The 62,031-nt window shown below is 45.9% G+C and overlaps 2 protein-coding genes across 2 annotated transcripts in view; one reads left to right on the top strand and one right to left on the bottom strand.

Annotated features, from left to right (window-relative positions):
* The window catches only part of CAPN14 (calpain 14), a 23,584-nt gene extending 12,508 nt beyond the window's left edge, over nt 1–11,076 (bottom strand). The window contains exons 1-9 of the mRNA XM_050972885.1: nt 11,007–11,076; nt 8,207–8,325; nt 7,464–7,600; nt 6,163–6,337; nt 5,535–5,600; nt 4,121–4,206; nt 2,801–2,875; nt 2,006–2,169; nt 1,145–1,320 (exon numbers count right to left, since the gene is read on the bottom strand). Of these exons, the coding sequence (XP_050828842.1) occupies nt 1,145–1,320; nt 2,006–2,169; nt 2,801–2,875; nt 4,121–4,206; nt 5,535–5,600; nt 6,163–6,337; nt 7,464–7,600; nt 8,207–8,325; nt 11,007–11,076 (1,068 nt within the window). The remainder of the gene's footprint in view (nt 1–1,144; nt 1,321–2,005; nt 2,170–2,800; nt 2,876–4,120; nt 4,207–5,534; nt 5,601–6,162; nt 6,338–7,463; nt 7,601–8,206; nt 8,326–11,006) is intronic.
* An 8,785-nt stretch (nt 11,077–19,861) lies between these two features.
* Nucleotides 19,862–49,781, top strand: EHD3 (EH domain containing 3). The gene is made up of 6 exons (XM_009096147.4): nt 19,862–20,367; nt 26,912–27,088; nt 31,825–31,922; nt 44,941–45,353; nt 46,339–46,503; nt 47,771–49,781. The coding sequence occupies exons 1-6, from the start codon at nt 20,141–20,143 to the stop codon at nt 48,296–48,298; spliced, it is 1,608 nt and encodes a 535-aa protein (XP_009094395.1). The 5' UTR covers nt 19,862–20,140; the 3' UTR covers nt 48,299–49,781.
* The last annotated feature ends 12,250 nt before the right edge of the window (nt 49,782–62,031 follow it).

Here is a 62,031-nt window from a genome sequence, read left to right as displayed (position 1 = left end):
TTCCCACCTCATGCCAAGACTGGAAGGCAGCAGAAAGGCAGCTCTGACTCCCAGAACACAGCCAAGAATTAGGGCACCACCCCACAGCTGCAGCAGGGCTGGAATGCTCATCAGGTAAAGGTTGATGCTACTTCTAAAACCTTTGAGGATCCAGGACAGAAGCTTAATGCCCAGTCTCAAGGCCAATGAGCTCTCCAGATATGGCTGCTTTTCAGTAGAGTCAGAGCATGGTTCTGCATTAGTAGTGCCTTGCTGGGGTGCCTCACTGAATTCCAATTCCAGCACTCACTGTCAGCCAAGGAACAAAGGCAAACACACCACATTCAGCATTGTCTTAACAGCTGTGCCAGCCAGGTCCCCCAGACAACAGCCAGCAGTGGTGACAAGGGACTCACCTGTAGGCCCACCTGCAGGAAGAAAAGAAACAGCATCTGTCAGTCAGGACCTCTGTGCCTCACCAAACACAGCCAAGTCATTCCTGGGAAGCAGAGCAGCTACAAACATCTATATGGAGTTTTTGCCTTCAGAAACCTCAGTCTCTCCACCCAAAACCCCTTCCCCACAGTCTCCTCTCCATAACTGTGCAAGTTTATAGCAGCAACAAGACCTGTGGCTCTGTTCAAGGGAGAAGAGTGGCCCTCAAGGTACTCAGACAAGCAGAGAATTGAAGGTAGGAAACTCTCAGTCCTAGTGATATCCACTCACCTCTGGGCACATGGGGAGCTAGCAGCATGCACACATGAGCAGCTGCCACATCATACTAGGAACACTTTTTGGGCACAATTTTACCATGGTTGGAAATAACCTGAGGGCAGAGCTCTTCCTACCCCAAAGTAAGGGGACTCCTGGCACCCTCTTCCAGCTATTGCATGTACCCTCAGAGGCAGCAAAATAAATCCCAATGTGCTTTGAAGCAAAAGGCACTTCTCACTGCTCTGCAGGGTGACACACAGCATGCTGGAGAGGCAGCAAGCAGGGCACAGAGCCCGAGGGAGCCTGGCCCTGATGTGTGAGGAGACTGGGCACAGGCAGGAGGAAAGAGCAGAGATCACCCTGCACACAACAAAAACTCTTGGCCTGCAGAGCACTGCAATCTACAGGGGCTGGAAGTTCTCCTGTTTGGTGAGAGCAAGAAAAACAAAGCAATTCTTTGCACCTTATAGAGTAAAAATCCAATGAAAAGGTGAGGGGCGCGGTTCCGGTGTTTGGAGCTGTGTTTCTGCATGAGGGATATAACCACACTGCATGTACTTGGGCTTTTCTGACTGTCTTCAGCTGGCAACACATTCAGCCAGTACTGAGGGTTCATCCAAAAGTTGCCTAAGCAAAACAAGAAAAACATTTTGATGTCATTTTCCATCACAAAATTGATTGCCAGCCTCCCACATGATGCCTGGCACTGGACTGAATAGGTCACAGGTTGTCTGGATCTCCAGACCCCACAGGAATTTGATTTTAAGGTGCAGTTTACAAGTTTAGCAGTGCAACTACTATCTAAGACAGGAGAAAGACCCACGAACAAGGAACTACACTTCTGCTTACACGCAACTAAGAGCTCATTTTGTTTACAAATGTATCCACTGTTCCTCTCTCACCTAGGCTAGCTGACTTTAGACTCCACCTGCTCTGCTTCCACAAGAGCTGAGCCTCTGACTATTTTATTCACTTTACTTAAAACACACTGCCTGGAGGTGCTGAGGGTGCAAATTTTAACACACAAGTTTAATGCCCTAGAGCAGATCAGTGCTGGCAATTGATCCTGGGATCCTAAAGCTTATTTCATGCAATAATCAGCCCACTGCCCTATGTTTGCAAGCAGTGAGGCTTCTGTGATAGCAGAAGCCTTTCAAAGTCCTTCAGCTGCTTACTTCTGATGTCTGTGTGGAGGCATAAACAGCAAATGTATGTTTCTGTCATCAATTTTGTGTTAAGAGGTTATAAGGAGCTGGTAACTGAGTCAGCAGAGCATCCAAAAGTCAGAGTTATCCAAAAGAGCACCCCTCACCGTTAGAGAATTCCAGACTTCCTCCTGCTGTACTTCCTTTAACCCATCTCCCACTCTTCAAGGAGTACATCCACTTTTTGCCATCTTCCTGGCTCATCAGGTCTGGAGTTAATTTACAGATCACCAGATCTACAAAATGAATCCTAAAATCTTGCAGAGACATCCTGGGAAAAGAGTGCCAAGAGACATCTTGTCAGCAGTTTAGTTTAGTCCATATGGCTCATAAAACGGAAAGGAAAGGGAGCGGGGAACTTCGAAGCCACACCATTCTGTGTTACATATGGTAATGCTCATATTTTATTAGGCAGTAAAGAAGAGAGCGTCTGCTTCCACAGCAGCCTCTAGGAGTAGCTAATGCACGACTAAAACTTCAGCAAAGGACAGCAGACACAGAGAATGAAATAATCTCGTCAGTAAAGGGAGTGCAATGAAATTACAGGGGCGGCAACATTGCCACCTCGTGGTAAAAGCTGTGGAGAAACCGCAGACAAACACGCAAAGAAGAGCTTCCTGAAGCAATGTTCAAGAAAAAATAAAGGCAGGACAAAAGCTATTGAGGCTGCCCTTTATCTCCAGCAGCCCCAGGTGACCTAGCAATGCCCTGCTTCTCCCTCACTCCTGCACTGAAGAACAGTGCATTCCATGTCAGCACAGCCACTGCTTCTCACAGCATCAAGCTGAGAGGAGCACTGGCTGCTCTAAAGCTCATCACCTATGCCTTGGCCTAAGTGGAAATGTGCTACTTGAGCTCCAGGGCTGCTGGCAGAGAGAGGAGAAGCAAGACTGTGCCATTACCAGAATTCTCCATCATCCTTCTTTTTCCTCAGTAAAATCTTCTCCTTTGGGCTCAGCAGCTCCCACTTGTAAGAGCTAAGGGGGGAAAACCATGAGGTGACTAACCAAATGTGGCCACAAATTCAAGGCAGAGGACATAACCTTCCTCTACAAAAAGAGGCCAAATCCCTGTTTTTACATATCTCCATGCTTATCCCCACTACACCTTCAGCCCCATGAGACTCTCCACAACCACCCTGGGTCCCATGAGATGTAGTTAAATGGGTCCAGTTTTCTACAGTAGAAGCCAGAAATGTTCCATTTCCATCAGCCACTCCCTTCACTTGAACACACAGCTTCCAAGTACTTCAAATATAAAAATCTAGACCTGCTTTGTTGGTTAATTTTCTGTTAAAGGAGACATAATAGGAAGAGTGTTTGGCATAATGAATGAATGACTAGGACAGCACAAGAGGCAGCTGGGAGTCATTTCAAAGGCAGGCCTGCAGTATGTTGCTCATTATGCTCTTCAACAGAACAGCTGGTGTGTTGTCATTATGTGACAGACATGCATCAGAGAAGTTACTGCTCTGCAGACAAGGTGAAAGCCATTCACATTCCCAATGACCTCTCTACTCTTCCCTCCTTTCTATGCCCTGAGCCTCAGCAAACAGCCTGTGCAGGGAATGAAGTGAAGCTTGGAAGCAAGAAACATGCTCCACTTCAAAGAGGAACAGGACACAAGTTCACAGTTGCCCATGGTCTAGAATGCAACCACTGTCTTTCATGGGTCCCAGTTAAAAAAAAAAAATCAGGTAGATGCAACTATGGAGCCCATTTACCTCACTACCTCCTCTGATCTTATGCCCAACTGTATTTACCCGAGCAGCCAGGAGATAGAACTCCTTCCTAGTTATCCAATTTTAACACCTTGCAGCCCGTGGAAGATTTTTCCTGGGCCCTCCCATGATAAACAACTGTGTCCTGAAACATGGGGTTTTTTTAGAGCCTCCTGCACAGCTATCTGTCCCTTTGCATGCTCTCCACATCACAGCAAGGTGGTCAAAGTCTCATGCTCATATTATGTTTCCTCTGGCATTAGTGAAAGGAGAAGTAGAACTGATCTAGTTGAGGCTGCATGTGTGAAGTGAGGGCAGCTACAGCAGCACTGTCTGTTGGAGCATATAAATCTATGGAGTCATTGCTTTGTCAACAGAAGGTCTGTGCAAGCATTACCTTACTGCTGCCCTCAACATTAATTCATGCCTGAAGATGGCAGCATCTTTCCTCCAAGAAACCTTTCCTTTGCTCAGTGTCACACCTTTCCTTTTGTAAACTCACCTGTCACTCCAGTCTCCTTTCCACTCAATTTTTCCCCATGGATTTCTCAGTCTCACTAGGTTTTCTGGTCCATATTGACAGGTCACCTGCAGAAAACAGTAACATTGTGCTTACCAAGGTCTCAGCAGTTCTCATCTGGTTTACATCATTGTTCTATGTCAGATACTAACAACAATTTTGTTTGTTCTCATAGATGCCAGCAAGTATGATGATAAAAATCTTTGAACATGCAACTCTAAATGCCAGCAACAAAGAGATTAAGGTGCTTTATCCTAAATTCTAAACTGAAACCAGAGACATGACAGATTCCTAATCCAAAGGCTTGACTGTAAATTCCTCTTCCTTTCCAACATCTGCTCATTTTGTACTCGTGTGAAAACCAAGTGCTACCCCAGTGCAATGGCACAGCACAATGCAGCCCCCATGGGTGACCACACAGAGTAATGCCTCCTGAACTGGGATGCCATGGTGGGAGGAGAGGCCAGTTAGGGGCTTTGCTTATAGCACACTGCAGAACAGCTGACTTCACACTGTTTCCACATGCTTGGTCAGTCCCTTAAGGTTGCCTGGCTTTTCATCTCATCAGAAGAGCCAGACTGACAGACACATTGTTGAAAAACTCCACACAAACTCCTCCTGCTCCTCCTATGGGAGACACAGATGTGCCTCATGCAGGTCATCTCTCCTGCCCTTCCTAGTATCTCTTGCTACAGGCACTGAACATGCTTTCACCAAAATGTCCAAAGCCCCACACAGTCTTTGCCATCCTTGTCAACCTCCTCTTGAGGCTGGACAAGACAGTCATCCACCAATTCAGGAGGAAGAAGCTCCTACTCTTTGTATTATTTCAAGTCCATTACCTCTAGACAAATATCCTAAGGGGACTCCAACAGTACTTCTGTAGATGAGTGGGGTCCCTCTGCACTGTGTGCACAGGACCACAAGTCAGTTCCCTTACTCCACACCCCTGACTCACATTTCTATCTGCAGTTTTTCATATTTTGGCCTTTATATCCTTAATTCTATATGGCCTCTCCACTAGCTTCAGAAGAAGACTTTCTACCCCAAGTAAAAAGCACATCCCCAAGTTTCAGCACATCCTCCCAGCAGCCCCAGAGGCCAGTCCCTTCATTCTTAACAGCTGAGATGCATTTCTAGGTGATGGGGTCAGCAGAGCCCTATGAATCATTCCCACCCTTAGAAATACACTAAGTCCTTTACATAGAGACCTCCAAACTAAAATGGACACACTTAAAATGTGACTCTTAACAAAGCCCACAGTCTCTTGAAGCCTTAGACTAAGAAAAGAGATTTGGGGAGGAGATATTATAGTTGCTTTGATCAATGCTTGAATGCAATAAAACTTGCTAATATCCAAATTAACCTGGGCCCAGGACATTTGGGCTGGTCTTACCTTTCTAATACCAGTTACTGTGTAGGCATGGCCAGCAACAAGCCCATTCTTCAGGACCTTTGTTGTCTGTGTACAAGAAAGAGAAACAGAAGGAAAAGAAAACTTTTATTCTATTTCTACTCATACAGTAGACTTATACCAATACCAGAGACCTGTACCTGTGTAAACAATGACTTTCAAAGTAACAGGAGAACTGAAAATAAATAAATAAATGGAACCTCCTAAGAGTCAGATTTTTCAGTATGCTTAGAATTGGAAGGTTGATTGTTAATGGCCCTTCCTAAACTGTGAGTCTTCAGCTATAACTTTATTCCATAGGCATCTGTACCTCACTGCATCATCTCTAAAAATGCAAAGTTTATTTAACAAAAATGGGAAAATGCAGTAGGTCCCTATTTAATAGAATTTCTTTGATAGATAAACCAGTTCCTAAACATAACAAAAGGGAGCTGAGAGCATCATGGAATCAATCCATGAGCAAAGTTTAACGTAAAGAATGCGACTTCTACAGAAAGCCACATAGGGCAGATTTGATACATTTTGAGTCACAATGACCAGCTGAGCAGAGAGAAAGGGACCTGGAAAGGTTTTTAGCTGTAAAGTCATTTGATGTCACCCCAAGACTCACCCCTAAGTGTGTCTGACAGCCCATGAGAGATCTGCTGTAGGTGGCTCTTGTAAGTATATCCCACAGATCAGGAGGAGCTTCTGCAAGCTTGATCCTTGTATTGACACCCCCTGTGAAATCCACCAAGGCTTCTGAAACTTGTCCAATCTGCAGATCTTCATAGGAGCCATAGAGTCTAGCAAAAAAAGACATCAATATATTCTTTGGGTTATCATCACAGATGACAGGTTGAGAACAGGTTGCCAATGAAAATATTAAAAAAAAAAGGCGTGCAAAAAGCAAAAGGAAGGCTGTAACTCATGTTTCATTTTAAGGGAATTTTTGGCATTTGGGAAGAGGAGAATCTACAAAATTGCCTCCAAGATTGGCCATAGTCTGAAAGGGACTCTTCACTGTCATCCCTGACTGCACTGTAACAAGAACATGCCCATCACAATTCTTTGATAACTCTGCCTCAGAGAATGTTGCCTGAATTTATCACCAGGCTCTGAGCTGTATCTAAGACATAGTGCCTTGAGAGACACTGTCCTGAGAGCTCAGTCTCTAATCTGATTTTCTTTATCACTCCAGTGCAATTTGGCCCAGTCTTTTCATTCTAACACTAACACCAAATGAAAATAACTGAACTTTCTCATCTTTGTGTGATCTTTCTCTCAGTGTTAACTAGAGCATTTTTCCCTGCTCTGCAAAGATTATTTCAGCCAAATATTAAAAAACTCCATCAGTTAGGCCTTGCTAGTTTCTTCTTTGTGCTGACACTACCACTGTAGGCAAAACACCCTGGAGGGAAGCCACTGCTATCACCATGTCATATGACTTGCAACATGCCTCAGCTTTGAGGACCTGAGAGCAAAAAAATCTGCCAAAACAAAGGGCAGTGCTTCAGCAGACCTCCAAAATGAAAATCCTTGGAGGCTTCTCACAATGATAATACATTAAAGGAGGCTTTGGAAATCATTCACATTTGAAAATTTCTATCTATGGTGTTCCACTCCTCTGTGATATTTACAAGGAAGGCATCAGCCAAGACACTGCAAACAATGATAACACTCAGAGGACAGCCCCCCACAACAGAGCTGTTTTCTCACCTAAACCCTTGGATTTAAACTCAAAGGCCTGGTTTGATAACAGCTACTGCAACGGCAGCTTTTATGTGTAATAATAGATAGATGAGAGCCATCTACTACATTCCAAATGTAGCAAGGCCTAGGAGATGCATTTATAAACAAGAACAAACTGCGTAGGCACCAACCAACATATTTTAGAGAGAGTATTTGCATAACTTGAAATGAGTCACTTACTTAGCATATGCCTTCTCCAGAAGGGCTCCCCAAAACACGTTCTTATAGACTGAGGAAACAAAGAGCAGCTCCCCGGCCTCATTCACCGGCAGGAGATCATCAACCACCACGTCAACCCATTCCCCGAAGTGCCAGAACTGTCAGGGGAAAGGAATGAGCTGATGTTTCCCTTGGAAGGGACCTCCCCTTAAAACAACAGGAAAGGCAAGATAGCCTAGCTGTGGGTACAGAGCAGGCTGCTGTGGGTCAGGGGGATGTGCTGACTCACCCACAGAGCCAGTTCCTCAGCCCCACCCAGCCAGAGGAGTAAACAAAGCATCTAGCAGGTGTAAAACGAGTCAGCAGGGAAGTCAGCCACAGGTGGACTTCTGGGGAAGGAATTCCTAACTGCAAGGTAGCACAGTTGTACCAAGAGGTGGGCAAAGGGGTAGAAGATTGGAGCTGATGTGCTCAGGTCCTGCTGACTGTTGCCATCCTTGAAAAAGGGTTTTGTTTGCATTAAAATATGGGTAGGACACAGCTGAAGAGAGCAGCCAAGCAGAGGTGTTTCCTCAGCGGCTTGCAGTTGATTCACTGCCTGTGCTACTTTGTGGGAGGGGTGATGGGCTCCTCTCCAGCCTGGGATACCCTCTGGCCACTTGCCCCTGGCCAAAGGGAACCACATACAAATTATCTAAGGGTGTGACACAAAACATAGCAGAGGATATCTGAGGAGCCCCTGCAATCTGGGGGAGCAGCTGTACCCGGAAGTGGAAAATGCCCGCATATTTCCTCTCAAAGCTCTGGTTTTGTGGCACAACTGCAGCCAAGATGTCCTGGTGGAATGTCAGGGCTTCCAGGGCCGCCAGGAACCAGCAGTTCTCTGCGCCAAGACAAACGGACACATGCAGTTGGCTGAAAAGTGAGAGCTCTCAGCCAAGTTCAGCAACACCACCAAGATCCTAGCAGAAGAGCTGTTGTGCTGATGTCTTTAAAGTTATAACAAATCATACACACAAAATTAGATGATCCAGACATGTTCTTTACTTAACCAAACCGTGACTGGATTATAATTGCTCTCTCATGATCTTTTCATTTGGGTACTCTTTGGTTAAATAAGAAATTTAGCAAGCAATAACTGTCAATGGAAACAATCTGTGTTTTACTGACATTGCATGGGGGTTTTTTTCTGTTCTCTATGAAGGCACACTATTAAAAAAAAACTTTTCAGTTTTTCTTTGAAAACATTAGCTTTTCAGAAAGGAAAATATTTTCCAGTGGATCTCACATGCAAGACTGTACTTAGCAAACTTTGGTTATAAGAACATAAAGCACTTAAAAACTAATGTAGTCCCACCTCTACCTGTTTTTCAGATGGCAATATAGTCTTTTATTTTAGACAACACAGGCATAAAATTATTTTTCTAACAGCAAGGCTGAGAAGAGAACACACTCACACTGAGCATTAGCTACAAATATAAAGCTCTTCTGTGGTCTCTGTTCCATTGTCAAGCAGCAACACCACAGACCAGAAAGAGCACAGGAACACTTCCTATTAGCATGGACAGAAACAACACATAGTGGTGATCTCAGCTTGTGCAGAGACCTCTCATGCCTCAAATCCCACCTCGAAGCCTGCCAGCTTATTTACTGAGCCTATGCCAGTAAATGAATGCTTCATCCACACCGTGCCAAGTGCAGAGAGGAGATGGATATCTTCTATCTCCATGCCAAGTTTTATACATTCAAACTTCCATGCAAAATGTTATCTTGTGTAAGAATACTTAGTTATTTGTACAAAGGAGTTTCCTTACCCACCAATCCTTGGCAGAGATCAAGCTGTTTTCTGTGTGCAGCATAAAATACGGGACTTTTGTGCAAAGCCTGGGAAGCACAAAATGAAAAGGAAAGGAAAAAGAAGGAGAGAGTTAAGCCAGTAACATGAGCTGATGTAACTTGAAAGTTAAAGCTTTTAAAATACTGAGAGTCCTTTGTCCCAGCAGATATTGTTCTGGCTCAGGTATAAATCTATTGTTATGTGCTCTGACTAACCCGACACCAGCCTGGGCACACATTTGTGCTCGGTCTGTGTTGAATTTGGTCTCCAGCAAAATTCTCTGGTGCTCAGATGCATCACCATGGCTTTCCATGGTCACCAGGCTGAGAAGACAACCTTTCAAAGCTGCCAGTCCTGCTCCTCCACACAAGTGCCAACCAAAAGAGGTTATGAGGGCAGAGCATCGAACTTTCACCCAACCTGGCTGACATCTACACAGCTTGACTGACAATTGAGCTACAGACTGATGGCTGCTGCTGCTGCTGTGACTACAATAGGTCTGTGAATAATTGTACAGAGAGAAATAATGTAGTGATTTTATTTTCCCTTCACAAGTGCCTCTGGGGTTAAATTAATAACCTAAATGTCAGAATTATATTTTACTTGAATGATCCAGAAATTGCTCAAGCTAAGTTTCACACTGTTGGCTTCCCCTGCAGGCAGTAGCAAAGAAACAGCTTCCCTCAGAAGGCAGTCACAGTAATTATACACCAAGTCCTGCCAATGGTTGGTGAGTTTGGGTGTTCAGTTTGCAGGCCATCACTCATAGATGCAGTAAGCTCCAAGCTTGCTGGCTGAATGGCAGAATCTCAGCATCTCCTCTGCAGCACAGGGACTGAAGGATGCACAGCATCCATTCTCAGAGAGTCTTTGCTCAGAAAGTTTGGCACCCAGAGCAAACAGCAGCCTTCTTCACAAGGCAGTTTTAGACTCATAGAATCACAGAATATGCTGAGTTGGAAGGGACCCATCAGGATCATCAAGTCCAACTCCTGGACCTATACAGGACACCCCAACAATCATAGCAGAGCAGCAGAATAGTCCACTGAGAGACAGAGGAGGTTCCAAGTCCATTCCAATATCTGAGGGATGAAGAGATACTTGAAGGGCTTTGCAGAGGCCAGGACTCATGCTGAAGTATTTTTACTTTTTTTTTTTTTTTTTTTTTTTTTTTTTTCAGAAACTTGATCCTTCTGGGAAACTGTTTAAATCTCACAAAATATGACAGCTAGAAAATAACTTAGCTGGGAGATGCTATCTGGGATTACCTGACAGAATTCCCTACAGACAAAGGTATTCTGAAATTCTCACATAATTCTGTATATTGCTTTCAGGGGGATCTGATTGTCAATACTTTGCTCAGTGGCTCAGTAAGAGCAGAACTGGCATTGCTAGTAACAGGCCTTATCTAACTGTGTCAGGCCCCTGTCCTGGCCTTCCACACTTGTTATCTACCCTTTTGTTATGAGAATGTCCTCTGTGACCAGCCCTTGCACCTGGGTGTCGCCTGTTGTGAAGTTCAGTTTCAGCCTGGAATGCCGGCAAAGGCCTTGGAAATGCGAGCACAAGTAGAAAACAAAAGCACCAAAACCAACTCACAGACTGATGCTCAGTCACTGGTTGTGATAGAAGCTAAGCCTTGAGAGCTGAGGAATGATTACTCCAAGTACAATAGACTAAACAGTTAGACAGGAAAAAAAAAAGAGCCCAACAAGAGGATAAGGCACCTGCCCTATCTGGGAAAGCAGCAGCCTCCAGCATCATGGCAGTATGAGGTCCATGGGAGAGAGGGGTCATGGCTAAGAACTGTCTAGAAACTCAGAAATCTTCTAGAAGGTCATGATCTTGAACTGTGGGGAGAAGGATCTCATCTGTCACCACAGAATCACAGTGAGACCACTGTAGCTGTGAGCTCCAAGGAAACCAACTCTCCCTTCTGCCTTTGCCTCCTCTCCCTTCCTGCTCCAAGTGTTACTGGATATAAACTGAACAAGGCTGGTTATGATTTTGGGCAACAAATGCTTCAAAGGCAATTATGAGACTCCATGTACCCCAGCTTCCAAAATGACACCTGATGCAATAAATGTAATCCCCAGAGACATTAAAGTCTAAATTAAAGTCTAAGAGGAGTCTGTTCAATGCTAAAACCATTTGCTGGCTATCACATGTAATCATCCTCTTACACAGAGTACTCACTGAAAGTCACTTACGTGTGGCCTCTTCCACTGTAAATTTCGGGGTAGTTTCTTTAGCAGTGCTCCTGTTCCAATGGAGCTGGTGTGAGCAGGGAAGGTATCATCTGTGAACAAGCATTTGTTCTTCAAGCACGACTCCAGCAAAGCCTGGTAGTTCTGCTGGACGGGAGGGGTGTGTTTTTGAAAGATACTCCTGCCTAAAGGCACAGGTGACTTCTTTTTTTTCAAGCACAGCAGAAAAGGCATGCTGATGTCTCAATAACACCAGGATAATTTTTTTTCCACTGAGGATTCTGGAGGCATCTCACAGTGCACAGTTCTGCTGGAAACTCTTGGTTTTCTCAGATGAGGCGTGTCTTTTCAGAAGAATTCCTGACAGTTAAAGTAATTATAAAAAGTAAATTTAATCCTGACTTTTAAAATTTTCTTCTTAGTCAGCAGGGGTGGGTAGGAACAGTGGCATTCCCAGGAGAAGTGGGGGCTCACCCAATTCTAGCTGAGCACTTATCACTGCATTTTCAAGGCTTTAACATCACCGTAGATCTGAGTGAAATCAAAACAAGTGACCCCACTGACTTTTATCAGAGCTTTGAAGCCACACGCATGGCTATTCTATGTCTCTCTCTGGACTATTTTAGGCTCTCCAGGATAGTCTCATAACATGTTGCAACACAAATGACAGTCTTAATTCAATCACATTCTGGCATGAAGTTATTTCACCTTCCCCCCACCCCACCAAAAAAAGCAAGATAAAACAAAGGCTAACAGAAAAATGGAATACATTAGGTTTTAGAAAGCCACGACTCACACTCCTATGATAGTTATTTTGCCCTTTTTGCCTCATTTTGGAGAATGATATGATCTTCCCCAAGAGTTCACATTCCATCTTGCTGAACACCACAGATTCACACATGAAATTGCATGCTGAGGTATTTTTTCCTTGTAATATTCAAGACAGATGTTTCTCATCCCCCCACTAAAAATGCCAGAGAGTGATGTCCTAGGTCTTTTTTTAATATTAGCAGCTATGTTAAAGATTTGCACCACCCCTTGCTGGGAGAAATCATGACTAAAATCTCAGTAGGCAAATCACTTCTACCAGTGCTAACAAGGTGATCACAGTCAGTTAGTACAGTGAAAAAACTAACCAGGATGCAAAGTGTAAGAAATGGTTCACATGCCATAATGATACAGTATTTGGAAGGCTCCCCCACACAGGAAGCTCTCTGGAACTCAAAATCCCTGCCCCAGGCACCCGAGGATGCTGGTCTCAGTTAGGCACCAGTTGATTGTTACTCCCATCAAAGCTGAAGGTCAGCAGCAGTCCCTGTGAGAAAACAAAAAACCACACATTGTACTGTTCAACCACACAGAGCCCTCATTTGTTATAAACCCACTCTACAAGTGATCCACAAAACTTGACCCTCAAGGGCAACCAAGAGAAAAATCTTCAGAAGATAACGCTGGAAATGAAAATTCAATTTTCTGTTGTACTGTAGACATTTCAGAGCTGAAAAAGAATTTAAGTGCCTAACAACTTGCTTACTTTTTGTCCAGATGAAAAATGCTGTCTTCTCCCTCCAAACCCTCCCTTTTTACAGCCACTGGCCTTCAGGGCTGCAGTAACATAAGCAACAGACAGAGATAGATTTAAGATAAAAACAAAGGAAGAAAACAGCCTGGAGACCAGCTGCACTTTACATAGGGAGACAAAACATGTAGGAAAAAAAAATTCCTCATTCTGCTGCTCCCCAAGAAAAGAAGTAGAGAGCAATTGGCACACTTGGAGCTACAGTGAAGAACAAATATTTGAGACTTGTTTTTTGTGTATGAAGAGTATTCACAGTGCCTGATAAAACTATTTTAACTTTTCACCAGCTCTCACCTCACTCTAGCATTTATTTGAAAAATAATTGAATCTTATATACAAGTCTTGAAACCCAAAGATAGTATGAAAAAACCAATGCTTTCAAAAATGAAGGTTTAAATCAATGAATATTTTCAAGAAATTCAACCAGCACCCCTGACTGTAGCAGTGTGTGCTGAGTCAATTATGCCAATTTGCATGCTTTAAAAACCTCCCAGCTGAACTTGACTGTGTGTTGCTTTAAACTCTTTTCCAAATTACCTGGAAATCTTCAAACAAAAGATGCAATGAAGCATTTTATGTGTCATGAACAGTCACTTCTCAGACAGCAAGTGTTCCACCTTGTGTTTAACCTTCTGCCTGGCCACAGTCCTATTTCTGAGCAGGCACCAGATACAGCTCTATATTCCTGTACTCCACTCAGCAATGGTACTGAGCCAGACTCAATCAGTCCTCCTGCACAGGTGGAGCAGAGTGTGTGCATGTCTCTTCCAGCAATTAAAATTTCTAAGGGAAAGCAGCCAAGTGTAGCAGACAGAGGTTAAAAGCTTTAGAGGGAAGCCATGAGCCAGTAGGTTAAATGGATTTGATTCTCTATTCTTTGCACATTCCCCTAGTTAGCATATTTACCATCTGATCTAAGTCCCTCCACTGCATTAGCATCCTATGATCTCCCTTGAGCTTTCTCAAGATCTTAAATGCCTCATCCCTAAGTCTTGAAATGAGAAGCTGAAGAATCCATGGAAAATCCTTCACTTTTTGTAAAAGTAACTGGACCATGAATTAATTCTCTGAGAGCCTCTCACTCATTCTATGAGAGGATTTACCTCAGGCAACACTTGGACAGTGGGCAATTTGAGGACTAAACCTGGGGATGACAGAGGTCAGCTCTTCTGATTTAACAAAGACAATCCAAATCTGGGCTGAGGAGCTGCTTCTGCTGGTGCAGAACAGAGTAGTAAATGTTTGCATGCAAAATAATAAATTTTAGGGTGAGCAGAACAAACGAGGCAGGGCCATTTTTTACGACCATTCATGTAATACAGCAGAATGTTAGCTACAGAAATTAGTAGCCATTAGTCAAAATGATAGTGTGAGTCTATTAGGCTTTGTTAATCTTTATTAGTCTCTAAACAAACTGTATAAAAACATCACTTGCAGGTACAGCCTCTAGTCTTTGATTAAACAGAGTGCTGTATTTCAGAAAAAAAACTCTCAAAGCTGACTCCTGCTCTTCCTGTGGGCTTTTAAAGCAAACAGAAATATCCTGAAAAGAAGCACTGAACTATGTTTTCTCACTAAATGAATGAACATAGAGACAGGTGGATGACCTTTCCCTGCATTTCCTGTGCTTAGATTGTTGGCCCACAACTTGATGAGCACCTTCTGGTGCTGAGATTTTCAAGGTCAAGCAGTGAACCTGCTGCCATTGATCTTAACAAAAAGTCTGTATCAAAAATGCCTGGATGGCTTTCAGAACTTTAAGTAATACCTCTCTGACCAAAGATACACTTTTAAAGATGGATAGGATTTAAAAATACCTGTCCTTTGCTGTGGAAATTGTCCTAGCTACATCAAAATCAGTGGAAATATAAAAATCCCATTTACTCAAGATCTGTGCTTTAGCAATTAAGGTTACAACAGCCTATTCATAAGCATCCAAAGCATGAGATGTTCTGACTACCCAGAACTCCTTCTAATGACAGATGAAATTTCTGATCTCTGCAGAATACTCGGTGATCGAGTATGAGCCGACTCATACTCCATCCAACTCTAAACAGCAAAAGTGAGAGAACAAGGGTGCACAAAATCTGGGTTAGCTAAAACACCAGCCTATGTTGCCAACCACTTGGCAGGCAGAAGAGTTGGAGCTGTGACATGCAGGGCAGCTGATGTGGCTCATCTAGCTGCTTTACATCACACCCATCCTTCCCACGTTTGCTGATACAAACTTTTCGCCTTTCCCTTCAACACCTCCAGAGAACAGCACAGCAGCAGCTGCTGCATTGTGTAACTAATACCCCCATCTGATCCCACAGGACAGCTTCACCTTAACATGGTTACACTCCCTTCAAACCCCTGGAAAATCCCAATTCTGTGCTGGCCAGAGATAACTGCTAAATGCCAGCACCAAATCCCTCTACACAGCACTGGGCATTTGATGTCCTACCTTCTCCAGGTGTGTTCTCACAGCAAAGGATCACTGGCAGTGATGCCTGCTGCTCATAAGAAGTATATTTGTTATCTGTCCCTGTGTGTGTATTTATGTGCATATATATATATATATGCCTTGCATACGTAACCCCAAGAGCCTGTCCTAACCTATCAAACACTGTGGTAGAAGCAGGAGGTGGGGAAAAAAACATATTGAGTAATGACAGAAAACTCTGGAGATCTCAATGCAAAATACTCCACGGAAGACATGAAAGAACAGGTCAGCCCATCATGCAGGCTACCTTTTGACTCACCCATTGCTTCAGTGGACAGCAGTTTCCTTGTTTAGTTTGTCACTCGATTATTCAAAGCACAAAACTCCACATCTCCCCATAAATCACTGGCAAAGTAGAACAGGAAGATGTGTCCAACTGTGTCCAACTGTGTCTTAATAAATTTTAACAGGATTTCTGCTTTCAGGTAAGAAAATGTTCAGAGAGGAAATAATCTCAAAGCCCCCATATTTTCCCAGAACAGACGGGGACATGACATTTTGTCAATCAGTTAATCATATAAATTTCTACAAAGAACATTTACGTAAGTTTGATGGAGTTGTATGTCTGTCTCTGCAGAGACAGACAAAATCATTCAAGAGTTATAGACCAAGCTTCTGCACTGCAAGGATGGCTAAGGGCTCAGAGGATTTTTCTTTCCAGCACTATTACAGACATCCCATCAGTCAGGTCCCCTGTATGCAATACAAGCAGCTTTCTTTGCCAAACAGATCTAAGAAGGGAGCTCTCTGGAAGCAAGAATGATTCTCACTCACTGGATATACATTTTCCAGCCCCACATTCCCCATTTTTGGTGGTACTTCTGGGTACCAGCACCTTGTTCCACCTCAGGCAATGAGGGGCTAAGAGCAGTATAGGGAGGGTAGGGAAAAGGACTGTGTCTGTGTGAGTGTGTAGCAAGATACCTGAAAAATGGTAGGAGAAAGGTAATGGGAAATATTTCAGAGAAACATGAAGGAGCAGTGAGGGCAGGAGAGAAAGGGAGCAGTTTTCTGAGCTGCAAAGGCAAAGCAATGAGTGAGGAAAGGAACAGACTATGCTGGAGACAATTTTGTCTCCACACAGGCAATATGGCACCAGCAGGCAGCTGAGAATTTTGATTCACTTGAACCAGAGGAAACTCTCCCTCCCTTATTTATCAAATTAGTATATTTGGTTTAATTCTGGGGGCCTGCTGTGCCTTCCTCTCCCTTCTTTCCTTTCCCTCAACCCTGGTTATTGCCTGTTGAACCCATCAGCACCTGAACTTTTGACACTGTCTCCTCAGGTTTCACACTTGGTAAGGGACAAACAGTGGCAGTAACTGCGCTGGCAGGAAGTTAATTTTACTGAGCTACACTGCTCCCACAAGCTTCTTGAAACTGTCTGAGTCACCACATCTTTTCAGATTCTGTGACTTTAATATCCCCATCCTCAGATGATCTTCTGTAGGAAGTAAACCTGTCCAACCTAAGGCTGCAGATAAGCAAACACATTTGTCACCATTTCACAAGTTTCCGTTTTACAACATTGTGCTTTCCCCCCAAAACCCCAGGTTTCATTTTGTGTGCAAATACTGCATGACTTGGTTCAACCTCACTGACTTTCATCAAAGTGGAAGTGAAGCCTTTCCAGCAAACCCCTCTCTCCTGGTCAAGGCAAGCATCCAGCTAAGTGACTGCAAGCCCTGTTACCAAAAGCAGGGACACGATTGAGAAATTACAGAACTAAAAGTTAAATCCATCATATCTTTAAAGATAAAGACAAATTCTGTAGTAGAGGACTGTAGCAGACTCCCACCAATATGTTCTGAGCACTGCAGTCGAGTGGCTTCTGTGCAGGGTAGTCAAGGGAGAGTTTCTACATTTTAAAAATGTAAATTACTAAAAAAAGACCCCAACTTACTAAAGATTGCACCACGAAGACCAATCTGTCCAACTGAAAACCATCCATTAAAACACCTCTGTTTAATAAATGAAAAGGAATAAATAATAGAAACAGATTAAAACTTTCAGTTTGGTTCTGGCAGAAAGAAAAACCTAATTACACTGTAAATTTCCTTTCCTAATTTTACTTCCCTTTGTTTTTGGCAAGCTCTGTACCTCAAGGTAAAGACAGTTGTTGAGGAAGTCAGTCTCAAATGGCTAAGAAAACAGACTGAAAAATAAACAAAAATGTGCAATGTTTGTGAGACACCTACAGAAAGTCCATAAAGACTGTCAAGTTTCGTTGAGATATGCCCCAGAGATAATGATTCCACAGGAAAGGGACTCTCTTCAGCCAAGGCAAAGAACTTTATTTTTTTTAGGTCATTTAGCCATCAGATGTGCATATTTATAACTTATGAAGTTGAATGATTAATATCCTCACCTTGTAAATGGGGAACAATCGTGTTTCTGCCATACCTGTGGCAGTCAGCTCCCACAGCCTGCACAACAGAAACCTTGCTTTGCTCCCCATTTGCTGCATTCAGGAAGGGCACCAAGGTGGCCTGGGGAGATTTACCATCAAAGGCTTCCTGGCCTGGCCTTTACTCAGCTCTGAGGATAACACAAGCAAGCACCAAAGAGACTCCATATATAGCTGTAGAAATGCCAGAGCACCATCAGAGGAACACAGCCCTTAAATGGCAGAACTATCTAGAAGATGAAAGCGAGTCTTTTCCTACAAAATGAGTAATTCTTGCCAAAACATGTTGAATTCTATGGGGCCTTTGATTTTCAGGAGTTTTCACTGGAAAGGAGTCATCAAGTTCTTAAAGCCAAAAGCCTCTATTTATAAAGCTAAAGAAATGAGGGAAATTTGTCTTAAGGAGGTTTCAAAACATCAGTTCCACTTTCAGCTCTAGGCATTGGCAGGAAAGCAGAAAAATCTGATCTTCAGAAAATACAGTCAGCCTGTTCTGTTCTTCCAGAAAAAGAAAACTGGTCCCTGGAGTCATTGCTTGCACCTCCTGGGTCAGCATACCAGTGCCTAGGATCACACAATGAGAACAAGGAAAGTGTCTTCTCCTGCAGTGCAAGGTACAGAAATGGACCTGGAGCATTGTTCAAGCACACAGGACCACACAGTCTCCATGTGTCCCCCTTCCAGTGGGAGGGAAAAAAAAAAAAAAAAAAGGAAAAAAGGGTTTTAATGCAGAACTGCCTCTGCTTATGCAAGGTCTGGGCTCCTCCCGGATGAAATGGCTGGGAAAGGGCAGGAACTGCCACACAGAAGGACTCCTTCCAAAACTGCCTCTTGCCACATTCTTCGGACCTGTGGGATGGACTAAAGTGAAAAAGCCTTTAGGAGATATTTTAGGAAAAAAATGCTGCTTTATCCCAGCTGTGCAGTGGAGATGAGGAGAGCCTGACAGCGGAGCTGATGGCCAGCCCCAAGGACATGCTGATCCCCAGGCTACTCCAGGAAAACCTATGTGGCTGTCCTGTCATCCCTCATTGCTGGAGAAATAAAGAATTTGGGACAGTAGATAATTTGCCTGTCTCATCTGCTTAGATGGAGAACTTTTCCAAGCACTGCCAGAGCCGTGAGCCCTACAAAGTGAGGGGCAGCACTGCAGCCCAATCCCTGGGCTGGGGAAAGAACAGTCCAAGAGACAACCAAGAGCACCTCATGAGCGTGTGTAAAGATCTAAAGTGGACCTTTAGATAACAAGATACTCTTGATATCTATTTAGATATCAAGATTTCCCCTTTAGATATCTCAAGTGGATGGAGCCAGGCTCTTCACAGTGCTGCCCAGCAATAGGACAAGAGACAACAGGCAGAAACTGAAGCACAGGAAATTCTACCTGCGTATAAGGAAGGAAGAACGTCTTTATTGTGCTGATGACCACACATGAAACATACTGCCCAAAAGGGCTGCAGAGAGTCCTCACTGGAGTATTCCAGAACCATCTTATGGCAATCTTGTGCCATGCGCTCTGGGATGACCCTGCTTGAGCAAGGAGGTTGGACCACCCCTGTGGTCTCTTCCAACCTGACCCGTTCTGTGACAGGCTGGAGACCCAGATGAGGCCGGCAGTGCTCAGGAACAGCAGTCTCCCTCTCAGATTTGCACTCGCACGGCTCATTTCAGTAGATGTTTTAAGGTCTATTCCACAGCGAGGCGAGAAAGGAAATAAAATGGCGGCCAGGCTGAAACTCCCTCCAACGGTCCCCAGGGGGCGCGGCGGGACCCGGCCCCTCCCGCTGCCCAACATGGCGGCGCCCAGCGCGGCTTCACCCGCCGGGGAGAACGGGCGGCGCCCGCCAGGAACGGCCAGCTTCCGGCGCCCGCCCCCTTCCTGGAGGGCCGGGCCTCCGCGCCATGCCCACGCCGGGAGCCGGCGGCGTGAAGGGAGGCGGCGCCCGCCGGTGCCGCTGGGCCGGGGCTGCGCGGACGAGCCGCTCCTTCAGCTTCCCGCGGGGATCGCTTTCTGGCTGAAATCGCCGGCGCAGGTGGCGTGAGGGCGGACGGCCCTTGCGGGTGGGCGCCGGAGCGGAGTGAGGCCCGCCCGGCCTGAGGGGGATGCGCGGCTAGCCCGCGCTCGCAGCCAGCCCAGCCCAGCCCCGGTGGTCGTCGCGGAGCTGGCGTCAGGAGGCCACAAGATGTTCAGCTGGCTGGGCACCGACGACCGTCGGCGGAAGGATCCGGAGGTGTTCCAAACGGTCAGCGACGGCTTGAAGAAGCTTTACAAGACCAAGCTGCTGCCGCTGGAAGAACACTACAAGTTCCACGAGTTCCACTCGCCCGCCCTGGAGGATGCCGACTTCGATAACAAGCCCATGGTGCTGCTCGTGGGGCAGTACTCCACCGGGAAGACCACCTTCATCAGGTAAAACCCCGCTGCCCCCCTCCCAGCCATGCCTACACCCTCGATGCCCGGGCACTGGGGTGGGGCAGAACGTGTCTCTGCTACCCGTGCTACGGCTCCATCCCCCTTCTGTTACCCCCTTCGCGTCCCCTCGACAGCTTTTCATTTTCATTTTCACTCCACTCAAAAGCAGAGCATCCCTTCGCAAGCACAGGGTGGTGTAAGATGTCCCATGAAACACCGACGTGGCAAAAAGTAGCCCAGGGCAGGGCTGAGGAGTGCAGGCAGGGCAGGAGCGCGGAGATGTGTGTGAGTCACCGGCGCCCTCCTGGCCGTTCAAAGTGCAAAGGCTTTGGGAAGCCTCGCGCGGGGCATTCCGTGCCTGCACTGCCCGGCTGGAACCTTGTGATAGCGATTCTTTTCCATTTGCTGCAGGTTTCGAGTGGTGAGGCAGCTTTAAAGGGGGTGCTTCGGTTCGCAGGCGTTGCTGTTACGCGCTTGCGTTTGTCTGTCTTTTTCTGCACTGTCCCAGAGACAGCACTCAGAACCCACTGAGAGAAGCGTGTGTGCCTGTGCGCAGAGAGACCTGCCCCTCTTCGGGGCTCCAGAAGGAGAGCCCCGTTTTAACTGTGTCCTGCTCGGCCGAGATGCTGGGAGCAGCGAGTTCCTTTCGAACTGTAAAGAAAGAGCAGCTGCCAGCGACTCTCTCATTTCGATGATGTGAAACTGTCGCAGAGAGGGTTAAACTTTTCCGGCTGGACTTGGTTGCAGGGATCTCTGTTCAGCCATGCTGCTAGTTCAACTTGCAGCAGCCTTTCCCTTGGGATCATAGCTGAAGCTGCGCTGTCCGTGTTTCCTATGTGATTCATAAGCTAAGCGTTAAATTCCAGCCTTTTTCTGGTGTGGCTGTGTTGAAATCTGTGGAATTACCCCAGTGTAAATCTGGACGCTAGCCACAGGCAGCCAGCCCTTTGTTCTACCAGTATTTCTTGGTGAAATAGGGAACTGCAGAGAGTAGAGAAAGGTGAATCAAATTGACTGTACCTCTAGAGGAATGACCTTGAGAAATGCAGGGGCTTTTTTTTTCAGTGTGCTGTAATATTCCTGCTGCTAAATTTCCTGGTCAGGAGCCAAGAACAGAATGCATTTCTGCTACCTTGGCATGTACCTGGCAAACAAAGTTTAAGAGTTAAAAGGCTTTTCTCATATGGGCAGGTCAGGTGGATGGTGAAGTGGTGCAAAAAGAAGCATTTTGCACATGTTTGCAAAGGGAGTTACTCTTCTGAAAAATAGAGAGGATAGCACAAATGCCTGGTTCCACCCCAGATCTTTGTTCTGTGACTTGATACCAAACCTGTTTGGAAAGCTTTTTCTGTCCTCTGGGTTACAGACACTCAGAGCCTGAACAGGAGGAATTGCTGAATTCCTGATAAGGCTGTCTAACTAATTGTTTTCTCGGGGTTGTCAGCATCAGTGTTTCCCTGCAGTCTCACCGAGATGCTGTTAGCAGAGGCTTCCTGCCTTTGCCCCTCTCTGTTCAGTGAAGTCCTTCTTCTGTAAGCCTCAGCTCCTTTTGCAGGAAGTTTGGGTGCCTAGAGCACGTTCCAGGTAAAAGAAGATTGAGTCTTTGCTCATGTGGCATGGCAGCAACAACCTTTCTTCTGCCAGCAAGTGGATCTGAGCCTCTGACAGCTGCTTTTCACTCATGCTTGTGTCCTCTTCTCCCAGTTTTCTCCAGGCACAGGGCTGGGATGAGCCTACAGAGATGATGGTCAAGCAAAAGTGACCAGGAGCTTTGGCAGCTTCTGCTTCACTGGGGTGCCAAATGGGCCTTCCAGAAAGGCAGAGCCCTCTGTTTAAAATAGTGCCTAAGAAGGTGAAAGTTGAGAACTTTGGTAGAACCCCAGGCTCTCTAACAGTAGGAGAAGTGTGAGAGTCTGTTACTCCAGTGTGTTCCCAGACAAAGGGCAGAAAACCTCGTGTTGCTCGTGACAGGCTTCCAGCGTGAGCTTGCAGGCAGTGCTCATTAAAGAGCTGGGATAAGCACCAGATTAGCATCCAGAGTTATTGTGGGAAGGCAAGTGGGAGCTAAAGCTGAGAGCAGGGAGGAGTTAAAGGGGGCTGGGGGGAGGAAGTGGGAGGGTTGACAACCATTATGTCTTAGCAGTAGAGTGAAGCAAGAAACAGCCTCTGGACATTCTGTCCACAATCTTGGATGGGGGATAATTAGGGTTATCCTTACGTATCAATTCCACTCTTAAATTGCATCCTGCTTGTACTGCCATGCAATTTAGGGAGATGACTTAATGCTAGTAAACAATCATGTGGAATGAACTCAGTCCCACTTTACCTGGATCCCAAGACACCTAACCAAAAAAAAAAAGACCCTTAGTCACCTACCTAAGGAATGTCTGTCTTCCAAACCTCTTTCCTTGTTTTGAAGAATCTGAGGTGAAACAAGGAAGAAATGCAAGGCTCTGAAGCACCTAAGCTGCAGCATCTTGCAGTGAGGCTGCTCTCTTGTCAGGACCTGATGGCAGAAAAAAGGCAGTCAAGGTCAGCAGTGAGAAACATTCCTAGAGGCTGAGCCAGGGAGGAGGGAGGTGAGTTGTGTGGGTCAAAGCCAGTGAAGCGAGACCAGAGCATGGCTTGTTTCCAGTGGAACCAGGCTGTTCCCTCTTCTCCTTGCAGGGACACAGAACTGAGCCTTTTTGTGCTACGTGAAAGGTGTTGCATTGCTTTGCAATGCAGCTTTTCCTTTCCTGCTTCCTGCTGTATCATCTCTTTGTGCTCACTCCCATTTCTCTCCTCAGCATACACGTGGCTGATGCTTTTCCATAGGGTTGGGGGCTGAAAGTCGGTGCTGGTTGGAGCAAGGCAACACCTCAACCCCTCTACCTGGGAATATGTGACAGCCACTGCAGGATCTCACTGGAGCCTGCCTTTATAATGTTATTGCTTTTTATGTTTCCTGTAAGAGAGTGGGAGTAGAGGACAGAACATTACTCTCCTAATTAACTTAGATTCCTTGGTCATTTCTAAAAATAATCCTGGCTCGAGTCCAGCCATCCTGCTAATAAAATAAACAAGCCTGCTAGAGCCCTACTAACTGTCAACATAGCTTGCTTTTCTGGTGTAGCCACCCCTTCCTCCTACAGCTAATCATTTACATGTCCTGGCCTCTCCACGCCGTTTGTCACAGGCTATACACAGAGCTCCAGTGTACAACCTCCCCCTGCAGCCCTGAACCTTTCATCTGTGCCTGCATGGGGCAGTTGTCACCATTTCCTCCTGCTCTGCCCTTCTTCCCGTTCTGCTCAGCATCACCTCTGCTGCCACACTCAGCAGCATCCTGCAGGGCTCCTGCATGACTCATCATGGGCAGGCAGCCCCTTCCCCCACATCCTGCGGCACTCCTGCCCGGGGAGCCCGGCCTCTCCTTCCTTACCCATCCCCAAATCCACCTGGGAAACGCAACCCCCAGCTGGGCTGGCACTAGTGCAGCTTTCCTGCCCTGGCCCTTCCCAGGAACAGGCCTGAAACAGGCAAACAGCATGATGCTTCCAGCCACATACTGACTCCAGACACTTCTCTAAAAAGCAGATTGGTCATAAAAAACCTATTCCCTTACTCCACAGACTTCCCTAACCTGGCTGGGAGTCACTCCCCCAGGCCTTTGAAGTTGTTCAGCAGCTCACCTTAAGGCGTGCAGCATTGGCAGAGGAAATTGCTTGCTGGTGGTTGGTGTTTTCCACAGCTGTTGTTTGCTCTTCTCTCCCAGAAATCCCCACAAATGTGACAACTGCATGTGTTCTCTATCTTGCCTCTGGTAGCTAGGGCAGGCTGTGTCACTGCTGAGCAGAAGTGCCTTCCCCCCATCAGGCAGTGTCAATACAACCCCTTGTATTTGTCCTTTGCACAATGAGATTCTTATGCTGCTGACACCCTGCTGCACAATGTACCCAAATCTCCCAGAGAGGCCTCACTTAAAATAGATGCTGTGATAGTGGGCAGTACAAATCTTCATCTCTGGTTTCGTACCACTTGTTGCACATAAGTCAATAACACTGGTGTGTGGCTACTTCTTTTGTGCTTTTGTTGGGATTTTTTGTTTTGTGGTTTTTTTTTTTTTAAGTCTTACACAAGAAATAAACACAGAAATGCTTTGAAATGTTAGCTGAGTGGAGCTGTGATAAAATTCTTTCAAACAGTCTGTCTGGAGGAGTTGCTGTTCCACACGGGACTTTTAGTTAGTTTTTCTGGAAAGCTTTGTCTATAAATAACAAACAACTCCCCCCTCAAATAATTTTCACTTCTGCTCAAAAGCTGTCATATTACACATGCATTTCAAGCCTCTAAAAAAGAAAAAAGGTGGTTGTTACAGCAAGGCTGCAACCTGACATCAGGAGTAAGGGGCCTTTCTCAAAAGCCCTTCACTTGTTATATTTAGCAGCTGTTAATGCTGCCTATTTCTTTTCTCTCTGGTATTTGCATGGGGAGAATGCAAAGATTTATTTCTATGGATTCAGTGAATTTCCATCTGTATAAAGCCACTGGCTTGACAGCAATGTCCATCAGGGACTAGTGAATTGCCATCTTGGGGTCACAAGCTAAGTTGCCAAAGTCTGACTAAGTGGCTTCTAACCTAGCAAATAATGTAAAGAGCTTCCCAGGGAATTGAACCAAGAACATTCAGATGATAGCCTACAGAGCCCTTGGTGGGTGAGAAGTAACCCCTCCTTGTTCCCAGGTGCTTCAAGCTAGAGAGGAGTTGCTCTGGCTGCCAGGAAGGGATATTGTGATCCCCAGTCACAGAGGGGACACACACCAGGACTACCTGCAGTCTGCTTTTCTTAAGTAGTGATCCACTTTTATAGGAAAGTTTGAGAAAACCTTTCATTAGGCTTAGGTAAATGGGATATATCCAGCCTAGTATAGGAGGTCAGAGGGATGCTCTCTTGCTGGATTATTTCAGGTCTTTTTAAGAGCTGCTCAACAGCTGCTGTTGCATCTCAGAATTCTGCAGTTAAGAAGAGTCCCTTCTGGTGAGCATGGGACTTGGAAATCAGTTTGGACAAAAGATACAAGAAAATACATGATAATACACCAGTAAAGAAGGTGTGGTCATCTCCTAAGAGAATTATGGATATCATTTGTGGAGGTATTCTTGTTGCAGTTTGAGCATGTACCAAGCCAGATAAGTATCAGTGATTTGTCCTGAGTATACATTTGGTTGTTTTACCTCTAGATCCAGTTGATTTGGCCTTGCCTGTTGGGAACTGAAGACACATTTGCTGACATGGTATCAATAAATAGCCTGCAGATTTTTTTTGTTGTTGTTGTTGCTCCTTAAACACTAGATAGTGATTTCCTATATTAAAATGACAGTGAAAGCAGGAACCACTAAATAGTTATTACAAGCCTTCATGCCAATGGTCCTATAGTCCCTCACACAGGGACTTCCCTCACTAAGACTCACCTGAGTGAACCAGTTCTGGTGCTTAGACTCACTTGAGATATCAGTCTCAATCATGAAAAAAATCTCCAGTCCTTCTCTAATTTCCTTTTCGACATCCCCATAATCTAGTTTTAGCATCACAGCAATTCTGAAATAATCTTTCTACCTTCTGAGGATTGGGTTAAAGCAAGGGAAGAGGGAGGGCCAGCTACCCTCTGGCAAGAAGCAACACATTATTATACTAACTTCCATAGTAGGTAGTAATTTTATTCATGTAACTAGCCAGAGCTTATTCCTTGTCACTTCTGACACCATCCCATACTGAGGGCTAGACCAGTTCTAGCTTCCTTCTGCGAGCCACATGCACATAATGGTCTTAGTTTTCAGCACAGCATCAGCAGGTGGCTTTTTGCACCCTGAAATTTGCCAAACTACCTTCAGGAATTGATAAGGGATGCTGTACTTAGTGTGCTGTCTAGCTTGATATACAGCTTGGAATACACTCCCCCACCCACATCTGTGGTGCTCAGTATGCTTGAGCAGTTTGTAGTGCAGGCCTGTGGCTGCATTTCAGAAGCACACAAGGACAGAGACTGAGACTTCAGTCAAGTGCAGGGGAAGCTGGCATTTAAGCAACTGATTTGGACTGGTGGCTAAGCACATTAGTTGTTAGAGTCTGCTGAATCGAGCAGCAGCCAAGCAATTGATATTGGCACCAAGAGCCAGTAGGGTTTCAGGAGTGTAGTGGTTTAACACTAGTGTGTAGTAGGATTAACTCTGCGATTGCAGTGAACTGCTGATTTTGCTTTGCTGCGGTAAGTCTGCTGAGGATTGAAGTACACAAAATGATGCAACATGATGAGAATCTCTTCCCAGCAGCTATAATCATCTTAATTTCTTAATCCACCTTAAATGAGCTTTCAGTGTTGAGATCCTAAGTAGAAAAGCTACCAAGACATTTATCAAATAATTGAGTGACAGTGTTAAAAATAGTCTCGGAAGAATCCATGCTCTTGAGCTTCATAATTGCACTGCAATCTTCAGTACAACTCATTTAGGACTTAGCAGCTCATGGCTCCTGCCCACACCCTGTTTTTTCACTTACAGGTACCTGCTGGAGCAGGATTTCCCAGGGATGAGGATTGGACCAGAGCCTACAACTGACTCCTTTATAGCAGTTATGCAAGGAGATGTGGAAGGAATCGTTCCTGGAAACGCGTTGGTGGTGGATCCCAAAAAGCCCTTCAGGAAACTCAACGCCTTTGGCAATGCCTTTTTGAACAGGTCAGTACTCAAGAACTCTCTTGTTCTGCAGAGTAAAGTTAGAGCCTAATGAGCAGCATAGTAAGTAATGTAAGGGGATGAGGACTTCTTTTCCTCCCATCCACATGGCTGATGCAAAGCCAGTCCAGTCCTACCAGGTGCACATAAGTCAGTTGCTGAAGGGCTGATAAAGTGTGACAAACCTTCATTTTACTTGAACAGACAAACCAAAATGACATCACAGCCTAAGCTTATCCTATAGGAGACCAGAGGTAAATATCTTCGTTACTTTTGTTGTCCCCTGCTTCAGTATTTCTAGCTTCTTCCATTTGTAATCAAAACCAGGCTCTTTCCATTCCTGTGCCTGATACTTACAACCTCAGGTGCAAATTGATGACCACGCTAATGTGTTTCCTGTAAAAAAGAGTAGCAGGGTGTTTGGACAGTGCCTCTGTGACATGAGGAATTTAACCTTTCCATCCCCTAGACCCAGCCCAAACATATGGAGGGTTTTGGATCTAGGCCTCACAGGAAGCCAGCAGCACACACCCATATCCTAGATGAGCACAAACTGTGCTGCAGAAGGCAACAAACTGACTACACCCATCATCAACGCCTTCCCTTAACACTGTGGGAGATACTGGAAACATGGCAGCTGCTCAGCCAAACGGCCAGGAAAGCTGGGCTGGGCTCTGGCTCCTGTTCAGTCTCCCAAGCTTAGAGAATGATGTCCAGAGGGTGCAGCATCTCCTACCAGCATTGACCACAGGAGTGCTGGTGTAGGCTGCAGTGAGGCAGGGAAAGCCTGCAGAGAAGCCTGGGGAGAAACTTGCTGTCAGGAGAGGGACCTAGCTGGAATCACTGCTGTGTGGAAAACCTCTCAGTGCCTCAGGGTGACAGGAAGCAGTATCTGATCACTGCAAAGGAGCATCATTCAAATACGACAACATGGTCCTGCACCAGAGAGACTTGGAGAAGTTTTTGTTTTTCTGTAAGGCCCAGAACATCTGCACCTGACCAACAGTTAGGTCAGGTGACTTCCCACTCCCTACATCAGGGCAGAAAAGTCATTTTCCCTAAGAGAATAGCAGGCCTCTTGCCTGGAGTGCAGAGATTGTGGATAAAGAGGACATAATTCAGAACAGCTCAGCTGATAGCCAAGAACAGCCACAGCTGGCAGACAGTTCACTGCAGAGAAAGGAACATTAGGCCAGGCATGGGGGGCAAAATAGCAAACACTTCTGAACTAGCCTGATGGATGTGTCCTGAATGCAATTTGCTCCTGATACAGCAAGGAATCTCTGCATGCATTAACCCAGTTCACTGTATCATGCTGTGCTCTTGTTATGCTTCTTAACTCTTCCTTCTCCTGAGGAAAGAAGCAAGCCTGTGCAGGCAGCAGGGCAGAGGGACACAGCAGTGGCTCAGCAGCAGCATAAGTGCAGTCCTTCTAGCAATGCAGGGAGTAGCCACAGCAGCTAATGACATCTTGCTCTTGCTGACATGAAAAAAGAGGGGGTAATGATTTCTAAACTGACAGAGGAGACACGCTAAGGGGGACTGGCTCAGCTGTGTGAGCATCACATGCTGAAAATGCAGATGCCAATGCCCAGCTAATTAGGAAATTAAACACATGCAAGAGTTGACTCAGAGGGTCAGAAATTTAGCAAATGTAAGTCCTGGTGCACCCACCGGACCAGATCAAGCCACCCACACTTAGTTTTACAGTGGGCCTGGCTTCTGGGCTAGGGACAAGCAGAACTATCTCTGCCTTGCATGTACAGCACTGCTTCTGTATATATGCCCTGGCCTCAGCTAGGAGGCTGTGAGCAAGAAATTTGCAGAAGGCAGCTAATCTGCAAGGGCCACACCTCTAAGGTGAGATAAGATTGGCCATGGGGGAGTCTGCTTTGCCCAGGGGTGGTTAAAGGTAACACTTGACTGTGAGCATCAGTGGAAAGGAGCAGAGCAGCATGAGGCAGTAGCATTCACACAGGCCAAGCTGGTCTTGGCTGAGAGGTGGCAGCTGACAGCACTGTGTCATGTGGGATGCAGAGCCTGCTGCTCCAGGAATGAGCATCCACCCTTAGCTGGGACTCCCTGCCCATCAGAGACTGGGATCTGCCACTTTCCAGGAAGCAAGGGAAGACTAGTACAGTCAGGGTTTGGCTGGAAGACAAGCAAATTGTGCTGCTCGGAGCCTGTATCCTCCCTCCCTTCATTCCCAGGAGATGGAGCACCTGCCCATACCTGGGACATAGGGCTGCCCAGGGCTGAAATGAGGATAGCAGGTCTGCACAATCCTGTCTCTTGTCTGCTCTTCTTGCCCCAGGTTGTTCCTGGGCATTGAGAGAAAGGAAAACAAACCCTTCTCTAGCTCTGCTGGCCAACCCCCACCTCTGGGAAGATTCCAGAGGGATGAGAAGTTGCACCTTGTTATCAGGAAGACTTGTTTGGCACTATGGGCCTGGAGCAAATTCAGGAATTTCACCCATTACTTTTATATCACCTTGGCTAGGTTGCATGAATTCCCCCATCCCCAAAGTCTGTTTTGGGAAACTAAGGTGGAGTCCTGATTTTGTGTTGAGAACAGCTGGAGAGGCAGATAACATGTTGTTCCTTCAGCCCTATGCTCTGCCTGTAGAGGTGAAACTCTGGTTTGGCACAGCATTCTTCCCTTCATATGGCCCCAACCAGAATTAGGTCGAGCTCCCTGAGGTCCTGCAGTTCTGCTGGGACACCAGGAGGGCAGCAGCTTTAACTCTGCCAAAAGAGCCAGAATGCACTCACTCATGCTGGCCTCTGACCTTATATCTAAAATCTCCTGTGGAGTACTTTTCCTAGAGAAACTGGTGGAAAATCCCCCTGCCCCATTTAATGTTACAGCACAAGGAGTACTCAGGGCTGCAGCAATGAAGAGCAAACCTGGGTTGGCAGGACAAGGGAATAACATGACCTCCTGAGCCTTTTGTTCTCTGCTGCTGTGCCTGGCACTCAACAGGATAATCAAGCCAGTCCCCCTGTTTGATATGAGTTATTACACATTCAGAAATGCTCCCTGTTGCCACCTGCCAAGCTGGGGATGTGGGAAGCTGTAATATGTGGTCTGAAATAGCTGACAGCTTAGGGGAGGAGACACTCTTTAACCCATGAGGATTCACTCTTTATCAGAATCTTCTTGGGGTCATACAAGGGGAACAGTTGGGTTGTGGCATAGCCTGGAGGAATTCAGAGGTGCAGGGGCTTCTGCAGAGCCAGACACTCATCAGAGCACTGCAGGGCTGCATCTGCCCTGACTGCACTGAGTGGTCCTTGTACCAACCCCCATCCTCTGTGGTTCTGCCTCCCTCCTCCCACAGTAACATGTTTTTTGTGCCTGGATGTCACACCACCCTATTAATATGCATATGTACACACACACACACACACACACACACACACACACACACACTCACTCTGAGCTGCCTGGAATGCCATCCCAAAAAGGCTATCCATGAAATGCTACCAGGAAGCAGATAGGCTTTTAGTGTCCTTTGCTGTTACTAGCAACTGAAATAGATGAGCTACAGCCCACAAAGCACAAGTGACTCTTCTTAGGCAGTGATTTGCATAGATACAGGATGGGGAACAACTAGCTAAAGAGCAATTACACATAAATGGAGCTGCAGAGGGGGGAGCAGTGAATTACAAAGTGAATGTGAGCTAACAGTGTCATAGTGCTGTTAAAAAAGCAAACATGTCACTGAGATGTATAAACAGACTGTCAAGTCTAAGAGATAAGGAGCAATCCATCCACTGTGCTCACCACAGGGCTGTGGCTGGAGTATGTTAGCCTATGGCATCGTGCCTGAAGAAGAAATATGTGGAGCAGTTTGAGAAGACCCAAAGGAAGGCTGCAAGGGTCTTTAGGGATTTAGAAATGAGCTGGAAAGGCAGCTAGAGAGAACTGGAAGAGAAAGGAAAAAGAAATCAATAACCACCAAACTGATTTCTGTAGGGGAAAGACTGAGGGGAGCAGGGTAGCAATAGTGTGAATTGTAACAAGAGGGGAAAAATAAGTAATTTTCCACATCAATTGTGTTTTTGACTGAGGAGCATTATAGCATATGAAATTTAGATTAGACATTAAAAAAGAGATTTACTGTAAAGGTTATTAAGTAATGGAGTAGACTCACAGCAAATGTTGGTGAGTCTGCATTGTTATGTTGGACAAATAACCTGACTGATCCTGCCTTGAGGCAAGAGGATAGACTGAGCAACCTCTTGAGATCTCATGCTGGCTTATGCTTTACTACTTCCATGCTGCAATAATAGCACACTTTTTGTCTTTTTAAGACAGATTTGAAAGAGAACAGAAGTCCTACAGAATTGCTGATTTTTTTTAAAGCAAGTTATTTCAGTTCACTTGAGTTCAGAAGTTTTCAGGGGAATGCTTAACCAAGGAAAAACAAATTCCACTTCTTGTTAAAATCTAAACAGCACATAAATGAAAACCCAAATAATTTCATAATTCACAGCTTGGGGGCCCATATAAAAAGCCTGTCATAGGTCATGACTGAGACCCATGTTCCAGAGGCAGCAAAGCAGAGAAAAGTGTTTAGTTTCTTTCTCATTTCTTTAAGTAACAGTAGCTCCAAGCTCCAGCCAAAGACTTGAGAGATCAGAGTCTGACTTGTCCCATGCTGCCTGTGATGTGCAGCACATCGTGACTGTGTTTTGCATTTTTGTTTTTTTAAACACATTTATTTTCCACATAGGTTTGTCTGTGCCCAGCTACCTAATCCTGTATTAGAGAGCATCAGCGTCATTGATACTCCAGGAATCCTTTCTGGAGAAAAGCAGAGAATTAGCAGAGGTAAGTCCCAAGTTCAGTTCTCTTCTAAGTGACAGTAATGAAAACCAAAGGAACTCCATATGATTTCACTTCAAACTAGACAAGCTGTGGATAAAAGCAGTGGTGGGAGCCTCTCACAGCATTTCCTTGGAAATGGAGACCAAAGGGACATGGGACCAAAGGGACATGGTTAATCTCCTGCAGAGAATTTAGGTGTTTCAGGGAAGGCTGCTGACAAGGTCAGCAGTACTTGTGTCACAGTCCAGTGCTACCCCATGGAAGAGATTTCTATCAGAGTCAAGTGATGCCTATCTGCTTTGCAGAACCAGTTGCTTTCAGTGGCTTACTGAGCCAAGGCCCCCATTACAATCTACCTGGTTTCTTGCACTGGCCAGGCTCCCTAAATCTAGTGCAGGACTGGATTTGGTTTAAGAACCATTGGCACTCAAGTTCTTCATTGCGGTAGGGAATCTAGAAAGCCTGTGGACACTAAATCATAAAATCCTAGAGTAATTTGGGCTTGAGGGGATATTAAAGATCCTCTAGTTCCAGCTCCTGCCATAGATAGGTGCACCTTCCATTAGACCAGGCTGCTCAAAGCCTTGTCCAACCTGGCCTTGAGCACTTCCAGGGATGGGCATCCACAACTTCTCGGGACAAGCTGTGCCAGCGCCTCACCCCCCTCCCAGTAAAGAATTTCTCCTCAATATCCAATATAAGCCTACCCTTTTTCAGTTTAAAGCCATTCCCCCTTGTCCTGTCACTACAGACCCTTGTAACTGGAGCTGAGGAATAGCATAGAGTCTCTTAGTGAACTTCTGAGGTCCCTCTCAGACTCACCATGGCAACATCTTTATACTTCAAACCTCTGTGGTCACCTTCTTGCTCTGTAAGGTGATGGTGGCATAGCTTGCATTTCTGAAAGGTTCCTTAGATAAAGCTGGGATCTATGCACCATTTCACTGGAATAAAGCCAAGAGCAGTAATCTCTGCATTCAGGTTTGAGATCAGTTCTCGTGCACACTGCCCATTAACAGTACACAGTTGAGTTTCAGCAGCACAGGCTCCACCCCAAAGTGCTGAGGCCTTTCCCATATTTCCATGTTCTGCCCCATAAGATTTCAGATGACTCATGACTTTCCAAGTTCTATGACACTTTTGCTTTGAAATTTTTCTTGGAAACTTGCTTTTTTCTTTTAATGAAGCAGCCACCTTGCACGGAGCCAGGTCTTGTTTGTCTTGCTGGGATTTTCCACCACAGGAACCTTAGCTAGTAAAGAAGTGTCAATAAAGCACAGCTACAGTTCACAAAAAAACCCCCTCACATGAACCTTTTTCAGTGTGGGCCTCTGCACTGCTAGGGGATCAGAAATTCCAAGGTGTGCCAGCCTTCATGAGAAAGTTGAAAAATATGCTGTGCAAGCATTCCTCCCCTCAGCAGAAAGTGTTATGGAGATTAAAAAAAATTGTATTATGTGGTGTAGACATTTTCCAATCAAAAAATGCCACTGAAAGCAACCACTTCTCCTGTGGAACTATCACAGTGAAAGAAACTTGTTTAGGAGGAAGTATTTTTGTTATTAAAAAAAAACTAAAAAGAAGGTATAGGTGAGTCAAAAAGGACCCATTTCAAGCCCCTTTTCCAAATCTCCTCACTAATTCAAATGCTGACATGTATTGCAAGATTTTCCTACTTTTCAGCTGTTTACAGAACTAAAAATACTCTCCTGCAGAATACACTGGCACCTCTTGCTGCTCCTTCTGCAAAAATTTCTGTGTCAGCTTTCCAGTGGGTCTTGGTGTCCCATTCTAGATCCTGTCAGTGTGACCTTGGGGCTGGCAAAGGTTGTGGAACTGATCATCAGCATGGATCAGGCCAGGCAACACAAGCTTATGAAAGGCAACCAACGTGATCCCCTGCTGTGACAAGGTGACCCATTTCCTGGATGGGGGAAGGCTGAGGATATTGCCTCCCTAAACTTTAGTAAAGTCTATGACCCTGCTTCTCTCACATTCTCCTGGAGAAACTCTCACATTCTCCTGGAGAAACTGGCTGCTCATGGCTTGGGTGGGTGCACCCTTCCCTGGGTGAAAAACTGGCTGGATGGCAAGGCCAGGAGTGGTGGTGAGAAGAGTTAAATCCAGCTGGAAGGCAGTCACAGGTGGTGCTGCCCAGGGCTCAGCACTGGGGCCAGTAATGTTTAATATCTTAATCAGTGATCTGGACAAGAGGAGTGAGAGCACCCTCAGCCAGGCTGAAGATTACACCATTCTGGGCTGGAGTGTTGGTGTGCTGGAAGGTAGGAAGAGGAATCTGTAGAGGGATCTGAATGCATGGGACAGATCAATGGGCTGAGGCCAGTGCAGGGTTTATGGTTGGATTCAATGATCATAAAGATATTTTTTAACCTAAAAAATTCTATACTTTGCAGCTACTCTAGTAAATGCCAGCAATGCCAGAACATGCTTATAACACAGCTGTGCACTGTTACAAAAGCCACTGGTGTACATTAACCCAAGCCAATAATGCCTCTGCAAACATTGGGAAACAGCTGAGGAGGCTAAAGGGGAGTCCCAGTTCTGTACATTTCTGCATGCTGCTCATGTTTGCAGAACTGGAGGCCTGTCTCAGCATGTGGAACAGGTTCTTACTGGACAGCCTCTCTGCCCCCAGTGCAATTAAGTGCACTTAGGGCAGAAAATTGGCACACTGGCCCTGTGACTACAGTGTGTGGTCATTCAACCCTTTTGCCAGGAGGCAACTCCAGATGGATCAGCCATCTCCTGATCATCCTGCCATCCCAGGAATTTGCTCTGCTGTATCTCCAGCCAGACAAGGGGCTGTCACTGATCTCATCACAACAGTTAAAAGTACAGTGTAGGTGGGACCTCGCTTTATCACCATTTACAGCTGGGACAGACTGGAGTGGTCATGTGGGCCAGGTCAGATGACCTTGCAATAGATAGAGGACAATATCTTCACCTGGGTTAGGTCAATATGGCTTTGTTGAGGCTGGGACAACTCCAGCAATTTCTGTCTACAGGGAGCAGGAAAAGTCCAAAGAGTGCTGAGGTGCATGTGTTTAGGAAGGGCTGCTGCCAGGCACTGGCTTGAGCTTATCTCGAAGTGTTTGAAAGGGAGTAGTCACCTCCCAGCTCCCATGGAAGAGGAATGGGAAAAAGTGGTGAGGCTGACACCTTTGCCACCAAGCTTACAAGCCAAGCTGACCTCATGAGCAAGTTGGTTTTGGAGGCAGATAGAGCCTCCAAAACCAACCAACATGGTCTAGGCAGAAAACAAGACAGGGCTAAAAAATGCTGACACAACAAAATTCTTCTTCTCCTTCTATATCTTCCCAGCCTGCTCAGATTTCACTTGGGAATGGGAATGAAGCAATACCTGAGGGAGTCTTGCAGAGGTTTTCCAAGAGACTTTGAAATTTCTTAACTGCTTGGAACTGGAATGCTTTTCTTACCCCCACTGCTAGTAGTAGGTTCTAAGACCCTCAGACTGGGGTACCTGGGATGCAGTGTCAGGGAAGAGAGTAGATAGTGAAGCAGCATTCTGTCATAAATTTGAGGGGGAAAGTAAAGATGTAAAAGATGTGACAGGCTTTCCCAGCCTGTCCATCCCATGAGAACCAGCAGCATTTCTAAAAATAGGAAATTCCTCTCAGTGGGAACATCACAAGTCCATCTCCCTCCCCATTAGACGTCAGGAGGATTAGTTAATCTATACAGTGTCAGCTTAGCAGAATACCAGGCTGTCAAAGTTTAGCAATCCATGAGAGCCACTTTATACCCCTGAATTTCAAAGCAGTAGCTGTTCCTGTTACTGCATCCATGTTTTAAAGAGCAGGAGCAAGGGAACAGGGTTTGAAACGATTGATTCAGGGGCCAGGTCCAGGTTTGGAACTTGTCTGAACACAACTCTGAATTAAATTCACTGCCTTGTTGCTATTAAAGGTGACAGATCTGACAGTCCCCTCACAGCCAGTGTGTGCAGGAGCACAGGGTGCTGGTGTTAGTGCTAGCAGCACTCAGCCTCCTACAGCCAGCAGCAGGGCTTTGCAAATGGCTCCCAAGCTTTGCTGCAAGGAATGCTGTATAATCCCAGGAAACAAAGCTCTGCACTGGCTCTCTCCCTGGACTGCATGACCATAAAGAGCCCCCTTCCCCCACAGAGCAGCCCAGAAAGTTTCCCTGAAGCAGAACTGCAGGTTTAGGCTATTAAGCAGTGGAGGGTGATGCAGTCTGTCATAGCTGAAGTGCACATCCCTTTGACATGCAGAGACATCACCAGCACTGACACAGCAGCTGCTGCTGCTGCTGCTGCTCTCAGGTCCTCCTAACAAGTGTAGCCAAGGAGCTGCTTGCCCTGATTTGACCTACTGAGCTCCTGACTCATGCACTGCTTTGTGGTGAGCACCCACAGTGTCACAGGTGTGGTAGCCAGACTCCCTAGGATGCACAGGTGTCATTTACAGGCTTTGTGGGAAATGTTTCCAGGATGTCCTGGCCCAAAGCACCCTGTCCTTCACTGCTTCTGTATTATCCTTGCCTGGAAGGCAGCCATTTCTCTTCCGATCATTTTTACAGACTGAGGCGTTAATGTCCACATTTAAAGAACTAATGATTGCATTGCCTTGCCCCTTGCTCTGTGTCCTTTTTGTTGTTTATTGTTTCTAGGGGAGCATGAGGCTGCAGAGATGCCCATGGGGGAGGTGTTTGGACCAAAGCAGCAGAGTCTTGTCTGTTTTGACAATTTGATAATGATACAAATGCCAAAGCAGTGTTCTGGTGTCACATAATGAGCTCAGGCCAGCCTGCTGGGAGGGAAAATGAGGAGGGGATGACTGAAATAAATGAGGACAGAGGGGAGGACCACAGATCAGGTCATGCAGAGCCAGGACAGGAGCGAGGACTTCCTCATAATTTATCACCCTGTGAGTCTGCCCTGCTAATAGAGCCACCTGGCAACAAGAACTCATGCACTTCAGTGGCAGTGCCATCCCTGGGGGCTGAGCCTTGCACGCTCTGCTGCCCAGCTGTCTCAGCCTACATCTGCCCTGAGCTGAGCAGATCCATGTCTGCCAAGTTCAGTGGCACCTTGGCCAAGCTGTGTTTGGTCCCTCTTTTGGGGTAGTACTTCCTGGATATATCCTGAACACTTACTTCATGTTCACTATCTGTATGCTGCCTTCTCCCTTTCCTGTGTTAGCAGTGACCACAAGGTCCTAGCTAGGAGGTAAGGACTGGCAGTGTCATTCCTCGTTGGCTTGCTTTCCAGTATTCACTATTCCAGTATTTTCCCAGCCTTCCACTCAGTTCCATTCTACTGGCTTCATAACGAAGGGAAAAAACCCTACCCACCAGCCTCACCCTTCTCCTGGGAAAGCAAAATTCCCAAATTACCAGCAGCTTCAGCACCAGGGACACTTAATCACTCACCAGTCTGACAGCAAGAAGAAACATGGTAATAGCAACAGTCTTGGGCAGTGAAGAGCTCTCAGCCTGGCTGTGTCTCAAATAGCCGAGCTTGGAAGGGAAAGGCAAACACCAAGGGAATTGATGTTCTCCCACTTCATGCAATGCTGTTTAGGGTACAATGGCAACAAAAAAATATTTTTTCTGAGGAGCTTTGTCACGTGTGCTAGCAACAGCATGATACAAACTAAAGGCATCCACCCTGAAAGCCTCTAAAAGGGAGGCATTTCAAATATTTGCTATATTACTCCCCACTGGTGATGTTTGCTTATATTCTGTATTTCACCCTGCCTGGGAGGGTGAAAGTGCACTGCTTAGTTTTGACTTTCCAGTTCACCTCCATTACAGCTGCTCTGCCAGCCTGCCTGATTTTATCACAGACTCACTTAACACACACTGTTCCACTGAAATGCTCAACTCTTACAGGCACACTGTTCTGCACTTCCTCTTAAAAAAACAACACAAAAATGAGCAGGAAATCTGCACAGTTCTCATTTTTAGTTCTAGAAATACGTGAAGCCATGAGCCCAACTCTTCTGACCTGAAAGCAGTATGCAAACAGAAGGTCAGGATTATATTTGGGGTTTGAGAAAGCCAAACCAATATTTTGTTTGGTAGTGGGGGGAGAGGGACTGTCTCCATTATTAGGGTTGGAAATACTGATATATTTTGCAGTTCCAGAACTGGAAGACAAAAAAAAAAAAAGCAGCACCAAAGAACAAGATTAAATGGCTGCACATATGGAAAGGGCTGTGCTTTTTTCTATTCCTATTAACATACAGCAAGCATTTCATTTGTGTTACTAAACAAGTCTGAGTTTTTGAACAGCTGTGCAGCTTGTCCATTTGTTGTGCACTGTGCACTCCAGAAATATTCTGTTGCATAGAGGGAAGATGGTCATGCCATCAGCATCTCATCAATTTGCATTATTTATGCCCATCATGCATTCTTTCAGCATCCTGAGTAACAATGGAGAAGGAATGTGTTTCCTGGTCCCTGGGAGCTGTCAGTCACTGGTGGCCATTTCAGACCAGCTTTTCAAACATGATTTCTCCTGAAATTTAAAGTATGAATACAGGAGAATTCAGTTTGTGTTTGGATGCTATAGTAAAAAAAAAAAAAGGTTCCTTGGAATCCCAGCTACACATCAATGCTGCTAAGCACTGACTTTGGAAAGCTTGGCCTGTATTCAGGTGCCTTCTGAGGTCTCAAAATCTGTCTAGAAACTGGTTTAGTTTTAGTTTTTAGAATTGGCCCAAATACCAGGTAATGCTCAGGCCCATCTGTCACAAGTGGCAAAGATAAAACTTGTGGATGGGACAAGTTCTGGCTATGTGTACACAGGAGCTAAACAGGAGGTCTGGACAATGCTCTCCTCAGTTCTGCTCCACCTGATTTGAATGTGCCTAGTGAGGTTTCATTGACTTTGCAGTGACAAAGCCAGAGCCCCATCAGGCTCCCAGTCTCTTCCCCACCCTGAAGCCCCTGCAGTAAACAACATGAAAGCAAAAAGCCACACAGTCTGGCACTCCAGGTACTGGTTAATGTTAATGTTAGCATTGTTGCTAGCTGAGAACAGAGACCTGCTGTGCTTTGAGTCTTTTTCCTTTCCTTTGGAAACCTTAAAGCCTCCAAAACGTATTTAATGTTTCCATTAGTTCTTGGTACGGAAGAGGAGGAAATGGGGAGCACTGGCAGGAGGATGTAACTCCCAGTGCTCTGAATCAGCAGCTCCAGGACAGATTATTTCTTTGAGTATAGGCACAGGCAGAAGTGATTGGCAGGCTGGGGCCTGCTCTAGAAATTAGGCCATGCAACATTCAAAGAAATCTTTTCATCCCAAAGGCCTTCTGAGTACTTCCCAACACACTCACAGATGTGCATTACAGGAATCTCTTTATATTCCCTTGGGAGGCAGCCACTTCCAGAGAGGAGCATGGCAGCTTTTTACAAAGGTGTTTCAGGATGAGCTGCAGTGAGGTGTATCCAGTACCAATCGCTTGCTTTTTATCATCCCTTCTGCCCTCTCCTTGCTTGCACCACCAGCTCCTCACCTTGAGAGAAACTTGCTCAAATCACTGTTCTTCCACCCAATCCCAGCTGTTTCCTCTCTGATACTCTTACCCAGCACCGTTCTCTCTCTAGGACACCACAACTGCCACCCAACCCAGCTTCCCACTCACTTTGTGTGTCCTCACAGGGATGTGTAACTTCCCCCTCCCTCCCCTCATTTTCTTCCTCTGACCATCGTGTGACCTTCCTTCTCCTTTGCTCACAGCCATCTGTCACATTTGGGTAACACCTGCCCCTCCTGGCACATTCTCCCCCTCCAGTGTGGGCTGCTTGTTTTGCAATGACATAAGTCTTCTTCCCTGGACTCTGAAGGGCTTTCAGGGAGGACATCTCTGTGACCAGTTAGACTAAGCCTCAGAGCTCTCTTACTCAATTACAAACATTAAAGTCATAAGCTCCCTGGAATCAGCATTCCTTTAATTTCATCTCCCAGAGCTGTTCCCTCTCTAGGCAGTCAGTGTTCAGAGTGCCATCTTGGGTTGTTGTTCTCAGACAATCAGAGCCAGTCTCCCACTTGACAAATAGGGACACTGCCATAAAACTCTGCCTTATAGAGTGGCACAATCTGGTAAACCTTTCATCTCTAAATAACATCAGCTTTAGAAAGATGAGAAGGAAGCTCACAGTGACTAAAATTGAGCAGGAAAGAAGTAAATTGCTAAAAGCAGCAGCACAGTTTACAGCAGTAATAACAGCAAGCTGTGAAATATCTGGTGCAGAGCAGCAGCTTTGGGGTTTTCTGCACTTCTTGATCTCACTGTTTCCATTCAACCCCACCTGAACTCCACTACCACAGGACCTGTGGCTATGGTTCCACAATAAAGGAAATCACTAGTATGCTTGCTACCAGTAAAAATAAAAATAGCACAAACTGAACAAACCTAAACCAACCACCAGTGTGGCTACATGGTGAGGAATGCTGAACCAGTGCATGCCTACTCCTTGCTGGTTCAAATTGGCTTTAGAATCTTTTAGCCAGGCAGATTTTGTGCTGGGTCAGGTATCATCCATCTTCTCACAGTCAGCATAAAGACTATATCATGTCTGATCTGACTTGACAGAATGTAATTGCGTAATCCTGCCAGATCTTGGTGAAATTCATGGTGCCAGGTATTCCAGTGCTGCACAGACAAGAATTCATTAGGCCAGCCTGCCTTATGGAGTCTAGGTGGCAAGGTGTCTGCAAGAATATAATTTTCTCTGCAGGTTGAACCCACTGACAGTCCTGCTGACTTGTCAGCTTTGTGTTAAGTCTGTCGAGTCCTTTTCATGCTGTCAGAAGAAAACCTGTCCAATGAAAAAAAAAACATCTGATGGAATAAAATTGTTATCATGATCATCTTGTCCTCCCACTGCTGTATGATTTGGATTCATTTTCTCTTCACGTTCACCTTATCTGGAGGTTGTGAAAGAAGCTGCATCAGTGATATTAGAGAATGTTTAAATATGCAGCATATTTTTCAACAGGGATGCAAGCACAACAGGGAGGAATTACTGAACAGCAAATTCTTCCCTTTACAGTTCTGTCTGAACATCCCTATAATAATGGTTTTGCATTAATGCAGCTTTGGCAAGCAGATGGCTTCCCAGCCACCCTGTAAGTTCACAGTAAAACCATGCTGAGTTCCATGGACAGCATCACCCACCCCTGAAACACTGCCAAAGCTGAGATAGTGCCTGCCTGCTTTGTGAGAGGCCTTAGCAACACCCTACAACACAGGGAGGCACAGGGAGACATAATGCATTTGCAGTGGAATGAGCAAGGGACACCAGGAAAACTCCTAATTTGACTGCAGATGAAGATCAGTTCTTGGTCTAAGCTCACACAGTAATAAACTGCCAGAAGAAAGAGGCAGGCCCAGTGCATCTGTGAAATGAAAAAGGGGCAGGAGGGGAGAAAGCAAAGTGAGGCTATAATGATTAGATGAGCCTCATGTTTTCAGGTTTTGAACCCCTCCACCTCTGGCTAGAGCCGGGCAAAATGCCCTGAGTTCTCTGTGGCATTGAAGAGCCCTCCAAAAATGGAAGCTACAAACTCAATGGTAAAATATTAATCTATGACCTTCTTTTTAAACATCTTTATTAATAGTTTGCCCTTAGGCATTTACACTGTCATCCTGCTATCCAAATGCTTTAGTAACAATCTATTATACACTAAAAACAAAACTACAGAGTCAACCCCATGAATCACATCTGTAGCAATTCTCTAGGCACTGTGTGAGAAAACACCACCACAGTCAGTGACTCCAAGTAGAAAGTTGTAAACAGATCTGTCCCACGTCATGCTGTTTGTTAAGGAACTTTACAGCACTCAGAGTAATTTTCCCTCTATAGTGTTCCATCACCTAAGAGCAGAATACCTGCACTTACACCTCATTTTTCCTGCCAAGTACCCCCATACAGAGGAATGCAGCTGTGGTCAGTAGAACTGCACACACCAGACTTGTTTCTTGCTCAGCTGGGCACCAACAGAAGAGGTTCCCCAGAGCCAGAGGGACATACAAGGGGAGGCTGTGGGTTGGGCTTTTCTCCCAGCAAGGGACATAAAGGAGTCCATGGTGATGTTTCAGCAGTCAACAGCAAGTGTTACTCTCCAGGGCTTTGTTCTCTCTTTAATGGAGATATGCAGGACAGCTGTCAGGAGAATATTTCTGAGCCATCAATGAAGCTAGGAAAGAAAGTCTGCTAATCAATCTGGACATTTAATGAAGTCCACAGAGACATTCAGGACTCATTGTATGTTACTGTAGCAGCTGGGAATACACAAAGGGTCTGGGCATATATTAATTTCCTTTTCTTGCTAGGTAGAGCAACATTTATTTTTATTAATAGGAAAGAGAGGCTCAGTAAATAGATACCCTCTTAAGTGCCACAGTGGATGCAGGCTTGATACAGGATAAAAATCATGAGAGCTAAGCACCTAAAGATACTTTTGGACAAACCTTGAAACCCAGGCTAAGGTCAGTCTCCCCGGTTAATACCAAAACTACAGTTACATATTTTTTCCTATACCTCCCTTCTTTTAAATAATCAGTTCCCACTTTTACTAAATCCCTGCAAGGTGGACTGAGTGTCAGGTGCAGACACTTTCCCTAACTCATCCCAGCACCTATTAACACAACAGAGAGTGTAACAGTGACTGTTCCTCTATTGTCAGAGGGAGACCATCCACATGATCTGTGACAGGACATCACTGCAGCATTACAAGCTAGCCTAGAGAGCATGACTGTTTTCCATCTGATTCTCCCAAGAAAAAGACTGAACGAAGTAGCTATGGTACAACTCAAACATGTGGCAACTTGACAAGAAAACATCCCAGTCCATGAGATTTTACAAGGTTAAATGCACAAACATCTCCAAATAAAGTCACCCTGACTCACTGCTTCCATGATGAAAAAGCAAGCTGTGTAGCTCTGCGTATGAAGAATAAACTGTCCTGCCTTGCCAGATGACTTCCAGCCCTGGCAGAAGTGAACATGAAGTCTGTACATCTGTTCAGTAAAGTTTGAGGGGGCATGGGAGGTCCCTGTTTGCACACTCTTTGATCAGCTTGCAGAGGGAGAGCTGACAGCCTGAAGCCAGGCCGAGTGAAGTGAGCTATCAGCATTGACTTTGTCCTGCTGCCACTGTCCCCAGCACGGGTTAGGAAGGAGTCAGCACACTGATCTTTGCACCATTAGAGCAGTGGGGCAGAGCTCCCTGCAGCCAGAACAGCTGAGGTTAAAAAGCTGAGGTTAGCACCTAAGGTTAAAAAAGGCTGTTAACATCTGAAAGCGAGCAGGATCAAGTTTATTTCAGTTTTAAAAAACTGACTTGTGATGTGTTTGAGGTCAGACACAAGGACTGAGCAAGATATGCAGCTAACAGTATAACATATTGAATGCTCTGCAGATCTTTGTCAAAGCTAATACTGATTCTGAATTCTCTGAAGTTCTCAGTATCAAACATAGCTGAGCAAAGAGCCAGGGCCCAGCATTGCTCTTGTGAGAGGAGACACTTTGTGTCCTAGTGAGCAGAAAGACACTGGTGGGACAAAGATCTGCCTTTCATTTGAGATTTCTGTAGATCCCACGGAAGAGAGCAGGGCAGAGTGTCCTCATCCAAGAACACACACCTCACATGCCCACACTCTGCCACCCCCTTTTCCTGTAAGGAGCACACTGTAATTGACCAAAGCAAAACACTGCCTAGGAATAAGACTTTGAAGTTGTATAAAAGTTCTCAGTGGCAAAAAGTTAATACCACTTTATCCAGCTGAAGAGAAAGTTCACACAGGCTTTACTCCTGACATGAGAGACAGGATTTCACTCCAGTTTGCTTAGTCATATGGAAGAAAAAGCAAGATCAGAGCTCAGCTATCCTCCCTTCTGTAGTTCCAGTCTAATGACTAGGATGCACTGGATGCCCTCTAGGTTTTAGAGGGGACAGAAGGAAAAATGGAAGAAAAAGAAAGGGGAGCAGGAGGAAAAAGCACCAAACTAATTATCATGTATTTATTCATGAAAGCCAAGATTAAAATAGTATATTAAAGGAATTGAATGCAAATAGTGTTTGCTCTGTCCTGATTTCCCTTAACAAAGTGCAGCACTCTGATGACTCAGATAACCCCAAATATTGCACAGCATTGGGGAGCCTGACAGAGCAGGGGGACAGAACCAACCAGTCTCTCACCAAGACTTAGAGATAAAAAACCACCACAGAGCTAGGAAAAAAGGTAATTTTGTTGCTCTCATTACTATTGTTTCAGGGACTTCTCCACACCCTATTTATCATGCCCTGTACTGCTTAGAGGTGGACCCAGTCTGACACTGAATCCATTATGTTTAGTCCTGAGGCACGTGAAATTTGAGCCCACTGTTCCTGGCCTGTGCCTGCCTCTGGCTTTCACATCAGTGCTGTCTGCTGAGCATCAGGCTCTTGGCTAAGTGAGCACCAATCATTTGGCTTTGTGCACATGCAGCAGGTATGGCAGGATGGTTACTCTGCTAGGGAAGGTTATTTGCATGCTGGGTTTTGAATTGGATGGGATAAAGTTAGTCTTGCACAACAAGACCTGAGATTCATTAAGCAGTGGAGATAGGCATCTCAAACCTGTCTGGCTACAAGTATTGCAATGACCCAACTTTCTGTGTAGGCTATGCTGATGGCCAGTCATTCACAAATTAGACCTCTTGTTGTCACATACAAGACTTCTGCAGTAAGTGTTTGAATACAGCTGTTGCTCCTTGATGTGCATTTGAATGAAGATCTGGAGCACAAGTTCAAGACTTCTTTGGGTGATCTCTTAATGTGAAGAGGACAAGACCTGACTTAACTGTATGGACAGTGCTTCATCTCCTTATCAAGCTACCTGCTCTACTGGGAAAGCCACTTCCTTGCAAGCTTACCCTCCGTTAGGTGCAGATGTAGTTTGAGTACAGCAGGGAGGCTCTCAGCTCCCACATTTGCTGCATCTCTGCTCTTCCTCTCCCCCTTGCAGGTTATGATTTCGCTGCTGTGCTGGAGTGGTTCGCAGAGCGGGTCGACCGCATCATTCTCCTCTTTGATGCTCACAAGCTGGACATCTCTGATGAATTCTCTGAGGTCATCAAGGCCCTGAAGAACCACGAGGACAAGATGAGAGTTGTTCTCAACAAGGCCGACCAGATAGAGACTCAGCAGCTGATGCGGGTGTACGGTGCCCTCATGTGGTCCCTGGGGAAGATCGTCAACACTCCCGAGGTCATCAGAGTCTACATCGGCTCCTTCTGGTCCCACCCCCTGCTCATCCCTGACAACCGCAAGCTGTTTGAGGCAGAGGAGCAGGACCTGTTCAGGGACATCCAGAGCCTGCCCCGCAACGCAGCCCTCAGGAAGCTGAATGATCTCATCAAGCGAGCGCGGCTGGCCAAGGTAGGTGCTGGCATAGAAGCCCCGAGCATTCGGTGTGGGCTGTCTGCAGCAGGCAGCCGATGGAGAAGTGGTTTTGGCCAGTTCACCTTGCAGAGCTGGTGGATCCTACTCTTTTTTCCATCCCATTTAACTCAGGCCCAGCATATGAGCCCTGTGCCAATATGGGAAGGAAACAATTCCTTTGTTTGGTGTGTCAGTCATGGTGGGCCAGAGTGAGGAAGGTAACTACAGATCAAAGCAGGTAGCACTTTAAGGGATCTGGAAAGCAGTTGCTCTGTGGTAGCAACTTGAGAATTAGGACCAATTCAGTATATCAGAATCATACACCAAGGGAATTGACAAGCTCTGGGTCTTTTGCTTAAAACTTTCTTAGCCAAGAGAGATACCTGACTAAGATGGATGCATAGGAGGTGGAGACTCAAACAATAAATAAGCCTGTAGTATCCCTGAGTATTTTAAATAAACTGAAAGAAGCCCCTAAAAATACAGGAAAAAACCCACATCAATTGAGAAAAGAGATCAAAAGATCCTTCAAAAACTTTCAGTGCAAGGGCCTTCATTTCAAGAAAAAATGCTTGTTTCACCATTAAAAAAAAAAAAGCCACAATGTTGCATAAGGACTGGTATTCATACTAAAATATTGAACCTGTATGTTTGGACTGGGAAGGGACTGTTCCCTTGAAGGCCATGCCCAGTGAAAGAAAAAAAAACCCCACCACTCCATCCAGAAGGTGCATATGGATGTCACTGCGGGTATGCTCAGGGCTACACCTTGTTTTTGCCTTGTCTCAGCACAGACAGAGCACACAGCTGAGCACTGAAATAACAATCCATAGGTCCAGACAAGCTGAGGAGCTGAGCTTGCTCTTCAGGGTGGGATAAGATGGAGGCAAGTCCTGGGCACAGATACTCCGCTGAGAAGAAAGAATTTTCTGATGTGCTATTTAACATTTGCCTTCATTCCATGTAATTTAATTCCCTTCAGGTCCATGCCTACATCATCAGTTCCCTAAAGAAGGAAATGCCCTCAATGTTTGGAAAAGACAATAAAAAGAAGGAGCTTGTTAACAACTTGGGAGATATTTATGCCCGGATTGAACGGGAGCATCAGATCTCACCAGGAGACTTCCCGAATCTGAGAAAGATGCAGGTAAGCAGTGGCTTCCTGGCAAACATCCAAGGAAAGAGCATTAGAGTAACTGCAGGGAATACAACAGAGCCATGCAAACACTGATTGTTGCCACCTGTGGGAAAAGCCGGCTGTAATGTTGAAATGTGCCTTAAAATATGTGCAGGCTATATTTGGGCATGAGCACTTCTAACACAGAGAGCTCATGTGAGGCATTACAGCTTCACATTCATTTCTCATATCTTTGCCTCAATAGCACTTTGCAGCAAATGATTTCTTCTGTTTTTCTTTATTTTTAATTTCAGGTTCCATTTGCAGATTTTTCAGGCCTAAGCAATTTATAATAAAAGGAAAGCTGTGTCCTGAAAAGGCTACATATGCCACATTCCTCAAGAGCTATATTTGTCTTCTACTTCACTCTTTGTTTCTAGAAAAAGATAAAGGAAGGTGTAAAAACTTAAAGCCCCTTTTCCATTTTAGGCAGAGAAGCAGGCTTTTTGTTCTGCAGACCAGAGACCCAGCCCAGTGCTCACTCAAGTCAAAAACTTCAAAGGACCTTGGATCAGAGCCTTGTATTGTACATTCAAGCAATGCTGGACACTGCTGCATTGCTGTGTGGCTTCAGTCCAAGCAAAAACCTGTTCCGAGTTCTAGCTCTTGGGGTTGCTACTAGTTACCTATGGAAAACAGCATTTGCCTATTTTTGAAAATATATTCTCCCTAAATTGTTGGGAATTAAATCTATGGGGTGTAGCCAATGGGAGATCACCTTCATTGCATGTTAAAATGTGTGTTAAAAAAAAACTTTTATGAATCCAGTTGGAGTGAATAGTGTGGATTTAATGAGTAGAGGGTGAAAAATAAAGCTGTAGTTCTCTGCAGGCCCTACTCAAAGCCCTTTTGCTTAGCTGTGAAATTACAGAATTTGAGCCATGCTGTAAAGACATGCTCACCACTGATGGCATTTGAAAGATGCACTGCATGGAGATGAGTACAGTGGTCTTTTGCCAGGTGGCATCTCCTTTCCAGAGTGCAGAAGGGAGAGGGAATGTAGAGCACTGGCTGGAGGATGTAGCGAGAGCACACAACCAGTTTGCCTTGAACTATGTGGTCATTTTCTATAGGACTAAGGAGAGGATTATAGTAAGAGGAAGGAATGCCAAACTTCCCACTCCTCTGCAGTAGCAGGGTGTTGTGAGCCGAGCAGCAGGCAGGCACCGCACTGTACACCATTACTCCACCACACACGGCCATGTCTCACCTCTCGCTGTGTTGTCCCATTTTCAAGGATCAATTGCAAGCCCAGGATTTTAGCAAGTTCCAGCCCCTGAAGAGCAAGCTGCTGGAGACCGTGGAAGACATGCTGGCCAATGACATCGCCCAGCTGATGGTGCTGGTCCGCCAGGAAGAGTCCCAGCGGCCAACCCAGATGGTGAAGGGAGGAGCCTTCGAGGGCACCTTGCACGGCCCCTTCGGCCACGGCTACGGAGAAGGCGCCGGCGAGGGCATCGACGACGCCGAGTGGGTGGTGGCCAGGGACAAGCCCATGTACGACGAGATCTTCTACACGCTCTCGCCCGTCGACGGCAAAATAACTGGTGCCAACGCCAAGAAGGAGATGGTAAGGTCTAAGCTGCCCAACACCGTGCTGGGCAAGATCTGGAAACTGGCTGACATCGACAAAGATGGCATGCTGGATGATGAGGAGTTTGCCTTGGCGAATCATCTCATTAAAGTCAAGTTGGAGGGTCATGAGCTGCCAAATGAGCTCCCTTCCCATCTCCTCCCTCCGTCCAAAAGGAAAATAACAGAGTGAAAGGAAGGTTACAGGGGAGAGGGAAAGGGAAGGGGAAAAAGAAAGATCTAGAACAACATGTTTACTTAAATTATACCTTTAGATGTGAGATCACGTTTGGATTTGTACCTACTTTGCTGTAAGAAGAACAAAATCTAAAGCAGAACAAAAAAGTCCAATCCTTCATGATATGCAATTAACTCTTCCAGTGTACTGTCCCTGCTTTCTAATGTGTAGTCTGTAAATATGAAGGTAAAAAAAGGATGTTGCAAACTAGGAGACTCTGTTAAGTGAGAGTAGAAGAAAACCTGAACAGGGCTGCATTTTTGGAGAGTGGAATAGGCACTAATAGAAATCTGCTAACTGCCAGTATCACTCCTGAGCTTTGGCTGCACCTTCTGCCTTTTAATGGGTCTTGCAAAATTCAGGAGACTAAGAGAAACCACAAGGTCTTCAAGCTATTGGCCAAAATAAAGAGCATTTCCTAATTAACATAAGCCCACACTAAAATACTAGATACTAAACCCCAGAGTTAAGAACTTTAGGAACCTTGATTCACCGTTAAGATGCAAGTTTTACAAACGTTCCCCTGTCCTTAAAGAAAGATACATCAATAAAATCTGAAAGAGCTCTGAACTGGGCAGCTGGAGTTCCTCATTGTTCACTGTGTGGCAGACACTCAAGAGTTCCCAATCATCACTACCTCCCATTGAGTCCCCAGGGGAGATTTGTTCTGCAGGCCCAGCCAAGAGAACCACACTCCAAGGGAAGCAGAGGAAGGGGGCCCTAGAGGTGGACATGAGGTGGGTTGGAAGGGAGGAGCACTGCTTCCAGGCTCACCCAGCATTTCACAGCCAGTGGGTCGTGTTTGCTCTTTGAACAGTGCTGGTGTCTGTGATTCCTGTGAAGTGACGTGTTTGCTCTCATCGTGCACAGTGACAGCCATGAGGCCCCATTCTCACTGTACAGACACAAACCCCACACTGGATCCATCACAAGGGCAGAACACACTGGGGCACCAGGCAGAGCTTGCTCTGCTCTGTGCCTCTACAAACCTAGCCAAGATGTCAGCCTTCACACACACTCCTCATCACACACTTGATCCCCTCCAGAACTTCTACCCTGAGCCAAGAGACCTTCCCCACTTTTCATGCTCTCTGAAATTTTTGTTTTCAAGACCTGATTTTAGCAGAAATCCCTCAATTTACTGTTTCACTGCCTCAACACACACGTGCGTGCGCACTCTTCTGGTTTTTGTTGTTGCTTTGGAGCAGCGTGTTGTTCCAATCCTGTTGTCACTTTATATAAGCTGAGCTCCTACTGTGATGAAAAACCAAGATAAGTATAACTTATTTTATATCTCTTGTGTTCATATTATATAGAGAAATATATTCTGTGTATGTAGGATGTGCTTATTGCAGTACATTTATCACTTGTCTTAAAAATTAATGCATTAACCTTTTTTGTACCCTGGTCCTAAGACATTATTAAAAAAGAAAGGCCAGATCTGTCTACTTCTTTATACAGTGAAATGAAATGCAGCTGAAAAGAAAAAAAAAAAAAGCTTATTTGTAAGTGCAACAAAGGGAGGAGATTATGCTTATGCACAAAGGTGCATGTTCAGATCAGCCCAGCTGGACTCGGGTGCGCACTGCTGCATGACTGGTTGACATCTGCAACATCTTTCTCTCTTGGCAGTCTAATCACAACCTCCACATTTGCCAAAGCAAGAGGGATTGTACCCGGGTTCACCTTGTTCAGTACAGGGGAGAGGTAACCACCACATTTCAGTAGGAAAAAGAATATATTAAAGAATTCCTTCCTGGCAGTCACAGATGAGAAACCTGTGAATTTATCAAGATCTGGAATGGATGCAAAAAAGTCTTAAATCTTACTGACTAATGCTATTTCTGTTTTTATTCTTTCTTTTCTGTAGATGTTCATGACAGTGATAGCTATCCCCAGAGTGGGACAGCGAGAAGCATGGAATAAGACAGGGAGAGCAGTTAAGATAGTCCTGGGGAAGAATTTGGAGAGAGGGTATGAGCTGTAGTAGTTGGCAGAGTTTCCATTTAGCATCTGTACAGGATGAGAGGAAATCATAGGGTGGAGAGCAAAAGCAATAAATGCAAATTGAGGGAAAAGCCAGCAAACTGTGTCATTCCAGTTCAGCTACCCAGTAACCCCCAGTTTAACTGCCATCACAGGACACATCTGCTCAGGCTGTCCAGGTCTTCCTGAATTTGCATCCATTGGACTCCAGCTGAGGCTGAGCAGAGCACTGTGAATCAACCCTGCCTCTGTGTGGGCACAACTGTCTGATGGCCACTCATACAGCACAGTGCTTGTGCCAGTCATGTCATGCTGAAATTTAACTCCTTAAAAAGCAGAACATTACTGGTTCTCTCAAAGGGGATGGGAGAAGGTGAGGTCTTGGCAGTCTTTTCTTCCCTGTACACTCCAGCAAGGTGCTCAGGTAGGCAAAAATTCATTGTGACAGCAATTAAACGGCTTTCAGAAGACATTTGTGCCTGATTGTGCATACAAGCTCAGAAGCCAAGCCACTGGTCTATTGTTGTGGGTGGTAGGTTAGTTACCAGTGCCTGACTGCAGCTGTGCTTTAGACCAATCTCAAAGAAGGGCTCACTGTCACAGAGGAAACATTCCCTGTGTTGCTGGCAGCAGCAGCAGTTACCCCCACACCATGGCTGGGGTATGCCAGCACATTCCATGCTCCTGCCTGCTCTATACACTGCTCCTCTCATCCCTGAGCCAGCCTCTCCAGGATGTTCCTGCAGGATTCACCCAGAGGGGCCAGCAGGTCAGCAGCACAGAGCTCTGCCCACACAGGTGCAGAGGAGTTTGATTTCAACACCCCTCAGGAGCCACCTGGCACTGTCAGAGCACAGCTTCCCTACTCAGGGTGGGGAAAGAGGAAATAACACCAGCACAGACAAACAACATTGGGATTGCACCAGGGACCCTGCTACAGAGGGAATGGGACAGCTGCAGGGGGGCAGTGTTCCCAGAGAGAATAAAGAGAATATCTCTTTAGTCAGATGACTTCTGCCAGCACATTTCACTTTTGCTAGGCTCTTCAGGAAATTTAAAATAAAACAACAATCAAACAAAAACCCACTAAAACACCAAAGACCCACATCAAACCTTAAACACCCTGTTCTCTATATAGAAGTACAGGGAATCCTGTATCTCCACTACGGCCATCAGAAGGTGCATGTATTTCTCCATCCCCTTCCAAGATAGCAGCTGCAAATGTACACACCCCCTTTTATTTCCTTTTCCCTTCTGAATTAGGACTCCCTGGGCAATCCCAACCACCTGTATTGTTTCTCACATCTGTGGAAGGATGTGATTTCCCAAGCCCACCAGGACTCCAGGCACTGCAGGCAGGCCTCCAGCCAGTGCATGTTCCTGCCAGCTCACAGAGCCACACTCCAGAGGCAGTTATCTGTGTCCAACAGTGCTTCCTTTTTCCCAGAGCACTTCTCAATTACCTAACAAGATTTCTCCAGGAGGTTATACAGAGGAACCAATTCATTTGCTGTCTGTGGGTGGGGGGTTTTATCATGTGAACATACCACTACCACTCACTTCTCTGATCCTCTCACGTCCTTCTCTACCCATCCTCACACAGAAGAGCTTTCACAAGGTCAGAAGAACAAAAAGGCCTTTTTGGTTTGTTTTTTTTTTAACCTTTCTAAGTAGGAACTGCATTTGGTCTTCTCTCTGGGAAGGATCTAGAGCAGAAACATCTGTACCTACATGCTTTATGGGCTAATATATGAGTTTTTTGAAAATTAAATTCTCTCTACTGTGGAACATGACAGGCAGATTAGATCAACAGTGCTATACAACCATTCATTTGAAGGGAAGGATAATAATTACACCAAGTTCCCTGAATAAGGTTTCACAGGAGGTGAGTAGCTTAGCAAAAGGCAATTACTTCTGAGAGCTGGAATTTAGCCAGCATGAAGTTCAGAGAAATTTTTAATCAAACAGAAAAGGTCAGAATCAGTTTTTCCATCACCATAAGTTCCAACACAAACATCATACAACAGTGAAATTCAGATTTAAGTCTGGAAAGTGTTCTTTTAAGTTGCTCCCCTTAATCCTTTGCTCACTAACCAAAGGCTGCTGTCATATGGACAAAAGTTATGGGTTGTTTGGCCTTACAGAGAGGGACAGTGTTCCTACAAGCAGACCTGGAACCATGGACAAGCTCCTCTAGAAGATCCCTCAGATCATGCTACACCTCTTAGATCACTGATAGCTTCCACCTCTGCTATTGTTTATCTCATATTTCTTTTATTAGAGAGTTTATTAGAGAAGCTGTGGCTCCACATTCAGGCTTTGGTAAATTAGGGGACACAACAGACTATTTAAGCCTTTCCTAGATACAGAATTCCTCAAGTCCTTCAAAGCCTGACACATGGGCAGGAACACTCATGGAGAACAGTGCTGAATTACTTCAGAGGAGCAGCTTGACTGGTAACATCCAAGTTATTTTTGTGAAGTTTTCATAACATAGCATAGCATCTATTATTTTCTGCTCTCTCCCTTTCCTTCCTTGTGCTTATGAGCCTTTCCCTCCTCTTCCTATTCTGTGCAAGAGTGAGGGAAAAACAAGGCTTAGGAATCTCAACATGCGAAGAAGTTCAAGGCTAGTGCAGGCAAGTCAATCCCTTCAGCTTTCCAGCTCCTCTAGGCACTGCTGATAGAGTAACAAATCCAGTATTTAAAGCAGGCCTTGGAAACAATCCCTGGGTGCCTGAAGGGAGAGAAATCCCTGCTGAGTACCGCACACGTCCTCCACGGTGTGCCCCTTCCGTGAGCCCTCGCTGTCAAACACCGCACGAGTTGCTGGGTTTGAACTGGGCTCCCCTCCAGCTGCTGACGTGTGCTGTAAACAGCCGTCAGCGAGGCCTCGTTAGTGCCTGCAGAAGCCTCATTAGTTCCTGCAGAAGATGTGAACTGGGAGATATTTATAGGCCTTGGCTTGGCTTGGATCGCCCTCCTTGCCGGGGCCGTTGCGCAAACCAAGGGCATGCGCGTGGAATTCCTCTCCTTACGCCGCCGTGCGAGTTCCCTGCAGGCAAATGCCAACTGCTGCTCTCTGAACAGCTCTCACCCAGCACCCCACACAGTTATCAGCAAGATGAGGCTCACGGGAGCTCCTTATAAGGTGATGGCAGAGCAGAGGCCAGTAGGAAGCACAGCTCCCAGGAAAGCTCTCTGGCCATTTTCTGACCTCCTTCAACCATCAGTTTTCAAGGCAGAGTTTCCACTTCCACTAAAGACAGTAGAAAGGTATCAAAATGAAGTCTGCTGCCTGTCTGCCCACCACATTTAAGCCATTCACAAGAGACTAGAAGGGATTCCCTGCATCCTACCATCTTGAAAGCTCCCACGTTCCACAGCACAGGCATCTCCAGTTGTATCAGGACTGCAGTGTAGCTGCAGTCCAAGCTGGCAGCTCACAGTTAAGTTTTCAGAAGCAGAATTGTTCCCCAGTTAGAATTTCAATATCCAGTCCCTCAGTAAAGAGTTCCTTCATCTGCCCAGTTGGGAATTTCAATTCTTCTGCATGCACAGAAAGGTGACAAGCAGCTTAAGCTTGCATACCAACTAACTAGCACCCCTCAATCCAGTTCTAGCATGGAACAAACCCTTGGCAAACTAGAGAACTTGCATCATTTGCCACCAAGGGAGATTAGTTCTCTAATCAATATCATCTTTGATGACTCTTCATGCCAAAGGAATAAAAACAGACCAACGATCATCTTCTGTGCCAAGAAATACAGCTTGCAAACTAAACTACAAAAAGAACTGGTGGCACTTTTCCCAGGTCCCACCAGCAGCCACCAACACAAGATTGCCAAGCACACCTAAAGCTCCTATTCCTTCTCAGCTGAGCAAGGCTTCACTCTTCCTCCTGAAATTAAGCAGCCTTGGAAAGGGAAAGGAGGTGATCTACTAGGTGCCATTTAATGCTAGTCTAGAGCTTTATAGGCTGCCCAGGGGCAATAGAAAATCCAGTGACTGGGAGAACAATCAGGAAAGAAGTTTTACTGCCCAGATAAGTCTTGCACCTCTGCAAGGAGTAGAGATCTTTAAAAAAAAAAAGTCATGCAAGCAGTGAACCCCAAGTCTCACATGTTTTAATCAAAAAGCATTAATCAAAAAACCCACGTGGTTCAAAGTTGTGATGACACACTGGGACCTGGTTTTTAAGGCCTGGCTGCAGCCCAAGGCAGGCAGTACATGGCATACCCAGCAATCAGCTCTCCAACAAGTGCTCTGCCTTACCAGCTGCAGCCATCAGGTACAGCAAGGCTGTGCAACACAAGGGACTGAACACCTCCAACACCCGGGCCCACAGCAACCAAACCACAGCCCATGGATCTGACAGTGCCACAGCTGTCTGTGCAACCATGGGACCTTCATGGTGCTGGGGTCTTGCTTGTAAAGACCCTGTCAACACTTCACAGGAGTGGAGACTGATGGGGCACGGAGGTATGGCAGCAATAGTTTCCTTTAAGCTCTGCTGGTTGAATTGCGCCAGCCCTTTCCCTGCAGTATTTTCCCAGCCTCTGTTCCCCATATCTGCGAGGACAGAGGACTTTGCCAAGCTTCAAGCACAGCCCTTCAGCAGAACAGCACAGAGGAGAGACCACATGCTGCCTATGAAGTGGCAAAGCTTATGCCTGAACAGCTTTTTCCTCCGCCTCCATCCTCTACACAGCTGAGTCAAACCCCAGAAGCACAACATCATCTCAGGCTTGGTAGTATTTCAGTACAGACCCAGGGGCAGAGTTTCCCATCTCTCTTGAGAACCTGGAAGGAGCAGTTTTGGGCTTTGGTTGTGGCTTTTCTCAAACATTCTGGTTCTCAAGGCCACTCTCTGCCCTTCCTCTCCCACATGGGGTTTGGGGAAGTGCAAATCTTCATCCAGCCTGCACCGTGGGATGGGGGAAGAAAAGTGCTTATAATGACATCCCAAAAGCCTTGCTAGACAGGAAAGAGTGCTGTTGCTTGTTCTCTGGAAAAAGCCTGTCCATGCAAGGTCCCAGGAAGAGGTGACTTCCCAGCACAGCCCTCAACAGAAGCTGACAAAGGTGCAAAGAGGGTCCCAAGGGTTGAGAGGTGGGACTGGAAAACATGGGAAACCTGCTAGAAGTTGGCCAAGGTGCTGTGTCTATACAGCCAGGGTGCAGGCTGGTGCAACTAGAGCTTGCTGAAATCTGTCTGTACCTCTGTGGAGGACCCGTCCAACCCTTCTGGAGAAGCTGCTCGCCCACAGCAGGAAACATGGATGTCTCCTTCTCAAGGGAGACAAACATGCCCTGCAGAGCACGGATGATAAACCATGAATGTGACAAACAAGGACATGATGTCCTTCCCGCCTGCTCCTCTCCCAGCCCTGGAGAGATCACATAAGGTCACTAATATTCCTAATGATCTGCTTCCGATGGGTCGCCTCACTGCTTTCACTCCATTTCACAGAAATAAAGGCAGCCTGGCTGCCTTTCACCACTTCCTTTCAGGAGGACAGAGGGGAACAAAAGCTGGTGCAGCGCTGCTGAGAGCCGCGGGCCATGGTTACAGCCCGAGAGGCACACGCCGCTCCAGCCCTCGCCCCTGTTCCCACAGGGAATTTACTCAGCCAGCTTCTCACTGCCATAGGAATGTCAGAACTGTGATGGAAAGGCTGCCAAAGTTGGGACAATACAGGGCTGGTGGGCTCACCTGGGCTGCTGGGAGAGCCCCTGGGAAGAGAGGAAGTTCAGACCATCTTCCTACCTGGCTTCCCACCATCTCCAGAGCTGGCTGGAAGCAGCTCATTTTCCCCCCTCTAGCTAAGGAAATGTCTTTCAAGGACCCTACCACGCTGGTTGGAGGTTTGCAATTCTGCCACCAAACATGTCAGTGAGCTTACAGCATTAATTATTCTTGGGGCACCTCAAGGCATCAGCTGCAACTTATTGCCTGCTCCAAAGTCCTTCACTGGAAGGATGAGGGAGGTGAGTACCTCCTGGCCCTGCAGGAAGCTGCTGACTCCAGCAGGAGTGAGCAGCCAAGAGGCTGAGGCTTCCAGAGAGATGGGCTGCTGTTATCAGCTCCTCAGAGATGAGTGTGCAAAATACCTGGCATATCTTACTCCTTGGATCATTTGTATTCAATTGTATACCCAAGAGGGAAGGGTGCGAGGGGAAAGAGGCTCTTGACTTTTGTCCAGGAAGAGGAGATAAGGTACAAGGAGAGGAAAAGTGATTTTTTACAGCCCCAGCGAAGAGCTATCTATTTCCTAATGAAGTGTTAGTGCAAACACTGAATGTGGTCCAACGAGTAAGAAAGGCCACTGGTTACTGGGTTTCAGAGGAATGTTTTCCAATGCCCTATTAGAAAGATAAGTGCATATCAAAGGAGACAAATGGGTTCACACACCACGGCAGTCAGGATGCTGTACTTTTGTGTATCCACAATGCCTGGCCAAAAACTTCAAGCCATCATGGAACAATCCCATTTCCCAGAAGAGCAGGACACAAAGTGCTCTGTCTTTAACACCATCATTTAAAAGCTGGAGGGAGAAAAAACAAAAAGGGCGAATCTTTGTATTTAAAAGATCTGTTTAAGAGAGGGATGTCAGCTCAAAGGCCAATGGGCACAGCCAGGTTTCAAAGCAATGAGATGGAAGCATGGAGATGATTCACCTCCCTGATGTTGGTTTCACAGGGACTCCTCCAGCCACAAGGCAGCCCAAGACACGCCAAGAAATGCATTGCTCTCCCAAAAAAGCATCATCCTCATACTCCCAAAGCCTGGTCACACCATGATGTGTTTCTAAATGCAAGGCCAGAGCCCATGGAAATGAGCTTTGCATCACTGGTGGTGCACAGTGAACTTATCCAGAACATATCCCAGCTCCTCTGCACAGGCCTGCTGCCAAAATGTCTTTAAAAATCTGGTCATGGGTTATGCACTCAGAAATCATCTTTTCTCTCCATGGCCCAGAAGCCCAGCTTTCCAGACAAAAGTTTAATGCTTATTTTTAAGCAAAAGAGATTTGCCAGCACAAACTAAGAGATAAACAAGCACTGTAGCCAGCAGTCAATGTGACGAACACGATAACCTGGCAGCAGCATTGCACTTCCTTCTCCACATCATGCCTGCTCCATACAGCTTGGGGGATGCAAAATGCCTCTGGTGGAAAGATCCCCATTGTGTTGGGTGACTACAGGAGTGGCAGCAATCCATAATGCACTAGAATAGACACACCAGGGCACAAAAGGGCAAAACAAAAATAACCACCGGGCCAGGAGCCAGAACTGTTCAATACTGCTACCTGGCAGGTTTGGGATAGGAGCTCCTGATCTCTCTGCATACACACAGAGTTTCCAGATACATTGCCTAACACTGTTTTCTTTATTTTTAAATCTAAAGACACTTTGCAGGAACACTGTTTTCAAAGAAATGATTCTGGACACAAACAAGTGCTCTGTGCTGGAGATGGGCACACCAAAACTGGGACACAGAGGAGAACCAAACAACCCCCTCTGACAGGTTTTAATATTATATGATTTACACAAAGACACCTGCACACATTGGGAATTCAAGCACACAACTCCATAAGACAATAATTTAGAAATTCCCCTGCCAAGAAGTTACGTATCATCCCAAGTCCCTCGATTACTTCTGCTGAATAACAGGCACTGAACACTAAGCCTGAGCATTTTTTGAAGACACGGGTTTTGCTTTTTCCTGATCCAAATACAGAACAAAAACAAGATCATAATTTACCATTGAAGACAATGAAAATCTTATCATTGTAAATATATGTAGTGAGATAATACAAATCCTGTTCCTTGGTATTTCCCCTCCACCCTCTATTCCTACCACTACTCCTTCCAGCTTTAGGGCCTCTCCCCTGCTTGCATGGAAGATTGACGCCCATCTCAAAGCCATAAATTACTCACAAACAGCTACTGAAAGTAGCAATGACCGTAGGGTAACACTTCCACAAAGCAATAGAGCTTCCTGGCAAGCTGATAAGAGTTTCCTGTTTTGAGTCTTGGGCTGGGTTTTTTTCCCTCTGATAAAAATTTGACTCTCAAAACATCTCAGAAAGGAAGGACTGACAGTTCCCCCCCTTAAACATGTTCTGTTGCAAAATTTGTTCTTTTTTGCTGAATGTGAAATGGGGACCAGGTTCAAGAAACTCAAGTGCACCAGCTGAGACAGCAGGTGAGAGAAGCACATGGAGTCCTTCCCTGCCTCAGGATGATGGACTGGCCTTGGAGCCCACCTTGAGTCCTGCCCCGCACTCTCGCCTCTCAAGTTCTGCATTTTGCACTCTGGCAACACACACAGTTTCTGTCACAGGCAAAAAAAAAAAAAAAAAAACCCTCCAAAATCTTCAGAGACACAAGCTCTGCATTTACCCCTCTTACTGTAGTGGCATGACCCCTGTCACCTCTGGCACCTGTGCATGCCTGAGGAGAGTGACCAGAAGGGCAGCTCGTTCTGAAGGGCCAGCCTGCCCTGTGTCACCTCAGGAACCTGGGACACAGGTGTGCATCTGGAACCCCAAAGTCCCCAGCAAGCTCTCCTGACACCTTGTGCTGGCAGCAGCCTGTGTTTGCAGCAGCCCAGGGGTCCTGGAGGCCTCCATGGGCTGCCCATTCCTTTCCTCACCTCAGGGCACCTCCTGCACCTGCTGTTCCCAATTTCTGGGGTCAGACCATGGGTTCAATATCTGGGACAAACAGACTGTATTAAAATAAGGAATACCTCTCTTTTACCCCTTCCTGGTAGGTGCTGTCCTTACTCAGGAAGCCTCCCATCCAAGGGGTTTTGGCAGAGGATTCACACACATCCCCCTCCCCACATCAATCCAAAGGTGTTCACAGATAACTTTATTTTCACTGGCTCTACATGCCTCTCTTTTTCAAAGATAAGAGAAAAAGCATTGCAAAGGCTTGCTACAACACCAAATATGGATACAAGATATCTCCCAGGAGCACCACAGTACACACAGGATTTTAACATTTAATCCCCCAACATCACCTCTCGTTGAAAGAGGAACAGAAAATATATTCCACTTTAGAAAATGAAATAAAAATGACTTCAAATGCTTTATTTGTCCTCTGCTATGCAGCCCCTAACTCCAGGAAGGACAAGGGCCAGGCTGGAGCCCCCCCAGCCTTCTCCATAACAGGAGCAGCCTGGGCAATTTTTACAGTGATTACAAAGGGGCAAAACAGCAAGGTGATGTTTGACAGCACAAAACCTTCTAAGAACAAGCAAGATAATTTCACATGGTGAAGTTCAAACTAGATTACACCCTGTGGAGGAAGAGAAGCCATTGTTCTCTTCCAAAACAGACAGGGCACCATTTCACATCACTTCTCCTTGAAGTCAAATTTCACCACTTCATCTTACAGTAAACAGCAGAAGTGTTAAACAGCACTTACACAACGGAGCAGAGATCACAGACCTGCATTTCTGGGGGTCTTTCAGACATTCACTTCCACTGCATGCAAGCCACATGCATTCATTCACACACAGGGCTGCCCAAAACAATTTAACTGCTTGCCCAAATTAGCTGGCAAGGCTGAGAAGGGCTCTCCACATAAACCCCTTTCAGCACATGAGAAGAAAAGCAAACAATGCTGCAACAATAAATTTCAAGACATGCAACTGTCCAGGCCAGCCCCAAACAGGAACAGTGGTGAATGCTGCAACTCTACCTTCTCCCAAAACCAAAAAGCCATCTTCTAAAAATGACACCACAGCTGAGAGAACCCAGGCAGCTCCCTCTAGCTCCAGGTACTCCTGGGTATCCAAAACCATCACCAAATACTTTCTCTTCATTCACCCTTCTTCTTCCCCAATTTTCCTACCTGTTCTCCAGGGGCTGTTCCTCCTAGACAACCTGACTCTCAGCAGCAACCCAGCACCACCATTCTCTATCCACTCTTTCAAACCCTCCTGTAATTTCACTAATTAGGAGAGACCAGCTCAGGTGAAAGAAATTCTGCTCTCAAACTCCTATGCACCTGAGAAGCCAACTAAAGCACCTGCAGCTGTCTGGCTAACTCAGGCTGCTCTGCTCAATATTTACTGGGATTTACTTTGCTGAAGGAGATTGAAGATGCCCTCAAACACTTATTCCAAGCAAACAACCTTTTACAATATATTTTGTAGCCAAAGGCTTAGAGTGAACCTTTGCTGCAGGGAAAAAAACAGACAGGAGGTAGTTTGAACACACACATACATATATATACATATATATATATAAATGTATATGTGTACATATATATATATATATATATATATACACACACACGTACATAAAAGGTCAGTGTGGCCAGCCAGAAGGTCTGCACCTCATGATGCATTTTACCCAGTGACTTTTCTGGATCCAGTTTAATTGCTCTTTGGAAGCCAAGTAAAAAGCCTTTTGGTCCGAGGGCCAAGACAGGAAACTCTGAAATGAGCTGCCTTGCAGAAATGATGACAAAGTGCCATCAGGGCCACCTTCACAGTCCCTTTGGGATTTGCCACCCTGTGCCACAGAGCTGGTGAAGCTGGTGCAGCCCAGAGGAAAGCCCTGAGCATGGCTTCAGCTGGCAAAGGCCTGAGATGTCGAGGAACAAAAGTGTGGCTGCACATGGGCTGCATTTGTTGTACAAATCACAGTGGTAATGAAAACACACAGCTACAGTGCTGTTTTTGGCAGTCACTCTTCTGTGTTGAGCTGCAGGAAAGGATGAGGTTTGGGGATTGTGGCTTAGGGCTTGTTTCATTACTACAGATCCCAGAGAACTTTGTAAAGCAATGCTAAAATCCAGACCAGATGTGCCAGTTCATCCATCCCCTCTGGAGGAGCAGACCCAAAGCTGGAAACTCGGTCAAGACAGAGTCTCATGATGCATCAGTACATCTTGTGGTACCACCTGGATGCAGAAATCTTGGTCAGAGAAAGGGCTGGGCACAGGGCAGTGAGCTGACAGGGCAGTCAGAAACTGAAGGATTTGGCTAAGGAATGTTAAGGAGCCACATGAAGAAGAGGCAAAGGAACTCTTCCCTCTTGCCCACAGCACAGGCCTTGGCCACAGCACTGATCCAAGGTGAGTGATTAATTTAAGCCACACTCACAGAGCTCACTGAGAGGAGAAAAGCCCCACAGCAGAGCAGATCCCACTGAGAGCAGCCAGGGCCACCAGGATCCTTCTTGTTCACCATCAGACCCTCAATCCAGGGAGTGGCAGGAGCCAACCATCAGAGCAGAAGCTCCGGGTTTAATTTTAGCCTGCATACCCACAGAGCATATATTTCCCTTTTATTTTTATTCTGAACTTCATGTAAAAATAGGATTTCCTGCTGTCCGATAAGGGATTCCTGTTTTTGCGGCAGGAATTTTGCCTTCTTGGGAAGCCGGTGCCTACCGGGCTGTGGATGGGCGCTTCAAAGCGCAGCAGCCCAGCTGAGGGGGCGGCTTGGATAACATTCGGCATTTACATTGTTCCTGCTCGCCTTCAGGGGAAAAAAAAAAAAATAAAGCGGCTGTGCCCCCCTCCTTCCATGAATCACCACCAAGTTTAGCATTCCGGAACTCTGTTTTGGAAAATCTCTATTTGCCTGCATATTTTTAGTAGGGGGGAGGTTTGGGTTTGCATCCTTCCCAGGTAGATTTTTGTCAGTTTGCCGGGCTCCGGAGAGGCGTATCCTGC

This window comes from Serinus canaria, chromosome 3 (assembly GCF_022539315.1).
Source record: "Serinus canaria isolate serCan28SL12 chromosome 3, serCan2020, whole genome shotgun sequence".
NCBI classification, from domain to species: domain Eukaryota; kingdom Metazoa; phylum Chordata; class Aves; order Passeriformes; family Fringillidae; genus Serinus; species Serinus canaria.
This window is presented reverse-complemented; position numbering and strand designations above follow the sequence as displayed.

Bases quoted from the DNA above. Each gene is read 5' to 3' on its own strand.
- EHD3 (XM_009096147.4), top strand. From the start codon at position 20,141: ATGTTCAGCTGGCTGGGCACCGACGACCGTCGGCGGAAGGATCCGGAG. The intron at 20,368-26,911 runs GTAAAACCCCGC...TTTCACTTACAG, and splicing joins GGGAAGACCACCTTCATCAG to GTACCTGCTGGAGCAGGATT. The intron at 31,923-44,940 runs GTAAGTCCCAAG...TCCCCCTTGCAG, and splicing joins AAAGCAGAGAATTAGCAGAG to GTTATGATTTCGCTGCTGTG.